This window comes from Bidens hawaiensis, unplaced genomic scaffold (assembly GCF_021521415.1).
Source record: "Bidens hawaiensis isolate Kalapana, Puna unplaced genomic scaffold, B.hawaiensis_p1.1 tig00009037_1, whole genome shotgun sequence".
Lineage (NCBI taxonomy): Eukaryota > Viridiplantae > Streptophyta > Magnoliopsida > Asterales > Asteraceae > Bidens > Bidens hawaiensis.
Window position 1 is genome coordinate 103036 of NW_027491659.1, and position 72089 is coordinate 175124.

Consider the following 72089-nt stretch of genomic DNA (forward strand, 5'->3'; position numbering starts at 1 on the left):
GTTGAAAAACATGAACTCCTAACAACCAACAAAAGTATTTAATAATTGCATTCTTTTTAGAGTTAATGGTCAATTTCGTCCATAGGGTTTGTTACTTTTGCCACTTAAGTCCAAAGTTTAAAATTTTATCAATTTAGTCCTTATAGTTTTAAACATTAGCCAATTACATACCCACCGTCTAACGGCATCCAACTATGCCGTTAGTTTAAGGGTATTTTTGTCTTTCACTATTTTGAGTTAATAATCATTTTCGTCCATATGGTTTGATATTTTGCCACTCCGGTCCAAATTTTGAAATTTTGTCAATTTAGTCATCATAGCCAAATTACACCCCCCGGGTCTAACGACATGAAACTATGTCGTTACCTCGTTATCATATTTCTCTTACATGAGGGTTATAAATGTCATTTTAGACATTACGTGATGGTTATAATCGTCTTTTTAGACGTATCAATATCGTTTAGCCATCTACAACCCTAGTGTTCAACGAATTTAAGAACAACACAACGATTTGAAGAATACACAGACGATTTAGTGTATCGATTTCTTGAGAAAACATGGAAATGTAAGATATTCGACCTCCTAATGTTGATTTCGACCCAGATTAACATATCGTAGCGAACATTTGGGTCGAAATCAATATCAGGAGTTCGAATCACATTTCCATTTTTTCTCAAGAAATCGATACACTAAATCACATGTGTGTTCTTCAAATCATGGTGGTGCTCTAGGGTTATAGATGGCTAAAAGATATTGATTACGTCTAAAAAGGCGATTACAACCCTCATGTAAAATCTAAAAATACATTATGACTCTCACGTAAGGGAAATGTGATAACGAAGCAACGGCATAGTTGGATGTCGTTATACGGGGGACATAATTGGCTATGAGGACTAAATTGACAAAACTTCAAACTTGGACTGAAGTGGCAAAAGGATTAAACCACATGGACTGAAGTGGCAAAAGGATTAAACCACATGGACGAAAATGACCATTACCTTAAAATAAAAAGGAGAAAGACAAAAATACCCTTAAACTAACGGTATAGTTGGATGTCGTTAGATAGGGGGACGTATGTAACAACTCGGATTTTATAAATTAATTAATAAATATTACCCGATCCGTTTTTATGTCCGGGAAATTTTATCGCGCTTATCGAGTATATAAATTTTTATGATATTATTACTAGTTATATATATACTTAATATATGTTTATAACTTTCACTTTATGACAAAAATCACCCTTAACTAAATCTATTACCTCCTTTTGTACCCATCTTTAATCTTTAAGGGCTTCAGTGCAAAATTTACATTATAACTCATCTAACCCGTTTACCCATGATCCAAACCCAAAACCGAGACCCATTTAGCAAACCCGGGTACCTAATATCATATCTTGGACCTCAATTATCGCCACCAATTTGGAAATCAAATCAGAATATATGTTATAGTTACCTAATACGGCCTGCCGACATCGTTAATTTAGTATAATCAATCAAACTCGATTCGTCTTACCTAATATAATAAGCCGACATAAAACCCGATATTAATATACATGTAAATGATCATTATAATGCAATTAAACTTGCAGTAGATACCCATATACCAGCGAAAACTTACCCGCGTAGTAATTGGATTTTCATGACCTGTTGGTGCGTATTCAGGATCAAGAAGCACCGGCCCTATTCCATACTAATTAACTCTCGTAACATCGACGTATAAGGTAATTAAGCACATGGTTCTGCTCGTCCTTACCTGCGATTCAATAAACCTATACTTAATTTATTCAACATTGACGGTTTGAAAGAGATTTGATTGTTAGGGTTCATAAGAATTGGGGGTTCTTAGGAACTGTTATACTTATTATATTTTTTTGAAGTAATAACCAACTGACTACTTGGTTCAGTTGGCTGTTTGAGGTTGTTTAATTCGTTGAACCGGCCAGTGGCGCGGGTTCGAGCCCCCTGGACGCGGTTGTTCTTTTATTTTTATTTTAAAGGCTTTTAAAATGTTTTATATAACAAAGTATAATTAATATTAATTATTTAATATTAAATAAAAATTATTTTTATTAAAACCGACATTTTAATACTCGTTCAACTCATGTTTACTTACGTATACATACATATATAAGTATATATGTATATATATAATATCACGTAAATTAATTTTATTGATTTAATAAATATATATAAACTTTATCAATACTTATATACTTTAACAAACTAATAATTTTAAAGATGTATTTTAAGCATATAATATTTTAAAGGATTTATAAACTAATAATATAACTTAATAGGAATTATAATTATCGAACTCTCTTACACGATCTAGTTCATTAACGTAGCGTATCGGCACTCTATTTTCCTTATTAGGCCTGATAGTCAACGCGTGATTTCCGCAAAACATCATTTTTAATACTTCTCTTTTCACTATTGTTCGTCTTTCGAGGTGAGTACCACATTCCCCTCTTTTACTCGTTTTTCCACGTTTTGGGGACATATGCGTAAATAATATTTCTTATACATACTTATACTCAAAACTGCAACTTTGTCTTATGTGTTAACAACTTATACCTTACTTGTTTATGTGCTTATTTGTTTTGTATGCTTCCGCATTCGGAGAGGTCCAACATAATCTCAGTCTAGTATGATCATACGCCAGTCGTTAGCCTTTGTGCTTCTCGACATCTCAGTTATACTTGCTTATTTGGTTATTTTGTTATTCTCATATGACTTGTTACAGCTACATATTTTGTTATATATATACTATATGTACAACTAAACTAGTGTGTTGCTCACTCAACATTTGTTGTTGACAAAATTCTATTTTATACATATATGCAGGTTATCACTTGAACTAGTTGCAAGACTTTGTGAAGATTTAGTGAAGAATTATGTTAGAAAGATAAAATCATGAATTAAATTTGTGTTTATTGTTTGTTTAATGAGTTGTATTTTGTATTCGATTTATTTGAAAATTGAATAAAATTAATAGATATTGTCATTTAAATATTGCATGATAGTACCTTGAGAGCTGTGACAATCAGTTCGCGCCCCGGCATTCCTCCGTAGGTTGGGGTGTGACAGATTGGCATCAGAGCCGAAGGTTTAAGAGAAATCGTTAGATATTGCCTTAGACACATGTTTAGGAGCCCTATATGTGCCTATCTGTTTACATTATGTGTTTAATTTTAAATTGTTTACAACTTTCTCAGATAATTATTATTTATTTTCTATTGTATTGTTATGCACACACACACAAACTCCGAGGCTATGCCTCAACATTCAAAAAAAAAACTTTTCGAAAAGTAGATTGCTTTTATTTTCAGGAAATTCCATAAGCATTCCACCTGTTGTTTTCATTTGTAAACCTTAAGGCTAAGTTATGTGGCATGTCCCTACGATAAATGAAAGGGGAAGAGAAACTGTGAGTTGGGCACTGGCAAAACGGTTCCAAGAACCAAAGGTAAGACGATATTCCTTACCTGGGTGATAACCTGACCACAGTACTCAACCCTATGGACCCGAGCGAGACCCATAAATGCCATATGACCGACATCTTAGGTTAATTTTAACCGAATTCACGGTTATTCGTGGCTAAACTCGGTTTTCCCGATTATTGTGTTCCGTTATTTAAATGGTTAGTTGGGTGAAAAATCCATGGAATCCATGGGCACTCCTACTATTCATTTCTTAACTTGTTTTCGTATTTTTGTTGGAGTAATCAAACGTGGTGATTCACAAGATACTCCGACTACCCATATTTACTTCGATAGTTCGTTATTTAGTTTGGTCGGTTAAAACGCCATGTAACGCTCATTGGGCCGAAAAACTTCATTGCATTGTTAATTCGTTAATTAGTTGGGACAATCAAATGGCCATGTAACGCTCATGGGCTGTCCAACTCATTTGTTTTTCGTTAGTTCGTTGGGCCATTCAAATTGCCATGGAAAGCTCATGGGAGGCCAACACCCACAAGTTATATTTCGTTAGTTTATTGTTAACTTAATAATCTAAATTTTAAACTGACTTAACTCCTCATGTAGTCATCACACATTAATCTTATTGACTACATCATTTAACAACTATTTACGCAATGTACCCCCCCCCCATCTTAAACTTTTACTTTTAATCCTCACGATGCAAATCCCTTTACTTCTCAAGGCAACGTTATTATGAGTTATCCTCATGGTTAAACAATTTACTATTCTCATAGTTCCTCAATTCATCCTTCATTTTATAAATCCTCATTTTTGGTCCCTATGGAATGTCTCATTCAACAAACCAACGTTATCCTCAACGTCAATCGTCTAGTTCTCGTGACCACCGAATGGCTGCTTGTATCGCCAAAGAGATAACTGCTTCAATCCCTAGGATAGTAACTAAAATTCGGAACCTTCATGCAACCGATTCGACTTTTCCCACAAATTCCTCTGCTAGTGACTACAAACCATCCTTCTCCACTCATCCTTATAACAAGAAACATAAGAACCCAACTGCTACAAATCCTACCCACCCGCAAGTCTCCTCAAACAAGTAACATTACCTCGGTCCTTTTTCCGTTATGCTCCATTTGTAACCGTCATCACTCAGTTAAACCCCTATGTCTTCGCTGCACCCAATGTAACCGTTATGGCCATCTTGCTAACACCTGTCGTATCCCGCCTACTGCACAAGCTGTTCCACAACAACCTACCCCTCATGGTTAACCCGGTGTTCCTAATGCCCGTGCTTGCTACCATTATGAAAACCCAAATCACCGTCGTAATGCATCCCCTCAACTCACCCAAGCTCATCAAGCCCAATCTACAACTATACCCTACTACTTGACCCATGCTCAGTAGGGGAGACTGTAACAACTTGGATTTTATAAATTAATTAATAAATATTACCCGATCCGTTTTTATGTCCGGGAAATTTTATCGCGCTTATCGAGTATATAAATTATTATGATATTATTACTAGTTAAATATATACTTAATATATGTTTATAACTTTCACTTTATGACAAAAATCACCCTTAACTAAATCTATTACCTCCTTTTGTACCCATCTTTAATCTTTAAGGGCTTCAGTGCAAAATTTACATTATAACTCATCTAACCCGTTTACCCATGATCCAAACCCAAAACCGAGACCCAATTAGCAAACACGGGTACCCAATATCATATCTTGGACCTCAATTATCGCCACCAATTTGGAAATCAAATCAGAATATATGTTATAGTTACCTAATACGGCCTGCCGACATCGTTAATTTAGTATAATCAATCAATCTCGATTCGTCTTACCTAATATAATAAGCCGACATAAAACCCGATCTTAATATACATGTAAATGATCATTATAATGCAATTAAACTTGCAGTAGATACCCATATACCAGCGAAAACTTACCCACGTTAATTGGATTTTCATGACCTGCTGGTGCGTATTCAGGATCAAGAAGTGCCGGCCCTCTTCCATACTAATTAACCCTCGTAACATCGACGTATAAGGTAATTAAGCACATGGTTTTGCTCGTCCTTACCTGCGATTCAATAACCCTATACTTAATTTATTCAACGTTGACGGTTTGAACGAGATTTGATTGTTAAGGTTCATAAGAATTGGGGGTTCTTAAGAACTGTTATACTTATTATATTTTTCTGAAGTAATAACCAACTGTAACAAATCGGTCTTTCTCATTTAAATAACCCGACCCGTTTCGTGTTTGGAAAATTTTATCAATTTAATTATCACGTTTATCGAGTAATCTAATTGTTATAATATTATTGTTTATTTACTTATTTAAATATATATATATATTATATATAAAAAGGGTTGCAACACGAGGACTTCCCAGGGGGTCACCCATCCTAGTACTACTCTCGCCCAAGCACGCTTAACTGCAGAGTTCTGATGGGATCCGGTGCATTAGTGCTGGTATGATCGCAACCAACGATATTGATCTTTGAAAATATAAGAAAAAAATTTTATTGTATGCGAAAAAAATACTTCAAATGATGAATCTTCCAAGTTGAGTTTGTTCCAAAACAACTAATTTAGCCAAATAATCGTTTAAGGTATAATTGAATACAAAATACGTTTAGACGAAAATGATGAATACGATAAAAATCTTCTTTGTGAAAACTTAACTACGATTGGTTTGATTCAAAACACCTTTGTTAATCGAACTTATGAAAACTTAAATAATTGGGATTGAACGATTTGAGGCACCTCGAATAGGTTTGTGAAAACGAGGTTTGACTAAGGTAGGCTTGATGAAATTAAGTCTTGCTGGTGTAGAATCTAATAAGCGAGAACGACCTTGCTACATGAAGAAAGCCTGATAGGCATAGGGTTGGTAGGTTTAAGCTAAATGAGCATGGGTAGTATGGTAAGGTGCCGGTATGGTTTAATCTCGGCGTGAATGAGTAAAGAACAAGCATTGTGTAGGTGATTAGGGTCTCCATAATTGTAGAAGGCACGTGTAGCAGGTGTATAAAGCTAAGTCGACGACATAGACCGTTGTGGGATGTCTTGTGTCATTGTCAGTGTACGGCAAGTGTTAACGGGATAACCATAACGGTTATAGCTAGTGTAAGAATGACACAAGGATTGAGTCGGATGACGAAAGTCGCGAATAAGACGTAATGAGCGTATTACGGTGTAAGGTTTCTTGTTTGGGACACTATGATTTCGTTGAGATTGATAATTGGTTTACTTAGTAACCTAAACTCGATTATTAAGCTTGCACTTGTTATGAGAATGAGTAGGGGTAAATGAATTGAATATACTAGCGAAAAAGTTAATGAACAATATTGCATTTATGTTTTGAAAATTGAGTTGGTATTTTAGAGATCGCGGGAGCTATCTACTTGACTAACATGTGGCAGTGAAGAGGTTATATAAAATAAATGATTTATGTTGTTTGATGTTGAGAAAACGTTCTTTGATTAATAAAGATGTGATTTAATGAGAAGGTTGGATAGTTGTTTAGATTTCATATGAGTTATTGTGTAAAACGAAACTTAAATATGTTATGCTGATGTTATTCACAACTTAAGGATAAGTTAAAATTTAAATTGATAATCAATGAGTTGATTTGATGAGAGAAAAGTTTTATAAAAGTTTAATATGTTTTATATATATATAACTTTGAGATTTTGGCGGAAATTACCCATAATTAAACTTTAAACACTTATTGTTCCCACCTTCAATCTCCTGGGACTAAAATGAAAATATTATTAATATTATTTTTATATTACTACCTGCAAACTATTTACCAAAACCCAAATCATGACCCGAATCCGTATCCAAAACCAAATCCGCGACCCGCATTGTTTCTTGATCCTTAATTTTCGTTCTAATCATGGAATTGACAATATAAATAGTTTGTGTTTCCTAAACGCGCATAACCGACTCAGTTTATTTAAGAAACAACGGTCTCGTTAATATGGAATCGTTGAAACAACAACCCGTCAAGCATCATACTCCAATATTCATCATATCGTTCACGATAATGCAATTAATCGCACCCACACCATCCTTACAGCTTCGTCAACAAAACCCCTGTAGTCTATTACGTTAATATAATCTCTAAATACCCGTTTTGATCCCTCTTCTGGCCGTCAGCTGCAACCCGGAATTCATCGTCCATCCGTCATCGTTTTGGGTAATGTTTATATGATTTCGATTCACTTTTAAACATATTTCAAAAGCCCCATAATGATTTGGGCATATATCAAAAATATTATCGATTTGCAGATTTAGGGTTTATCAATTGATTTGGGGTTTTACGGGTTAACATATATAATTTCGTTTTCGCATTATAATCAACTTATTCGCTTGGCCTGGTGGCTGTGTTTGACTGTTAAGTGGATGAGCCGGCCAGACGTCGCAGGTTCGAGTCTGGCCAGCCCCTTTTGCCTTTATTTCTGTTTTATAGTTTTTAATATATTAATGATTTTACAAGATATTATAATAAATATTTAATATAAAATAAACAATATTTTATTTAAAACCCAACATCATTATGGATGCTTCTCGTCGTTAAAACGTTATTTTTATAAAATTCTTATATACATGTATGTATGTATGTATGTATTATTCTTTTTATATAAAATATAACAAACGTGTTAAACGTATTTTCTATATTTATAAATCTTTTGTTAAAGATTCTAAAATATATTTTATGATAAATACATATTTAAACGTTTATTATTATAATATGTCGCAACTCATATTTATGTAAACTAATAATTTATAAATTAGATTGTATGATAAGCAAACGATTCTTTTAAATAAAAAAAAATGATTAATAATATTGTTTTCATAATAAGATATAATCCGTAGTAATCAATCGTTTAAATCCATAATATTATAATCACAAACCTAACTCAAACTCCATCGAAATCTTAATTTATTAAAATATGTTATATCTTCGTAATTAATCTTATTATCATTAATAACTAGGAACTCTTGCCATCGCATCCCGAGAAGCTCGGACTCATTTAACTTAGTTTCTATCACCGTTTCATTATCACTTGTTCTACTTTATCAGGTGAGTAATCACTCCCCTATTTTACTTGTTTTCTACGTTTTGGGGACACTTGCGTACCATTTATCAAATTATTTATCTTATTATTTCTCTAACGCAAACTGTGATCTTTGTGTTGTGTATCAATTGAATGACTGTTTGTTACTTGCTATTTGTTTACTTGCTTACCTGAATCGCATTCGGAGAGGTCCAACATAATCTCATTATAGTATGATCATACAACCGTCGTAGTGGCCGGAGCCCGATCGCATTGGCAATGGTTTCACCGACACTCATTGCTTGCTTAACACTTTCATTGTTTATACTCACAGATAACAGTTTTGCTTATTTTTACTCTATTATTTATATCATCATATATTATCATTATGTTCGTGTCAAAACTGGTGAATCTACTCACTCAACATGTGTTGTTGACAAATATATAGTTTGTACGCATTTGCAGGTTATAGATTTGATTGTTTATCGAACTGAAGCTCACGTAGAGATGACCTTAGGATGTTAAACGTAAACAAGAATAGTTGGTTTTGTATTGTAATTTTCTCTATTTTTGTTGTATTTAAATGTTCGTAGACAATTAATAAATTAATTAGATATTGTCGCTTTACAATTGCATGATAGTACCTTGTGAGCTGTGGCAGTCTGCTCACGCTCCGACATTTCCGCCGTAGGTTGGGTGTGACACCAACTGACTACTTGGTTCAGTTGGCTGTTTGAGGTTGTTTAATTCGTTGAACCGGCCAGGGGCGCGGGTTCAAGCCCCCCTGGACGCGGTTGTTCTTTTATTTTTATTTTAAAGGCTTTTAAAATGTTTTATATAACAAAGTATAATTAATATTAATTATTTAATATTAAATAAACATTATTTTTATTAAAACCGACATTTTAATACTCGTTCAACTCATGTTTACTTACGTATACATACATATATAAGTATATATGTATATAAATAATATCACGTAAATTAATTTTATTGATTTAATAAATATATATAAACTTTATCTATACTTATATACTTTAACAAACTAATAATTTTTAAAGATAGTATTTTAAGCATATAATACTTTAAAGGATTTATAAACTAATAATATAACTTAATAGGAATTATAATTATCGAACTCGCTTACCCGATCTAGTTCATTAACGTAGCGTATCCGCATTCTATTTTCCTTATTAGGCCTGATAGTCAACGCGTGATTTCCGCAAATCATCATTTTTAATACTTCTCTTTTCACTATTGTTCGTCTATCGAGGTGAGTACCACATTCCCCTCTTTTACTCGTTTTTTCACGTTTTGGGGACATATGCGTAAATAATATTTCTTATACATACTTATACTCAAAACTGCAACTTTGTCTTATGTGTTAACAACTTATACCTTACTTGTTTATGTGCTTATTTGCTTTGTATGCTTCCGCATTCGGAGAGGTCCAACATAATCTCAGTCTAGTATGATCATACGCCAGTCGTTAGCCTTTGTGCTTCGCGACATCTCAGTTATACTTGCTTATTTGGTTATTTTGTTATTCTCATATGACTTGTTGCAGCTACTTATTTTGTTATATATACTATATGTACAACTAAACTGGTGTGTTGCTCACTCAACATGTGTTGTTGACAAAATTCTATTTTATACGCATATGCAGGTTATCGCTTAAACTAGTTGCAAGACTTTGTGAAGATTTAGTGAAGAATTATGTTAGAAAAGATAAAATCAAGAATTAAATATGTGTTTATTGTTTGTTTAATGAGTTGTATTTTGTATTTGATTTATTTGAAAATTAAACAAAATTAATAGATATTGTCATTTAAATATTGCATGATAGTACCTTGAGAGCTGTGACAATCAGTTCGGGCCCAGGCATTCCGCCGTAAGTTGGGGTGTGACAACATAATTGCTAATGTTTAAAACTATAAGGACTAAATTGATAAAATTATAAACTTTAGACTGAGGTTGCAAAAGTAACAAACCACATGAATGAAAATGACCATTAACTTTTTTTTTTTAAATCTAGGTTAACGATCATGTTTTCTATAAAGTAAATCTAAAAAATATTAATTACTTTGATCAAATTTAGTATTCTAGTTACATCACATATCTCATGAAGGTCGTAACTAATGCATTGGTTACTTTGATCGAACTTAATATTTAATCGCCAGTACATAAAGATTCTTCTGTAATACTCAAAACGGAAAAAAAACTGAGATAAGATGTTAATATGCGACAGATTGCAATTTCCAAAATGCTATCTCAGTACTATACAAGAAACAAAGCTACACATGTGTACTATCTGCTCAAGTGGTATACACACAATAATATCATTTATGGCTCATCTTTCTCCAGGATATCCTCCTGCTGGTTTTGTGATAATCCCACACTTGTTTTGCTAGGCACTGGTGTGTTTTTCCTCGACTGTCTCTTCGTGGGGACCCGCACATCATCGTCGTCATCATTATCTTAATCAGATTCTGCTTCCTTGAAAATGGGAGGAACGTATGCGTTTTGAAGGTACCCTTTAAGGTTTAAGTTGGGATCCCTTGCTCGTTCAAGCGTGTCTTTCATCATCGCCTCCTAAAAGTTATGCTAACATATAACGATTACTACCTAGCGATGAAATGCAAAGGGTAAAACCATCGTTTCTCGTAAAAAGTCGGTTCTTGTTCGACACTCACACCCCATTGCGAATACATAAAGCAAAGTAGTAAAACTATAGGGGTGTGCATGGGTTGGTATTTAGCTCAAGACGAACAATAAAGAAACAAACGATTATTCGGTTTTCTTGTTTTTATTTTTTTACAATTGGATTAGACCTCGGTGTTTTCAGCGTTGCCATCAAGGTTTGGCCCAAAAAATGGTCCAAAATAATGATTTTAAGCCTAAGCTTTAAACCAAATATTGTCTTTTCATAAATTTGTGAACCACACCAATTTAATTTTCATAAATTACTTAACATTAAAAATGAAAATTATAATCCATATATATATTGAATAACACTAATCATTTTTGCCAGTCTTCACAGGGTTTACTTCAGTTATAAAAGCCATTCGGTTGGCTATTTTCACTTTTCAGTACATGCAAAACCATGACCGAAGAAAAAAATTTCATTTATTGGTTAGGCCCAAAACCAACCCGTCAGCTTTGGGTCGGGTTCGGTTATTTTGGTTACTAATCGGTTACATCACAATGACGTACATGTAAGGGGTATGTGACAAATGCGGGCTCAAATCGACCTTTACAGTACATATGGAAGCCAATGGTAAGAACTGGAAGTGCTAGAAGAAACGGAGTTGAAGAAGCGGCCTCTTTCGTGCTCAACACCCCAACAGAAGTAGTTGTGATATCATCAGTGCTGCAACTATACGCCCGTGAACATCGGGCCAAAATGCTGCACTGCTCTCGTATTCTTGGTTATACACATTTATAATTGATGTGTGTCTAACGATGCTCTCACAACTAAGCTTTAAATTTATTAAACGAAATTACTAAAGAAGCCACACAAAACCGGCAAGTGTACCGATCACTAATAGTATAGCACTAAGGAAGTCCGAGTATCGAACACAAGGACACTTGAAAACGTATATGATACCTAACCCTAACCAAGACTCACCTAATAGTATTTAAATGATTTTTAATATAATTAACTACTTAACCTAACTTACTTTAACTAAATTAGTTAACTAAACTTAACTTAATTAAATGAAACTCTTGACGAAACTAGGAAACTTTACTGCAGTCGGAAAAAACGTCTACCTAGGTAAGAATCATATTGAAGGTATAATAAGATAATGGATTGAAGACTCTCACGACACCGGTTCTAAAGGATGACACAACTAAGGTTCGATCAAGAAGGCTAGATCACCTCTCAGTCTCACTAAAAACTCTAACTTACACTTAGTTGATTTTAAGAACAAACCGGGAAACGAATTGTTAAAGTGCTCTAATGTCGACTCTCCTCTCGGTCTCACCGACACACTACCCTAATGGAGACGAATACTACGCAACCAAGGATAGAGGAACATTTCAGCTTAACTTAAACTAGATCAACTAATCGCTCAAAAACCCAAACCCGACAAGAACAAAACCCGCTCTCTCGCGATCTTAATTCTAACAAGTAAAAGTAATGAGACGAGTTTACTTCTTATCACCTCTCGGTCTCTAAGAAGGTGTTTCACAACTGATTTTATCTAATTAATTTACCCACTTATCCCTACGGTTGATCACCCCGCAAACAATCTCTAGACACAAAGTAAAGAGTTCAAACAAGCTAAAATCAATCAAAACCTATTCAATTAATCAAAGCAAGAGGTATATGAGTATAACTAATAAATTCACAGCCACTAAACACAACCTAATTCAATGTTAAACCAAACTTTTCATTAACAATTCAAGCCATGATGATCAACAATCCATAAAACTCATTAAAACCTAACAATATTCATCTAACCTAGGTAGAACTAACACGTTTAGCCAATCATAATCAATGAACAATAGATGAAATAGATATAAATGATAAACATGTTCATATAAATCTGATTACAAAAGGTTTGAATGCTTAAAAACCAAAAACGAACTCACAAACGTTAAAATAGTCAAAACCGACAACCGAATGATAGAAGATGTGACCGTAAGCTTGTCCTCCTTGGTTTCTCCTCTAGAGCAGGTGTGGGATGGCTGGAAACTTGAATAATTTCGTTCATAGGGTTTTAGGGTTTATATATATGTTTAAACACCTCCTTCCTAATATAAAATAGGTTAAAACAAGCCCACTAGGCCCACTAGAAGACAAAATAGATGTGGTAGCTAATTCTTGAACATTCTTGGCAGCCTTGGGACATGTTGGACGACTCTACCACATGCTTCTTGAATGGTATGATGACCTGGTCGCGTAGCTCGAACATGACATTTTCTGACGTTTTTCGACTTTTAGCTCGTTTATCTTCGTTTTTGCTTACCGGCTTCATCCGAGCTCCGTTTTAGCTGATTCTTTTTCCATTGGACTCGTTTTCTCGCTCCCTTCAACATGGAACCTATCACATACACAAACATGTAATTTCATGCAAGAAAAATTTATATTCGTTAACGTTTTACGCACAAAACAACCCAAAAACGGGATAAAAACGCTATGTGTTTTACAACACATCAAATATCCCCACACTTGAACCTTTTTCGTCCCTGAAAAAGAAATCTACACAGGATCATAACCAAGTGAAAAACAAAAAACTCCCAGATTATTTAACATTACTAAAGCATAAGAAACAACTCGACATATTGACCGTGATTGCCGGTATTGTTGTCCACTTAAACCCAGCCACCAGCTAATCAAACCCCCCTTTTGCATTAAACTTTTTAAGTCCAAAAATTAAGGCTACACCTACCCCATCTCAGACAAAGAGAGCTAGAAAAACTAGAGTCGAAGCAAACTGGTTCGACAAATCACCATAAGCCAAGGACTCGTTGATAGTACTAATTAGATGCAGTCGGTGAAATTTTTGATGGATGAATGGTCATGTGGAGTTCATACGAGCTATTCCTAAATATTATTGGACTTTGTCCTATATATTCCCTAAAAAAATATTTATTGACTAAAAACCTTCGAGCCCCAATATTGTATCCTCAGAGTCACTATCCCCTTGGTAACACGTAAACTCTAAGTCCCGTCTAGTATGTGCATCTTTGGCCTCTTTTACTAACTTTAAAGAATGCTTCCTTGGCATTTTGCAATACATAACTTTCTTCATAAGCATTTTTCTTTTCTTGAATAACTTTTAAGAATACACAAACATAACTTTCAATACATACTTTTTTTTCTTTTCTTTTTCTTTCTTTTTTCTTCTTTTTTTTTCTTTTTTTTTCAATCTTTTATATCACCCTAAAATATATAACTATTTCTAAGCTCGTAGAAAGATGGACATGTGGTGTGTGCTGGTTTTGAGTGCATCTAAGTGTAACCATCTCAAAGTTTTCAGATTATGGTAATCCTCCCTAAGCATCGAAATTCTGTTTCACCGTTTTTCAGATTATTATATATATAAAAACTGCTAAAGAGGACTATCAAAACTAGTTGGGCCTACCGACACATCCCAAATCAGATATGCAAACCATCCCTTCTTTTATTATTATATTATATATTTTTCAAAAGTTCCAAGAGTTCGTTAACACAACGGTAATAATATCATTTCCTGCTTAACGTAGAACAAAAACAATTTTTAAGGGACATTTTTCTTTGAAACTTTTTTTTTAAATATTAACTCCCAAGATTTTCAATATTCTTTTATTTTTCTTAAAAATGAAAACGTTTGTTCCCCATCCCCACACTTAAATTTCACATTGTCCTCAATGTGAGACAAGGAAAAGACAAAACTAAACATAAAGAAAAATAAAGTGGAACAGACTCCCCTGGTATATGTGATCATGCAAGTGTGCGGTGAATCATGTTCCTCGCCCTCCTATTCGAACGCAAGCTTAAAACTCCAGTGCTCTCTATCAAGCTATCACTAACGAACGAAAGCGGCAATCCTTAATCATATTGCATCCCCACACTTGTTTAAAACTCCAGCTCATCAACAGTCATCAACCAACAAAGGAATAACCTGCAAGTAAGAGAAGAAACACCTGGCAAAACTCGGAAATAAAAATAAAAATGAAAATAAAATAATAAGGAAAGATATTACCGGGTTGCCTCCCGGGAAGCGCTAAGTTTATTGAATAGTCTTCAGCCGGACTCGCTCCTGAAACCTCAATCAGGAGGCTTCTCCTTTATCCTCTTCCCATCGATGCTCCTCAATACTCTCCTCTTACAATTGGTCGGGAAGAAACCAATTGCACAACTCTCATTGGCCCGACCATATGAATTAAACTCGGCCCACCAACTCTTGAATTCCCCCAAAAATGGTTCAATGAAGTGAAACGGGGAAGTCAATCTCTTCATCACACTACGATTTCTTCTCCCATAAATCCTCCTTCTAGTTCTTTTAGCCAAACTTTTAAACCTTAACACGTCCCGAATGGAGATTGAGTACGGTTCATGTTTTGGTTTTTCACAATCGAGGTGAAGTGTCGAAAGGACCAAATCACTAACTACTTCATTGATCTCCTTACAAAGCTCCTTCTCGATCCCCGCACTTGGCTCGTTATATATTAAATCTTCAAGCAGCTTTAGATCACCAAGTGGGTCAAACTTGCCTTCATCCGTAGTGGCAAAGTCCATCAACTCTTCACCAAACTCATCCTTAAATTCTTCCTCCCAAGAGGGAACATACTCCTCTACTCTATGCTCCTCCATTCCGGTATCTTCAATCTCACTCAGGGTTTCAAACAAAGGTGGATTCAAAGGTGGAATATATTCCAAATCATTTCTAATGGCAAACAATACATCGTCCATTATTGATTCCAATTCTGGGGTTGGCTCTAATATATTTCCCGATAAGTCTTTATACCCTAAAAAGTTCCCCATTTGATCATATGCAAATTGGTATGGAGGAGGCTTTGCCACAAGTGATTCCCATGGAGCTTTTCGTGCCTCGACTTCTATCCTCCTTCGCTCATAAGAATCATGTACCCAATGATCTCCGCCACACACTTTGCACCATGGCGTTCCAACCTGTCGTCCGAACATATTTCCTGTAAAGAACACTCAAAAGAAAAGGATCAAGGGCACCAGATAAAAATAGAATAAAATACTAAAAATAAAATTAAACTAAAACTAAACTAATTAAAATAACTAATCAAATCTAAATATACGAAAATAAAATAGGTAAATCCCAACTCTGGTCGTTCTCAATACGCCTCAAACCGTGTCCCCGGCAACGGCGCCAAAAATTTGATGTGTGTCTAACGATGCTCTCACAACTAAGCTTTAAATTTATTAAACGAAATTACTAAAGAAGCCACACAAAACCGGCAAGTGTACCGATCACTAATAGTATAGCACTAAGGAAGTCCGAGTATCGAACACAAGGACACTTGAAAACGTATATGATACCTAACCCTAACCAAGACTCACCTAATAATATTTAAATGATTTTTAATATAATTAACTACTTAACCTAACTTACTTTAACTAAATTAGTTAACTAAACTTAACTTAATTAAATGAAACTCTTGACGAAACTTGGAAACTTTACTGCAGTCGGAAAAAACGTCTACCTAGGTAAGAATCATATTGAAGGTATAATAAGATAATGGATTGAAGACTCTCACGACACCGGTTCTAAAGGATGACACAACTAAGGTTCGCTCAAGAAGGCTAGATCACCTCTCAGTCTCACTAACAAACTCTAACTTACACTTAGTTGATTTTAAGAACAAACCGGGAAACGAATTGTTAAAGTGCTCTAATGTCGACTCTCCTCTCGGTCTCACCGACACGCTACCCTAATAGAGACGAATACTACGCAACCAAGGATAGAGGAACAATTCAGCTTAACTTAAACTAGATCAACTAATCGCTCAAAAACCCAAACCCGACAAGAACAAAACCCGCTCTCGCGCGATCTTAATTCTAACAAGTAAAAGTAATGAGACGAGTTTACTTCTTATCACATCTCGGCCTCTAAGAAGGTGTTTCACAACTGATTTTATCTAATTAATTTACCCACTTATCCCTACGGTTGATCACCCCCCAAACAATCTCTAGACACAAAGTAAAGAGTTCAAACAAGCTAAAATCAATCAAAACCTATTCAATTAATCAAAGCAAGAGGTATATGAGTATAACTAATAAATTCACAGCCACTAAACACAACCTAATTCAATGTTAAACCAAACTTTTCATTAACAATTCAAGCCATGATGATCAACAATCCATAAAACTCATTAAAACCTAACAATATTCATCTAACCTAGGTAGAACTAACACGTTTAGCCAATCATAATCAATGAACAATAGATGAAATATATATAAATGATAAACATGTTCATATAAATCTGATTACAAAAGGTTTGAATGCTTAAAAATCAAAAACGAACTCAGAAACGTTAAAATAGTCAAAACCGTCAACCGAAGGATAGAAGATGTAACCGTAAGCTTGTCTTCCTTGGTTTCTCCTCTAGAGCAGGTGTGGGATGGCTGGAAACTTGAATAATTTCGTTCATAGGGTTTTAGGGTTTATATATATGTTTAAACACCTCCTTCCTAATATAAAATAGGTTAAAACAAGCCCACTAGGCCCACTAGAAGACAAAATAGACGTGGTAGCTGATTCTTGAACATTCTTGGCAGCCTTGGGACATGTTGGACTCTACCACATGCTTCTTGAATGGTATGACCTGGTCGCGTAGCTCGAACATGACATTTTCTGACGTTTTTCGACTTTTAGCTCGTTTATCTTCGTTTTTGCGTACCGGCTTCATCCGAGCTCCGTTTTAGCTGATTCTTTTTCCATTTGACTCATTTTCTTGCTCTCTTCAACATGGAACCTATCACATACACAAACATGTAATTTCATGCAAGAAAAATTTATATTCGTTAACGTTTTAAGCACAAAACAACCCAAAAACGGGATAAAAACGAAATGTGTTTTACAACACATCAATAATCTGCAGTAAAAAAAGGTCGTCAAGCATTAACCCAAACATGGACACATTCAAAATCATGCAACCAGAACACGGCCCGTACAAGTGTTTAACCTATATTACTAAACGAGTCAACCAGGTTAAGGTGTTGTAAACAGCTTGTAATTAATCGTGTAGTGTTGGTAGGTTGTGGGTTGAAATGTTGAATTGTTCATGTCGAAAACATCAAGCATAACCTGCACACACCTAAAAATTGGGTAAGCCGAACACAGCTGGTATAACAAGGGGTGAACAAAAAACTGAATTACCGGAAAAACCGAAACGAAGCATTAACCAACGGTTAATTTTTTTATTTTGTATATTTGAGACCGAATTTTCGTTTTCGGTTCGGTTTTCCATTTTTAAGAAACAGAAAAACACCGAATCGATTGATGACGAAGAAGATTATGAATATGATGAATATTGAGACTAAACTTCGAGGATGAACAAGATGACGAATGTAGATTGGAACTAAACTTTTTAGTTTTATTTAATTAAGAACTTTGACTAAACAGGTTAGCGGGTCGACTCGTTTAACTAAATAGGTCGACAAGTCGACCTATATCTATGCTATTAATGTGGAAAAATAGGGTACCGCGGTCAAGGACTGATATTTGAAATATCGGTTATCGCGGTGGGATAGCGGTAACTTTAATTTCATGTGAAATTTAGACAGACAGACAGATAGATAGAATACAATAATCTTTAACGTACCTTAACGTACAAAAATACCTATATTCACGAAAGTGATCCTTGAAATCACATCACAATATCTCGGAATCATCAATACATACCCAATTAATCATCGATTCACCGAAAAAAACAGATTTGGATCATCAATCGATCAATTTTTTACTTTTCTTCATGAAACTCGTTTTGAGCGTATTATGATTTTCTTGAGCATTTTTTGTATTTGGCTTTGAGCGTTTTTGCATTTGGCTTTGAGCGTTTGTTTTTGGCTTGAGCGTTTTGTTTTTGGCTTGAGCGTAATTTGCGTACGTTTTTGTACGTTAACCTAACTATATATATATATAAACGAAACCATAAAAATCCTATGTGTCGCGATATGGTTGCTCCCCGTTTTTTTTGGAGTCACCAGATTTGCTTGATTTTTAAATGGAGGCTTCTCATGAATTTGACCCGAATTCACGGGTATGGGTCTTACCAAACCCAGATATTCCTTAACCCAGATATTCCTTAACGGGTTGTAACATCTTATTAAATTAAAAATTATCATTACCAAATTATTAATGTGAAAATCCTATAAAATAGGATATACTAAAAATTATTATATAATTTTTTTTTAAAATGTTATTTATAATTAAGAAACAATTTTATAGTAAAAAAATTAAGCGGGTCTTGGGTCTCACCAAACCCAGATAACTCTTAAACCGGGTTATAACATCTTAGTTATTTGTGAAACCCTTTTATCATCAAACTCTAAGTATGTTATAAATTTCCTTACAATAAATAAATTTAAACTCCAAAAAAGTATATAAATATTAATAACGAATAATGTAAAGCAGCCCCCGTAATACGGGGGGATAAAAACTAATATATATATATATATAAAATAAAATATGACACTAAAACTTATCTAATAATTAATAGCAGAATCAAAAGTCAACACCCAAAACTAACAATTAGCAAACTAAATGTCTGGATGTTATACCAACAGGCTGGATGGTAAGGTGGAGGATCGGCGGTGTGGAGTGATCAACTGGATGAGGTCGTTGTACACTCGTTCATTCAGTAGATGCGATAGGGTTTAGGGTTAAATTTAATGGATATGGGTTCTGGGCCAAAAAAATTTAACAGGTATGGACTTGGGATAGTAAAACTGGATATTTGGGCAAAAAAAACTTTCAACCGATAAACTCGGTGATAAGACCGATATAGCGGCAGTAAAATATCGCCGATTTTTTCGGAACCGATATTTTGCTGGATGTCCGATAAGTATAACCGCTATAGCACCGAAAATTGATAGCACAGACCTGTATGACTAAACAGTCGACCTGCCGTCTAACTAAACACGTCAACATAAAACCTGGTTACTTTCGTGTCGTGTTCAGGTCATGTGAAATCACACCCCTAGTAGTAATCAAGTTGTAAACTTGCTAAACAGGTTGTGGTTTCGTCATAAAGGGGTTGGCGGGTCAAACCGTTTGACAAAACAGGTTGAGCATGGCAAATCAACACGCCTCATTAATCAAACACATAGACCCAAACACGACCCACTTATCAAACAGGTAAGATATAACAACCGAATAATTTTAACTTCAAGAAGGTTTTACCTGATGACGATAAACAACATACGCAAGCCCAAAGAAAACCAGGATAAACGGGGTTAAAAAGGGGGTTACGAATGCATAAATAAGCCCGATGAGAAAATAAAACTGAATCTGAGGTTCCCCTGTGTTAAACCCAATGCTTCCGGGATCCATGGCTTCTTCTCGGTCCTTTTCGGTTTTAACCAAGAAAAAGTTCTTCAAGTGATAAATTATCAATGGTCTTAACCTCAAAATCTCTCCAGCTGTTCCACTCCAACCATCAACCATTATATACGTTATAAAGAAAGTGGCTTTCATCGGTATAGCCACTCCAATCGTCTCCGGGATCCTAAGGTCAAAGTCAAACATATCAAAGTCAAAATCTAGTGCTGATTCTGGCCAATTATGATCATTTATTTAAAAAAAAAAACAAAATCCGAAAATCATAAGGGTATGTAAGTAATTTCATTCTATCTTGCGATAATCAGCTTTGTTTCAGCTAGCATGTTATTACAAAAAGTCATATGAAATTTTAACGGATCAAACTGACTATGATAAATAAGTAGCACTGTAAATGACCCAAGCCACAGTGCGCTTCGTCTTGGGTCGTTTATCTTAACAAGCTGAAATGTAGTGCTCGAGCTTTCTTCATCGAAAGCTCGAGCCAGCTCGTGGCGTGTCCAGCCGGCTCGTGTATTTTTAAAAGAGTTTACATTGTTTTTTATTTTACACATTGACATGTATAAAAACTAAAAATAACAATTGTAATAATTTAGAATTTATAATACAATAATCAATCAGTAATGAAAACAAAATTGTTTTGTTAGTTAAAACATACTGGTTGACGGATTGTTTTAGAAATGTATCTAGTTGTTCCAACACGGTCCCAGCAATCACACTCCCAAGAAACACATTCACAAAGTTGAAAAGATAATATCTTGAGGCGGATCTGCGCTCTAGACACGATATACTCAAAAACCCTTTAAATTTTGACATCATCATCAAGATTGTTGGTAGAAGGATGAGAAAGATCTTTAAAGCAATCCCAGGTAGAAAACCTTGGATAAATGACTTGATTGTTTTTCTGCATTACAGTTACAAGACCTTTTGTCAGGTTTTGCGTTGGAATGAATATTTAACGTGTTTAAAACGGGTCGTGTTCGGGTTGACCTATATAACCAAACGAGTTGTGTTCGGTTTGACATGTTTAGCCCGTTTAGTTAAACTGATAGGCTCAAACAGGTCAGCCCACTAACTCGTTTATGAGATGTTTAACCAACTTTTTACAACTTGATTATTGCCCGTCAAGCCGTTTTCCACGTTTAGATAAAGGGGTTAACCAGTCATGCTTAGATTACACAAATAAGAATATTCGTCATTTCCGGTTGAACAATTCAACTCGCCAGCCCAACACGATAGGCGGCCCTTACTCAAGAGTAAGGAGGTCAAACAGGGTTCTATTCAAAAAGTATTATTTTTTCACGGGTCAAAACGGGTCCACTTTTTACAAACAACAATAAGCATTTCAAATAAATCAAATATAAATACACTTTGAGCCATTTTCGACCCGTGCCTTTTTTAGCTGTTTCTTTTTGACCCATTATATAAAAAACCCATAACCCAAATCGACTCATTCATAAGTAAACCTGCTAAACAATTATGATACAAGAACTTACACTTCGATTATAGGCTTAAGAAACGGAGCAGCCTTCTCGATTATAGGCTTGAAAACCAAAACATGTAGTCTAGTGTTTATATTTTTGTGAAATTTAAGATGATGAACGTAAATAAATGATGAGTTGTTTAAACAATCAATTAAAAAAAGATGTTGTAAATGGTTACTTTTAAACCAACCCGTGATCGAAACATTCTAATCATAATGTCTAACATTTGTATTCCAAATATAAAAAGTTGTATTATCCACCTAAAAACCAGAACATGTAGTCTAGTGTTTATATTTTTATGAATTTTTAAGATGATGAACGTAACATAAATGATGAGTTATTTAAACAATCAATTAAAAAAAAGGAGTTGTAAATGGTTACTTTTAAACCAACCCGTGATCGAAACATTCTAATCATAAATATTTTTTACTTGAACCATATTTAATATTTTAACCAGCTAAAAAATTTGCTCGTTTAAATTAATATAAACACTGAGAATACATCGATAGTGAATTTGCCTTTTAAGAGTTTAAAAGAAAAAAAATTGTAATTTAATAAGTTAAAGTTTATTGAAATTTTAAATTTAAGTTAATCTTATCTCTTCAACCAATAATATCTTTATTAAAAAGAGAAAATTAAAGATTAAAAAAAGAAAAATGAAATGCAAAACTATTAATAAGAAATATAAATGTATTTAATATGAGAGATGGGAGGGAAAATTTTGTATTTAATAGGAAAGAGAGCAGGGAAAATTTTGTAATGAATACTTTGGTGATGACATGTGGCAATAAAAACCTTTATTTATTATATAGTATAGATAGGAGGCATAAAAGAATGATTAGGAACAAGGAATGTGCTCACATATATGATTTTTTTTAAAGTTAAGTTTGATTTCCGGTAAACAATGTAGATGGATTATAAAAATGGTTCTAATTAGTTGAGGCTTACGACTTCAAAACCAAACTTGTGTTTTCAGGAATCTTAGGTAAGTGATGCAACCTACTTTCTGGTTAACCCTTGTCAAGGGTTAGACGCATCCTTATCAAATTGAATTGAAAGAGTTGGTTACATTGTGGAAAAAAAACATGTATATGTGATATTAGATATTGACTAGTTATATACGAGCTAACGATATATCTAATTTTCCCTACTAATAGAATGTGAATGTAGATGGGGATTCTATAGAAGTCCTTCTGTCTCATTTGTGACTGTGAGTTGAATGAATAAACGGATTAAGTCAATAAAAAAAATTGAAGGATTCAAAGAGTGATTCGGGACAAAAAAAACCGGAAAAACTAAAGTTGTATGGATTCACAAATAATTTATCGAGAGAAACTAAAAAAGAGATATCAAAGTAGTTTTGATGATTAAATAATGTTATTACTTGAATTCGAAGTTCGTAGTTACTTCGACAGGATGAATCGTAGCAATGGAATAATTAAGTCATAGTTCATTGGTTGAATGTATCATTAACCATTTTTTTTTGTATGAGAAACTTATCATGAATCCACTTATTTCTGTTGCTTCCGTTATTGCTGTTGGATTGGCTGTAGAGTTTGCTTCTATTGGACCTAGAGTTGGTCAAGGTTGCTGCAGGTCAAATGACTACTAAGTAATGATTTATATCTATACTTTAGGTACCAAATTCAAATTTTAAGCTACCCTTAAAAATCATATCTTGTATGTTTAGGTTTTACTTGTCTTATGTGTGTTTAACTAAGACCCTTTGGAAAGAATGAATAAACCAAGATATAGTAGCAACCAAGGCTCTTATAATGATCTAGAGGATGCAAATTAGTCACTAGAACACGATGATGTTAATGCTTGAATCAAGTAATTATGGTTTCAGTATGTGATGGCTATTAAGGTAATTTTTTTTTTCTTTCATTCTAAGTTAATTACTTTTAAGCCATGGTCAAAGTAAGTTTAAAAATCCTAGAGGCTACATTTAAGTGACTTGAGCACTTGATAGAAACTTGAGTCATGAATTAGCACTTTGAAGAGTTGCTATTAAATAAATTTTTCAACATGTGTCTAATGGTACCTATATCATTAAAACAATAAAGTTTGAGAACACTTGGCATCTTTCTATTGGTGAATTCCTATTGTTTCTATAAATATTTACAACTTCTTTGATTTTCTTACCAATTAAATAATTCAAAAATAAAATCATTTAATCAACAACCCAATTATTATTCTATAACCGATATCCATTTTTAATATTCGATTTTCAAATAAGTGTAACCGACTTTACCCTAATTGTCTATCTTCAATATCATCCTTCCTTATGACCCTCCCTTTAACCACCCTTATCATCTTCCCTAATATTCTGCAATATCATCGTCCTAATTAACCATTAGTTTTTCCAATTCAAGATCTTGATTTGTATTCCGCTCCTTTCCTTCACGACCATATCCAATATTTTCCAACAAGTAAACCTGATTTTAAGGTGAGTATATTATCTGTATTTTATTATAATTATTTACACCAATTTGATTCACTAGCTAGATTTTTGTTTCATGGTACTACTAGGGATGATAATACAATAATTAGACATTAGTTTGTTTAACTTTTTAATTATGTTTATGATTTTTATAGTTTTAAATTGGATTGTGTTAGGGTATGATTGACTGAAATCCTAAATTGTGAAGCCTTGAAATCCATATATGTTGCCGACATCTAGTCCAAAATTATAATGTTAGATAATTTCTTCAAGAGGATGGTGGTTTTATTATTGATATTTAGAATATTACATGATCGAAACATTCAATTTAATTGTTTTATCATCTATGTTTGTTTGTTAAATGATATACATTGTTCGTTCATACTCAGGTATAACTTTGAGCTTTTTAGTAGAGTTTTAAATGATAATGACAACTATTTTGGTTGAAATATTTCATTTGCTCTTTACTAGATAATATAACTTTAAATAAATCAGGTTCAATATTTATAACAAAAACACAAATGAGCAGAAGAAGTTTGAGACTTCCACTGATGTAGAAGTTGATAAATAGTAAAACAGATAATCCGAAATTGGAAAGAAATTGACATGTGTGAGTCGTGTTAAAGCTTCAACCTAGATGATCTTCTTCTTTACAACTGAATATTGTGTATAAGTTATTATTATTATTATTATTATTATTATTATTATTATTATTATCATATGTTATGATTATTATTTGATAAATTGTTTGATAGGACATGTAATTTATTATTTAATAAATTATTTACTACTACTCAGACACCTCCAATTGTTCCAAGTAAGAACATGTATATAAGTTTAGAGAATGCATATTATTATTATTATTATTATTATTATTATATGTTATGATTATTATTTGATAAATTGTTTGATAGGACATGTAATTTATTATTTGATAAATTAGCTACTACTTAAACACCGCTAATTGTTCCAAGTAAGAACATGTATTTAAGTTTAGAGAATACATACTATATTTACTTTTGTTTATCTAATTAAACTTGTGGTTATATGTGTTTCTTGTGTACTTTTAACTTAATTAGCTATTTAATATAAATTAATTTAAGACATTTTTATGTTTTATTAGGGGTAGGGGGTTCAAACCTCACTATCACCAACTTATATGGGAGATATGAGGGATGACCCTGATATTCTGATGTCACCCGGTTTTACCGGCTCCTCGCTGTCGTGCCATTAGGCGGGTGTGGGGGTCGGGTTTTATCCGGTGAATCTCTTAATAGGGTGGACCGCTAGGGGATTCGTCTGTCCGGAATAGTGGTACGAAGTACCCGGCGCTACTTAGTTGGTCGTTAAAAAAAAAAAGAAATTTAAAATTAATTTATTGCATTCAAATTTTGAAATGAGTTTCCGTATTTTCCTTGGTCTAACTTAGTAATTCAAATTTAAAAAATTAAATCATATTTTACATAGGTAATTATGTGTAAATCCCCGTTCCCGGTAGCCCTACTTTAGCGTCGGATTTACTCATAAATACAGTTCTACAAATCAGAGTTTATTAAAACTTTCGCGGAATATAAAACTTTAACCGTTTATTAACAAACATTTAATCTTTTCTTTAAAACCATAACATAAAATATCATATTTAAAACATCGTTTCTTCCATCTTCAGATGTCAGCCGTTCAATCCAGGCCATGTGCCAACCTCATGCTAACTCTTTAATCATATTCACCTGCGTGTATACTAAAAGTCAGCTACGCTGAGTGAGTTCTAGTTAATCAGGCGACATACAATACATACAATATCTTACTTGTATACGATCAACGTTCCTCGGGTACGAGTGTGCTATATCACCGATGGTTTTCCGAGATACGAGTTCTTCCACCTACAAAACGAAAAGCACCGTGAGCTTACCCCTCAGAAAGGGACAGAGGGGTCCTCTTTGGGGTAACCCTCCGGTGTGAGAATCAGATATTGTAGGAGAAGATAATAAGGATGTGAAAATGAGTAACGGACTTAGAATATATTTTCTTGCCTGCCTCCAACTGTGGAGGCGGCCTGGTATTTATAGTGCTAGGGTTTCCAATGATTTGGCTCAGACCCAATTAGGGCCTTTTTAGCCTCCCTATTGCTTCGCGCCACGTGTATTTAGGACACCTGGTGCTCTTTCATTGATTATTCTCTGACCAAGGTATTTCACCTGACCCATGTGCCATCACGTGGTAGCACATGGGCTTTGCTGAGTTGTCCACCTTTCATTGGCAGCTGTCAACCTCAGCACATTCTTTATTCCTTAAAAGATACCTTCTGGAAGGTTGTCTGATGAGCACAATCACGGTTGTCCTTATCCTGATCTGGATTAGATTATTGTCTCATTTATGCGCCTATCCTGGGGATGCGCGGGGTCTTCTCTTATTCTCACACTGAGTGTGCGCGCTGTGTGCATATGCGATATGCGCCGCGCATGGGTGTTTCGTGCGCTTGCGCATAGGTTTTGGCATTGTGTCTTCGTGACATCTTGATTTCAAGCTTCTTATCCGTACTTTATGGGTTGACCCGCCCCGCTCGATGTTGGGGCGGGTGCATACCCCTTCAAGCCTCCCAGTCTAATGTGTGTCTTGTCTCGCGCGAGCGAGGTAAGGGAGATATTAGACTCAATGGTTCGCTTTCTTAATAGGGTTTGTCTTTTCTTTTTCATTTCTCATATGTGCGTTGCGCGAAATTCCATCCCTTTGGTTAAAACGAATCGTCAATGCACGTGGTTGGTTGGTGTTGACATGCATCAGAGATGGAGGCGTTATGTGTCAGACCTTTCGTGTGCTCGAGGTGCTACAGTGCCTTTCACGTCTCCTCATACAGTGTCAGGAACACGTGTCGCGCTTATGTTGGCCTACACCTGCGAGTGGGGGCGCGTGAGCGTAGATCTGATTATTACTTGTTTCTCTTTCTCTCCCCGGGCCTATAAAACCAAACCTTTTTGAACGGTTTTTTCTTCATCTCCATTGTCACTTTAGAGCTTTACTTGTCTTCTAACCCTTCGATTCAGAGCCTTTATCTTTGCTTCCAGATTCTGTGTTTAAACAATCGGATTGCTCTTATTCTGCAATCGCATGTCTCTTAACCCAGACACTACCGAGTCCCCCAGTAAAGGCCGTGTGAAGTCGATGGTTATCTCTAACTTGAAGAAGACCGGCAAGGGTATTCGGGTTGCCGAGGCTTCGTCGGAGGAGGGGGGAAAGAATAAAACGGTGAAAAGATGGGACGAGATCCCCTGCAAGTTGAAACAGCCTGAGCTTGATAGTCTCATTGCTTCTCAGGGTTTTCTCCCTGAGTATGGTTGTCTGCTCCCGGCAGCCGGGCAGACGGCTGCGGATCCTCCTGCCGGCTATATCTCTCTATATTCTCATTTTTTTACTCAGTGTAACCTTCGTCTTCCGATGACAAGGTTTATAGGTGCGCTTCTTCAATTTTATGGGATTCACATATCCCAAGTTCACCCTTTTGGGTTGGCGCACATGACTCATTTTGAGTTTATGTGCAAAGCTCAGCGCGAAGAGCCTACTCCTCGCCGCTTTCAATATTTCTATAAACCAAAGGTTCAAGATTCTTGGTTTTCGTTTACTCCGCGCAGTCAGAAGGTTAAATGCTGTACTGTCACTTTTAAGAGCCTTCATGACTGGACTGAGAAGTTTTTCTACGTCAAGGCTGGTGTGATTCCAATTCGCATGACTGTGCGCGCGATCACTTTTGCGCCCGCGGATGACAATGTCCTTAAGAACCCAACGGGCACATGGGTTAAGAAGTTATATGCTGAACCATCCCCCGCCAAGAATATTTGCGAGGAAGCGCTGGTGGGGGTTGGTATGAGCAAGAGGTGGACTGACACCGAGACTGAGCCTGTCATCCGTGTTGATGGCTCAGGTGGGTTGTTTGTTCATTGCATTAATTCTGCGCGAGTATAATTCGTTTTGCTGATATCACTTGTCTTGTTTTATGCAGACAGCAAGGAATACATCCACGCCGCCTATGACGAGCATACGGAGGGTGGATCTGCTGCGCTGAACCCTGGGGAACCCGCCTTTCCTGATCGTTTTGACGATATGTTTATTCCTGTTGACTTAGAGTTTTGCCTTGACAGCGATGTGCCTGGTAAGCCTTTGTATTTGTGCTTAGGCCCTTAGAATACCAAATTTGGTTTTATCATTTCTGTTGCGCGTATTGTAGATGCGCTCGCTAATTATGAGTTAGAGCCTGTGGAAGAGGAAGGGGAGGAGGCAGAAGCTGAAGCGCAAAAACTCAAGCGCAAGGCTAAAGGCAAAACTGGCGCAGGGGCCAGTAAAAAACAGAAAAAAGATGATGCCACTGTTACCCAGAATCTTCCTCCTACTCAAGTGAAGGGACTTGAGAAAACCAAGGGTTTTACTTCCAAGTTTTCCTCGTCTTCTTTGCCTCAAGGTGTAGGCAATCCTCCAGTCCACACGAGGTATGGTGCTGCCACCTCATCTCTGCGCGCGGCGGACAAGGGAAGCGGTGCTGCGCCTGCTGTTTCGTCTTCTCCAACAGGTATACTTTGTTTATATTTTGTGGTTTTATGAGCGTGATTCCGATAGGGTTATTAATGAAGCTTTGTTCACTCAAATGTTTGTAGAGCCGGCAACGTTGGTGGCTCAACCTCAGGCGCAGCAAGGTGCCAAGGCTATGCCGAAGGTTGTTTTGAAGTCCTCTGTTTTGCCCTCAAAAAGGGGGAAAATGGACTTCATGGCGATGCTTAATTCGCGGACTGCGGTGCGCCAAGGTATTTATTGCGCTTTGATTGTCTGATTTTTTCCTTTAGTTCAAGTCATGAATCATTTCTCCTTGTTGGTTTTTTCATAGGAATTATAGCTGGCACACAAGCTGCTGGTGGCACTGCTAGCGCTGGCGCCGTTAGTTCTGCTCCTGCTCCAACAAGTACTGAATCTCCCCTCATTGGGATCACTAAGGAGCAGGGAACTATTTTTCGCGATGCTCTAATAGCGTCAAGACCTCCCTCACCTCCTCCTGCGCGCAGCCCTCCTCGTGAGACTATTTTTGATTCTTCCAAGTCGCAGGAGAAGAGACCTGTTATAGAGGATGATGAGGAGGTTAATTTTGAAAATTCTGATGGTGGCCGCGTAAGCCCTATAGCGCCACGAGATTTCGTGGCGCAGCCTTTTTCTCATGGGGCAGGCAGGAGCTCATCAGCTGGCGCTAATCTTTCTGCCGGTTCTCCTCAGGTATAAGTTTATTTTTCTCCGCTGTGCAGACTTCCAAATTAGTGTTTAGATAACTAAAACGTTTCTTTGCGCTGCTTTGTGTTTGTAGGGAGCCGATCACATATACCGCCCGAGCTGGAGTATCACTGAAGAGAGCTCATTCCAATCCTTGGGCGTATGTGAAGACTTTTGGGCTCACTCTGTTCCTCCAGCTGAAAGGAGGTTTCAAGAGGACCGCGCTCGCGTGGATTTGCTTAATGACCACCTTTTTTCTGGGTCTGCGTTTTTTGCTGCCTCCCAAGAGCTTCGTAATGATTATATAAAGGTACGTGATGCCCTTGCGGAGGCCAAGCAAGAGGATAAGATTTCTGCTTGGAATCTTTCTGATGCCCGAGAGAAAGCTGAGAAACTCCAAGCAGAACTTAGCGAGAACCGGGCAAGTTCCAACGCTGCTTTTGTGAAGCGCGGGCTTGAGCTGCAAGCTGCGCGGGAGAAACTGCTAGTGGCAGAGGCAGATGCGGCCAAGTACGCGCGTCGAGCGCGTGACCTGGAGTTGGCAGTGGAGGCGCGTGACCAAACTATTGCGCAGGTTAATACTGAAAAATCTTTATTGGAGAGTGAGGTTGCGCGCCTGAAGAAAGAGCTCGATGCTGCGCGAGCGGAAAAGAATGAAGCCTTGGCGGCAGCAGCGTCTGACAAAGAAGAGCTAAAACAAGCCAAGGAAACTGTTAAGTTGTTAAGCTCTCAAATCCCTGCTCTTGAGACGTCTGTTTCTTCCCTCGCGCAGGACCGTCAATGGCTGATTTCACAGGGTGTGACTCGTTGCGCTTATGCCATGAAATACTTAGACGAGTTTCAGACACTTGTGATGGACTGTAATGCGGCGTCGCGCTTGGTGGGTCGGGCTGAGGGGTTTAAGGATGGTTATGAATATGGCATGCTAAAAAAGAATCCATCCGACTACCCTTATCAGCTCTACGCTGTCTGCGCTGACATGGCTGAGGTGGGGGAGAAGTACTTGAATACTCCGATTCCCATCCTTTAGCAGGTATTTTAACCTTAATGAGTTTACTTGACTTATTTTCATAATCTTTTGTACTTATACTGTTCCTTGTGACTTGCAGATAGCCGCGCTTGCTGACCAGCCCGATCTTGGCGCTTTAAAGAAATTACTTGATAAATGTGAAGGGACTGGTGGCAATGATGATGGCGCGGGCAACGCTACCTCTACCAGCGGCTCTGGCGTGGCCAAAGGACCTACTCCTGACGCTATCATGACAGAAGACGACTATATTCAAGACGAACAGCTTGATTATGGTAAGTTTGGAGATGACGAGGAGCAGGCTGCGCCAGATGCTGAGGGAGGAAATAATGATGAGGAAGATGAAGAGGCTGATATTAACATAGAGACATGAAAAGCCCTTCTTGTTTTTTTTTTATTTTTTTTTTATTTTTGTGTTTGTAGTTTTTACCTCATCATTTGTAAATTTGTAAACTTCTATGTTTCGGAATGAAATTTTGTTTTTCCCTTATTCGCATCTTGCGCATTCCCAATTCATCTCTTTATATTGCATGCGTGTGCTTGTTGAATATAAGGTATGCTTACACATTGAAACTTGAACAAGGTTGTAAGGAAATTATTTTTACTTAATCCTTAACAGTTGTCATATTTCAAGTTATTTTGTGATATTCTGAATATGCTGACACGTGCCTTGGCATTTCATTATTCCTCTTTTGCGCGACTTTATCGTGCATTTATTATAGGGAATTATGAATGAGTTTTTTAGCCTTTACGTGTCAGTATGTGTTACTCTGCCTATATCCATTATAATCCCATGCGCGGCCCCGACCTGAGACCTTAACAACTATGCTTTGGCATGTGCTTTGCCTTAGTTGTGCTTAGGTATTTTTATGGTCCAGCTGCGCAATACGTAGGATGGATGTTATGAGTAATTTGAGCTAAGGCTCATATTATTGGGCTAAGGCCCTGACGTTTTAGAGTTAAAATTCGTTAACGCGTCTGAGCTTGAAGCTCGCGCATGTATGTTTTACTTCGTTTTATTTTTAGTTTGATGTCAATACAATGTTGTCATATTGCTCAAAATTAATAAAGGGAAGTGTGAAACATTTATGCAAAAGGTAATAGAACGCATATTAAGAAAAAATAGAGCGTATCATTATTCGGAATTGCTTAAAAAGCCTTGATTACAAACTTGACAACTTTTACATGAAACATTTTCTAAGTTGTGCTGCGTTCCATGTGCGCGGGATCTTCTTTCCATTTAAATCTTTTAAAGCGTATGCGCCTTTTCCCAGTTCTTCCGAGACTTGATAAGGTCCCTCCCAGTTGGGAGACATCTTTCCCGGGGGTATTGCGTTACTAGCTTCATTGTTCCGAAGGACAAAATCATTCTTCTTGAAGTGGCATTCTTTCACGCGCTGATTGTAGTATTTTTCTAGCTTTTTCTTGTATTTGGCTTCACTGATGATAGCCGCCTCTCTGCGTCCCTCAAGTAAATTGAGATCCAACCTCCTTTCTTGCTCGTTATCCGTCTTACTCATCATGAGCACTCTATAGGATGGGCATCCAATCTCTGCTGGAATCATAGCCTCCGTTCCATAGGTTAGGCTGAACGGGGACTCGCCATTGCTGGTTTTGCTTAATGTCCTGTGCGCCCACAGGACATTAGGTAACTCCTCGACCCATGCATGGGACTCTCCCTCCAACCTTTTCTTTAGCCCATTCAGCAAGCCTTGGTTCGCGCGTTCCACTTGGCCATTCCCTTGAGGGTGGTATACTGAAGTGAAGACCTGATTGATGTGCAATTCCTTGAACCAACTGGATATCTTCCTGTCAGTGAATTGTTTGCCATTGTCGCTCACGATTTCCATGGGCAGGCCAAAATGGCATACGATGTGGCTCCAAATAAATTGCTTCATTGCCTCGGCTGTGATTTTTGCCAGTGGCTTGGCTTCAACCCAATTTGTGAAATAGTCTACTGCCACTACCAACAACTTTACTCGCCCTGGCGCTTGTGGTAAGGGACCCATAATATCGATTGCCCACTTGTGGAAAGGCCATGCAGAGGTCACCGGAATCAAGTTGTTCTTTGGCCGCATGGTATTTGGCGCATAGCTCTGACACGCTTTGCATTTTTGGATCTCTTTTAACGCGTCCAAGTACATGCCTGGCAAATAGTAACCTGCGTTCATTGCCTTGGCAATCACCATGCGCGGGCCAGCATGTATTCCACAGATTCCTTCGTGTATCTCTCTGATCACATAGCTTGCTTCCTCAGCGTCTAGGCATTTCATGAGTGGTCCAAGATAAGAGCTTCGATATAACGTACCATCGAGCATTTCGTAGTTCTGCGACTTGTGTTTTATCTTCCTCGCCTGTGCGCGATCGTCTGGTACCTTTCCCTCCTTCAAGAATTCCATTATTGGAGTTATCCATGATGAAGGTGTTGTATGAATTACAAGAACAGACTTCGCTCCCACTGACGAGTTGCTCATTACTTCCACCCTGACATCTATGCCAAAATGATCGAAGCTGGTTGATGCCATCTTGCTTAGCGCATCGGCAGACTTATTTTCACTGCGCGGAATGTGTATGATTCTGAAAAAGTCAAATTGTTCGGTGAGTTTCTTCGCCTGCTCTAGATACAGAGGCATGGTGTTCTCCTTGGCATCATAAAGGCCATTGACTTGTGCTGCTACCAAGTATGAATCTACATGAGCCTCTAGCTTTTTAACTCCGAACTTGTGCGCGATGCGCAAACCAGCCAGCAGGGCTTCATACTCAGCTTCATTGTTGGTGCTCTTGAAATCCAACCTAATTGCGTAAGTATACTCATGATTTTCTGGATCCACCAGTTTGAGGCCTGCGCCGGACCCTTCGTTGTTTGAAGCTCCATCAGTGAATAATCTCCAAACGTTTTCTTCATTATTGGCTTGCGGAGGGTCTACTTCGCGCTGAGCCTCTTCGACTTTTCCTTCAGGGATTTCTGCGATGAAATCAGCTAAGACTTGTCCCTTGATTGTTGGACGAGGCTTATAGGTGATCGTGTGCTCCCCTAATTCCAGCGCCCATTTTGTCAGCCTTCCAGAGAGCGCGGGACGTCGCAAGACTTGCTGGATGTTGTAATCAGTCAGGACTTCAATAGGATGACCATTGAAATATCTGTGAAGCTTGCGCGACGCATGCGTTAGTGATAAAACTAACTTTTCTATGATGGTGTAGCGCGTCTCAGGATCTGTCAGCACCCGACTTACATAATAAATTGGTGTTTGGATTCCCTTGCGATCCACCAATAATACTGCGCCAATGGCGCGCTCTCCTGCTGACAGGTACAACGTTAAAGTTTCAACAGGTAGTGGAGCTGTGAGCGCAGGCAGATTTATCAGACATTCTTTTATCTCACTGAAAGCTTGCTCGGCCTCAGGCGTCCACTTGAATTGGCTTTTCTTTAAGCAATTTCTCAATGTGTTAATGAATGGGGTAGATTTGCTTGCATGGTTTGCTAGGAACCTGTTAATTGATACCAATCTACCATTCAACCTTTGAACTTCCTTCATGGTGGATGGTGAGGGCATGCCGAGGATAGCCTCCACCTTCTCTGGGTTCACCTTGAAACCATCCTTGGTGATCATTACGCCGAGAAATTTCCCTTCTTCCACGCCGAATGTGCATTTGCTCGGGTTGAGCTTCATGTTTACTTCCTTTTGGCGCCGAAGGGTTTCTTCGATGTCTTTGAGCATTTGTTTTTCCTCCCTGCTTTTAATCACCAAATCATCCACATAGACTTCTAAGTTTTTTCCAATCTGCTCGTTGAAAATTGCATCCATGAGTCTTTGGTAAGTGGCTCCTGCATTCTTCAAACCAAAGGGCATTTTTGTGTAACAGAAAACACCCTTGTCAGTTCTGAAATCAGTCTTGTCTTCATCCTGTGGTTCCATTTGAATTTGGTGATAGCCCTTATAGGCATCCAGGAAACATTTGAGCTTAAATGGCGCCACAGAGTCCACCTTCATGTCAATGTTTGGGAGGGGGGTAACAATCTTTTGGACACGCCTTGTTGAGGTCCTTGAAATCAATGCACATTCTCCATGACCCATTGCTCTTCTTTACCATCACAGGATTGGCTACCCATGTTTGATATCGTATTGGGCGAATGACATTCGCGCGCAGTAGATCTTCTACTTGCTCATTCATGGCCTCTGTCTTCTCGTCTCCCATGACTCTTTTCTTTTGAGCAATTGGCTCCACGGACTTGAATGTGTTGAGAGAGTGCTGTGCCAGGTCTCGCGGAACCCCAGTCATATCAGAATGTTGCCACGCGAAGACTGACATATACGTTGGGAGCAATCTTTTCATTCTCACTCTTGTGTCATCTGATATCGTAGCTCCGATTGTGATTGTTTGTTCTGGGAATTTTGGGTTGAGAATCCATTCCTCTGGCGCGTTGTTTGCCACTGGAAGCTTTATTCTCCCCTCTCGAGGTATACTTATTACTGCGCATAAATGATCTCGGTACACAAATGTTACTCCTGTTGGTGTTGGGAACCCCAACGCGCCATGCGCTGGTGACGGTATGGCGTTGAATTGGGCAATCGTTCCTCTACCCAAGATCATACTATGGCATGAAGTGGTGGGCAAGACCAGGAAGTTGACAATTTCAGCTCGCTTGTGCTTCTCATCCCCCATAGTTAGTTCGAATTGTATCTGACCTATGGGGTGAATAATTTCGTTTGAGACACCCGAGATTGGTGCACTCACAACTTCGAGCCTTGCTTGGTCTACTGGATCCAACTTCCTGAAACATTGCTCATACATGATGTCTGACTCACTACCGGTGTCCACCAGGACTCTTGACACCTCATAATGAGCGATGTGTGTAGTGATGACTAGAGGACTGCTGATAGACGGGCCTCCTCTGATTCTTGGAAAGATTACTTGTTGCTCGCGCCAATCCCCTTGGATTTGCGCGCTTCTCTTCCTCGATCCTTGCCCTTGCCTTCTTCCTTCAGCTACACAGATTCTTTTGAATTTTTTACTGGCTGAGGCTCCGTCTGGTTGTTCGTTCTCTGGTCTTGGATTTTTTACCAGGTGAGCTAACTTGCCTGATTTCACATCTTTTTCGATCGCATCCTTCAAATGATGGCATGCATCGGTGTTGTGCCCTATGGATTTGTGAAACTCACAATATTTGCCACTGTTCGGTGGTCCCTTATGGAGTAATGGCCTGGGGTTTTTAAACTGGACATTCTCTGTGCTTAACACTTGCGAAGGCGTTTTGGTGAGGGGAGTCCATATTCTTGGTAGAGGTCTGTTAGGCTCTCTGCCACCTTCCTTCTTGTCACCTTCTCCGCGATTAAGAATGTCTTTTTGGGGTTGGGGTGAACTTTGTTGCGCTTGCTTTTCTGTGGGAGAATAATTGGTTTTTTGCAACCTGGACCATACGGAGTTTTGTTTGCCCCTCCTTTCGTTGTTGCGTGTGCTTTTGTTTGATGCCCTCTATCTCTTGCTCTGTCTTGGGCAATTTGTTTTTCATTTCGCGCGAAGACTCGCGATGCTTCCATAAGCTTAGCCCAAGTGGTTGGCATGCCTTCTCTGCTCACGAGAGCTCTGCGGAGTTGATCATTGCGCGCACCTTGTATAAAGGCCACGCGCAAGAGTTGTTCAGTGATGCCTCCAATTGCAAGAGATTCTTGATTGAAACGAGTTATGTAATCTTCAATGGTTTCATCATTCCTGCGTACGCAGTGCATGATGTCATCGGGGTCGCGCGTGTGTCTGCGCTGCTGTACAAAGTGAGCCTGGAACTTTTCCAATAGCTCTTCGAACCCATCGATTTGTCCTGTCGGCAAGCTTTCGAACCAGACACGCGCTGCACCCGTGAGGCAGCGAGCAAACATGTGACACCATGTTGGCATCGTCCAGCTTTCTAAGTTTCCAGTGTTATAAAAACCTTGTAAGAAATCATCTGGATCTGTTGTACCATCGTACTTGCCTAAACCACTTGGCATCTTGGTTTTGTGTTGAATGGGAGCCTTCGCAATGCGCTCAGCGAATTTTGAATGTTTTACCAAGATGGCTGGCCTATATGGTGTGGTTACGTCCACTTGCCCTTTCGCTTGTGGGTTGTGTGGTGTGTATAAATCCATATCAGCTTTGGCTTCAGGTGCTATGTGCATGTGTGTGCGAAGCTGTGAACCTCCTGCATGAGTATCTCGCGTCTTCTTCATGCTGTGCACCTCTTCCTCATCACTAATATCAGCTTGTTCGGTGTGAACAGAATGACCGTCTTCCGGCTGCGCGCGTCTTTTTTGTTGTTCCCTGAATGGTTTGTTTATCAAATGCGAGCCTTTGTGTTAAATCGGCTAACTTTTTGTGTTTTACCAACTCATTGTATTTGTCCATTAAACACCGTTGTTCGTTTATGAGCCATTCTTTAGGGTCATTGGTTTCAACTTCCGGGCCCATTGGTCCTTTTTGTTTTGTACCAGTCAGATTTTGGAACGTGAGATCGTCTGGGGGAGTTTCAGTTTGACTATGAGGTGTTGTGTTGAAGGGATGGTTACTGGTGGTGCGGTCAGTGTCACGTGGCGCCCTCAGAACCTGATGTCCCTCATTAACATCCTCAAGCTCATTATCCTCCAGAACTTGATTGTTGTTTCGAACACCGGAAACCATGGTGAAGATTTTCAGAGAGAAAATTGATGAAATAGTGGTTTTGTTGCCGTTGTAACAGGTGATGGCGCCAATGAAGAAGCGTGTATCGACTTACTTGTATACGATCAACGTTCCTCAGGTACGAGTGTGCTATATCACCGATGGTTTTCCGAGATACGAGTTCTTCCACCTACCAAACGAAAAGCACCGTGAGCTTACCCCTCAGAAAGGGACAGAGGGGTCCTCTTTGGGGTAACCCTCCGGTGTGAGAATCAGATATTGTAGGAGAAGATAATAAGGATGTGAAAATGAGTAAAGGACTTAGAATATATTTTCTTGCCTGCCTCCAACTGTGGAGGCGGCCTGGTATTTATAGTGCTAGGGTTTCCAATGATTTGGCTCAGACCCAATTAGGGCCTTTTTAGCCTCCCTATTGCTTCGCGCCACGTGTATTTAGGACACCTGGTGCTCTTTCATTGATTATTCTCTGACCAAGGTATTTCACCTGACCCATGTGTCATCACGTGGTAGCACATGGGCTTTGCTGAGTTGTCCACCTTTCATTGGCAGCTGTCAACCTCAGCACATTCTTTATTCCTTAAAAGATACCTTCTGGAAGGTTGTCTGATGAGCACAATCACGGTTGTCCTTATCCTGATTTGGATTAGATTATTGTCTCATTTATGCGCCTATCCTGGGGATGCGCGGGGTCTTCTTTTATTCAAACTGTAATAAAAAATTAAGTAAAAAATAGAAAACCTTGAACAGTTGAACACAAAAGTAAAGGGCAAGATGGGGTACTTTTCTATACAAGTCAAGTCAACACAGGTCGGGTCGGGTTGAATGACCTACAGTACCCCTCATCCAAATTATTTTAAGTCTTGTAAACATTCAATTATAACGATGCACACGAAAAAAAACAATTTGAAATTTTGATGCATTAAAATCATAGTTTGACCTGTTTTGACTCAATAATATGTTTTTTTAGTTTTGCAATTTTGTAAAATTCAAGCTATATAAAACTTTACAACTGAGAGTGGACCGTATTGACTTATGCTGTGATTAACAAACAAAATTGTCAAAAGTGATCATAATCGACAAGTGACAATATTAATGTATGGAGTGATCATAATTGTCAAAAAGTGACCATATTAACTTGTGTAGTTCAAGACACATTAAATAGTCCTGACAAATTAAACACCTGGTGCAACAAACAAAACTGAATACCAATATTAACACAAAACCACATTTATTATTATCATAATTATGAAACATAATTACAAATATTGTATCAAATTTTAGCAATTGTCCTATATGTTCAAAATTGAAAAGAATTGTATTTTACGTTTCCAAATGTTACATCATTTGTCCTTTAATCCTAACCCAGTTAGTTGTTTTTTTATTAAATCAGATCAACTTTTTTGCACATGAAGACACATTGGTCATTTTACCAATTTAATCAAAAGAAAGATAAATAAATAATTAACAAATTAAAAAGCTTTATATCTATGGCTCTTAAAGTCTCTCTCTCTCTCTATACCACCACCACCACCCACTCAACACCACCATTGCCATCAAGCCACCACCTGACCTTGAACCCACCAGCCAAAGCACCTCCCATCTCCCGCAACCATCCTAATTTCACTATCGTTGACAAGAAGATGTAGAATGAACACCACCACCACCATCTCTTCCCCGCTTTCACCAAATTGTTCCTCTGTAATCTTAAACCAAGAATCACTCCGCTTGCCATCCTTTTCCGTCACTCGAATCGTTTATCTGTAATCAAAATTTCTGTCGTTGCTGCATAAACTCCTATGAAGCTCCGCCGGTTAGTCATCAGTTTGAGGTAAGTAAAACACTAATGTACTTGTTTTGCATGCTAAACAAAATCCATGTCGTCTCTAAAGTTATATCTTACTGTCTAGGTTGAAATCGGAAGTGATAATGGAAACACTTTCTAGGGTTTTGGACGTTGGAAATGGTTAATGACAACGTTCTATTTATAGCGAAATGGTTTTCGATAGAAGTTGCGATTGTTTACGTCGTCAGAAAAGAAGGTGGTAGCTTGCCGGAGATGGAGTTATGATGTCAAAAGGGGCCCGGGAAGGTGGGTTGGGTTTGATAATTTAATTACAGAATATGTTTTTAAATATTTTAATTAAATATGTTTTTAGTTTGACAAAATTAAATTTGTTTTTTTATTAATTATATTGTTTTTAATTAAAAAGGAAAATGACCATTGTACCTGATGTAGATAAAATTATACATCTTTTTAGCATCAAATAACCTCTAAACCTACAATTTCTATCGAATAACATAGCACAGAATGCTACTTATCATAATAAAATACAATTTTAGGTGAAACCAAACCCCAAACAAAGAAACAAACGAAAAGACGAAGAAAAACGGAAGAAAATACAAGAAAAGCAAGAAACACGCCCCCATGATTCTGAACACCAGAAAAGACAAAAATCTACAAGAAAAGACAAAAACTAGGAACCAAAGCACGGGGACGTGCCCATTGCCCACGGGGCCGTGGTCATCTACAAGAAACGACAAAAAAAATTTGGCACATGTCATAATAAAACACGGGGCGTGCCTACCAAGGCACGGGGCCGTTCTTCTAACTCCAGATTGCCTATAAATAGTGGCTCATGTTGCACTCATTTGGTGTGCCTTGAAGAGAGTTCTATCCGGTTTTCACTTATATAAACACACACTAACACTCACATTGAAGATCTAGTGAAGAGTTTGAAGGCTTGGAGGTTATCACCATCAACCATTATCATCATCCATCCACCATCATCATTAAGAAGGAAGATTCATCTACATTTGGTTAGATTGTTCTAGTTTAATCATGTGTTTGTTATTATCATCCATCCTAATGTTCATAACTATGCTCATTATGAGCTAAACTCCATTTACCATCTAAAATCTATTAAGAAGCTTTGTTTTACTTGATAAATATATAAAACATGTGGTTTAGTCTAGTAAAGTACATGGTTATCTTGCAATTATATTTTGATGTGAAATGTTTCACCATCTTAATTTAACAATTCAAAGTTGGTGTTTGTCAATTCTATTGATAATCATTCATGATGGATTCATGTTCTTGAAATATAGAAATACTTTGATAACTTATCGAAACATGGATCCTTATATTGTATTTAGAAATGATGAGATATAAGCTATGATCTATTTCTCTAAGTTTTGGTAATCCGAAAATGGCATCGCTAGCGCGATTGCTTAAGATATCATGCTAGTTAAAGAAATCATATGTTAACGGAATGTGTAATTATAACCTTCTTAAATCAACCTAGGGGAGGTTGTGTGAGTTAACGACAACCACCCGAAGTTGTTAGAATTGGTATTTGAGAAATAGAAGTCAATCCTAATCTTTCTAATTTACGAAACTACTTGCCAACTTAAATTGAGATTCTCGTGGCAGCATGACATTAGGAAAGGGTCGACTTTAAAATGCGCATGCTACTCCCTTTTTGTCATAGATGCTCGCTTAGAAATGAGGAGCTATCTATCATATATTATTACGACGAGTTTACCACATGTTTACATATTATTTATCATGGATAAAATGGAGTGGATTCTTGATCTTAGATGGTAACCTTCATATAATTGAACTACTTGTTTAGAATTTCTCGTCTTGGTCACCTATATATTATATATAAGTATTTATATTTTATAGAAAGTTCAAAAATTAACCCCAAAATGAATAAAACCTCTGATTAAAGTAAAACAATGATTTATTATTAGAAACATTTGTGTCCACGGATCGATACTTGGTTCTTACCAATACTATTCTACATATACGATAGGTATACTTGCCTGTTTTCTGTGTGTTTAGTCTTCGTAGAATTTACTTTTATAAATTTAAAACACGATCTTGTGCAAAAAGCAAATCATCCCATCTTTTATATTTTACCACACGCACATTACACATCAAGTTTTTGGTGCCGTTGTCGGGGACATGGTACGTTTTTAAGTGACAAGGTCCCAAATTGTGATGTTCGATTCGGCTCGGATCTTTAATTAATCATGTCATAACTCACACAAAATCAATCGTGTCGACAAGAGAGTTAATGACGGGTTACTATATTTAGAAAGATGACCGTTTGTTAAAGGCGGAATCAATAACAAACATACGGTTGCAATGAATATTCAAATACGGAAGGCACACGAAGGATTCACTTCAAATAATTTCCATTTATATAACGTTGATCATACAAAAGGATAATCGATTTAGGGTTTTGGAAGGAATCCTAAGACAGCCGTCACACACAATATTCTCTAAATTAATGTGTCGGTCTTATCCGTATTGTGCTCTCTCTCTCCGTATTCTCTTTGGCGGCGTGCCCTAAATATTCTATTTATAGGCCTGCCAACCTAGGACAGCTGTCATTGCTTCTAGAAACCCTATCCGATAGTACATATTCAATTTACATATTAAAAAATATACTAAGTGTAAAACAAGTCTTCCGGGTAGGCTTTTCATTAAACTTCAGTCTCCGAGTACGCAGTGTACTCGGCCTTCCTTCAGACTTGGTAAACATAGAAGTGTACTCGGAATCAGTTTCCGGGTAGACTTTACTTAAAGAATATTTTACCAAGTAAAATATTTATCGAGTAGACTTCAATCTTCTTAGACTTATCAAACTTTGCTCGACAAATCCTTACGAGCAACCTTGTTCTTCTATGATCCTGTTTGGCTCATTGTCAGTTGAACAACTTATTGATAAGGCGTACTCGGGAGTATATACCTTACTTGAGCAGAACCTTACTCGAGATAACTTAAAGATATTCTATTAACTCATCTAGTATACTCGGACCATAATTATTAAAGAATACCTTGCCCGGTCTTCCAAATACTTGGCTTCTTGGACTTGGTTGACCATACCTTACTCGGAAGAGTAAAATACTTGGTCTTGAAGAACAATCCTGCTTGACAAGTGAACCTTGCTCGGATATGCCAAATTAATGAACCTTACTCGGGAAAACACTAAAAAGCATACCTTGCTCGGATATCCACTTAAGAAGACTATTAGAAGTAAACCTTGCCCGGGAGGCAAAATCTCGTACTCGGCTAAGTAAAAGCTTACTCGAAGGTCCAAGGTGTGCTCGGATTCAATACTTAGCAGTTTCTGAGGAGGTTGAGAAGATTCCAATCTTCCAAATTCTTCGTTTAGGTCAAATCTCCTCATTTGGGTCAAACTCTTGACTCAACAATCTCCCCCAAGATTGGAACACCTCAGCTGACCCAAAACACTCTATGGTTAGTTACACTTAGCAAAATACACATCAAATTTCATAATCAAATTACATAAACAAAATTACATAATCAAAAGTTTGTCCGAAGACATTACAAAGCAAAGCCTATTCTATCTGTTTTGTCTTTTCCTTTCATTGTAGGCTGCTTGTCTTCTCAGCTGGATTACAGATGCTGCTCTTTCTCTGAAGATATTGAGCACTTGGTAGTGAGTGTGTCCTTCTGGTATCACCAAGTCTCTAATATCAGCTAGATCTTCATTGTGCAAGCAAGCAAGATCTGCATCTCTCTTTATCACAGCCAGCACCTTTCCATCAGAATTCATCAATGCATATTGTAACGACTCCGGCAAATTCAGGTATACCCTAGCCGGTATATACTATTTATGTGTTATTTAATAATGAATATATGAATTATAATGTGTTTATACGAGTATGTATGATTCACAGTACGAATTATACTCGATTATACAGTTAGTCGTATTGGAAATACGATTAACCGATTAACGGTTATTGAAGCCCGAATGAATCGAGGATTACATTATAGACGGGATATATGATATTTAGTAATGTTTACGAAGTATTAAAGCTTCGGGATAAGTGAATTAAAGCACAGAAAAGAATTTTCGATTTAACGGTACATCGGTACGTTAAACGAAACCTTTAATACCAAACCGAGCAAGAGACGATCGATCAAGCCGAAAAAGATGCGTAATTATTAATAATATGATGTTTTAAGTTAATGAAGGTCATGGTTTAAGTTTTTGAAGTTTTTAAATCGGTTTTATATAAATTTCATTTTTAAGCCGAAAAACGACCGTTTTGGCCTCGTTTTAAGCCGAATTAAACGTTTAACCGAAAAACGAACTGAACCAGATTATCCAAAACATTATCCGGATTACGAGAATCCAAATGTGTGGATAGAATTAGAGTTGTGGGTCCCACCCCACCCAATCATATGTTCCGATCGGATGGGGGGGTTTAACCCCTTATCCTTTAATTTTTTTTCTTTCACAACCCTTCAACCATCTTGAATCCTCTCAACTCCTTGATCAAAAACCAAGACTTTTTAACAAGAAAAACCGAGGTAAAGATCATGTTATGTACGTGTTTATCTTTGTTTCTTGAGTTTTCTTACAAGAAAATGAGGTTTCCAAGTGAAAAAGGGTGAAAACCCGAGATGGAACCGATTCTTGCATGATCAAGTGATGTATACGGGTTATACAAGGGATCTTGGTCCAAGAAAGGAGTTAAACGAACCAAAAACGAATTTTTACGGTTAAATCTTTGTTTTTAAAGCATAACCGAAACCATGAAAGAAATGGCTTGATTGTGGGTGTAACTTGCTTGGTGTGGTGTTATTATGCTTGTAGGTGTTGTATCTAGTTGCTAGCAAAGGATAGAAAGCGAGATTCTTGCGATTTGAAAACACAAGGTAGTTTGGTTTTGTGTGATGTTTGTATTTTTGGACAGATTGTGATACGTGTAGAGTTAGGTCATGAACTTTTACAGAGGTATTAGATATATGAAAATATGAGTTCTATGAATTGTTGGTAATTTTTGGATAAAGGATGAATATTTGGTGAATTTAGTGCTCGGTTTTGGCCAAAAATGGTGAAAAATAGATAAATATAATGAAAAATTCAGGAAAATTGCAGATAAGCTTTTTATAACATTTATAAGTCACACACAAAACTTTAGGTCCGTTGAAGAAGTCTAAGTAGGCTTTTCGGTTAAACGAGTTCTAGGGTTTTCTAGCTCGGTTTTAGTGAAAACGGCATTTAAAAAGGGATTTTTGTTCTGGAAAAATTACTGGGGACTATGGAGATGGCAGGGGTCATTCAGGAAAAATTTGGGATTTTTCTAAGATCGTTTGTTATTTACGACATATTTAGTGTTTAAATGGTGTTTAAAAATAGATAAATAAATGTTAAATATAAAATTAATTCTGGAAATATTTTTATTAAATTCCCCACTGTCAAAAAGTGATTTGTGCAAAATTTCAAGATCCGAGACTAAACGGATAATTATTTGTGCTAAAACAAACTTTTAAAGCTTAAAACGCGTAAACCGGTAAAGTTCGCATAAGCGAGCTGACTGGTGAATAAAAACCCTAAAAATGAACTATTTTCATATAATTGAGTTAAACAAGTAAAAATGAATCATCCGAAAATAATTCGGATGATTTGAGTGTTTTTAACCTATTTAACAGTTTCCGGTACGATAATGACGGAAACGGGTCCCGCGGCCAATCGGGACGTCTAAACCGAGCCCTAATTTCACAACGTTAGTTAAATTATCAATTAACAACTATTTTCGGGTCGTGTGTGACCAAACTCATTTTTGAAACATAAAAATGGATAACCGTGCTAGGCACGCAAAACGGGAAAAACGACTAATAGTAAATCTGTCTAGTGAACTCTAAACGATATCACAATCTGAGTCCGGAGAAGTGTTTCTGGGTTAACATTGCCCCCAGAACGGATACAGTACTGGGTTAACAGTGTCCCCAGATGTACCGGTTAACACGGTTACAGTTATATTAATAGTGATTATAAAGTAACGAATTTAGGGATCGTATTACAGATCCGGATTAGTAGCTGTGTATTGTGTACTGCTTGCTACGTTAAGGTGAGTTTCACGAGCCCCTTTTCTGAATTGTTTTTAAATATTTTCCCGGGGCGGAAAGCATGTTGTTATAGAAATGTTTAAATACATACTGAACGCATGAATTTGCGTGGATTTATATATTTTATTGTACGAGAATCGTACGGAAATGTACTAAGATGGTAATTGTCTGAGTTGCTAACATTCTAAGGCCCCGGAACACGAGTGATTAACTGAAAGCCGGTAGAGTGTGGATAGTACTATTGGTCTGACAAACCCAACTGGTCCGGCATGGATTTGCTGATGTTTCCCAGCCAGTTGCACATGTCTATTTTGTTGTTATATATTTTGCTATGTAATGTTAGACATAGCGGTTTGGGGCAGGACCGTGGGCGGGGGATATGCCACGGGGGTTGTGTGTGATAGTCAGAGGTTTCACTTGTGGGCTCAGCATAATTACATCGATAATAATATTATTTTATGATAATGATTTATCATGGTTTACTCGAATTGTGAAACTCACCAACTATTCGTAGTTGACCCGTTTTCTTTCCATGCTTTCTAGGTACCCCCAAACTGGAATAAGTGCTATATGCTTGATGATGCGTGCTTTTGTGGAAGCATACGGATCATTTTGTATTATATACGTTAATGTAATGTTGGTAAAACTTATATGTTATCCCCTAGACGGGAACTAAACACGGAACAATGTAATATGATGTAAATTAATGTAGTGGTGTTTTCTTTATAAGCAATGCTGTTGATATCAGACGTGTCTGTTGCATCCCGTTTACGTTTCCGCTGCGGTTACGGGGTGTTACAGAACTTGGTATCAGAGCCATTGACTATAAAGAATTAGGATGTCTTTAAAAGATACCTAAAATATAACCAGTAGCTCAATTATAGTATATGAATATCAACTAATAATTTATAGTGACGAGATCTGGATGAACTTGGATGGACAAGTGAGTTATTATGGTCCGGAACGTAATAACAGACTTGTCCGCACGAGGGGATTCAGGGGAAGTCACGGGGAACATTAATAGGTAAAATCGGCAACATATGTGTAAGTATATGATAATATTTTTATGTGACAAGGTTGTATAAATGTGTGTATATTAATTTAACTATGGTTTACATTATGGAAGGAACTATATGTTTGCTAACTTGTGTACAGGTAAGGATGTCAAGATCTCGAAGTTTATCAGTGGAAGAGGACTCGGAGGAGACCAATTCCGGGGAATCTAGGAGCTTACGCTTAGCATCCAGCACTGAACCTAGTGAGACTAGCCGTAGGAGTGCTAGCCTGTCCATCTCGACTAGGATTGCCAGATCCCCCACCCCACCAGCACCACAGGTCACCCCTACCCCTCCCAAACCCGGTCCCCGCCTCACGGCGCGGATCAGTGCCCCTTATGTCCCACCTACCTTTACCCCACCCAGACCCACTTACCACAGGGGCGAGTCCTCCCGCCCCCAGCCCGAGCCTTGCCTCCACCCGTGTGGGGTACCCCTAGGCTGGAAAGGGATGAGCGTCCCTCCACCGAGGCTGCATGGCTCCGAGTGCTCACCGAGCAGATGTGTAACAGAGGAGGAATCACTTGACGGTGGGTATCCAGAGGAGGAATCACTCGGCGGACTGCATACTGGACAGCCAGTATGCGATCGCTCAACTGAGGAGGGAGGACGCATACTCCCAGTGGATGATTGACCGGATGGAAACACGGATCCGGGGTTTGATGGCAGTGTTAGTGGTGATGGCGGCAGTGTTGGTGTGGTTGGTATACCACCATGTTTAGTTATGTTAAGGTGGTAGTAGTCAGGATCCGCTTTTTGATACTCTGTGTAACCAGTTAGTGGCGATGCTAACATAGAGTGAATCTTGGGTAGTTATAGTACAGCCACTAGCCCATAAGGGTCGATTTTGGGGATGTCATTGTAGATACTTTTGGTGTATCATTCAAGCACTGACCCATAGCGGGTTATGTCGAAATGATGCCGATGTAGGACCGATGTATGAAAATTTAATCTATGGGCTGATGTTTATGTAATGTGTACTGATGATTGTGTAATATGTACTGATGTTTATTAATGAATGGAATATATGTTGTTTATTGAGATTGGTATTCGTATTAATTATATGTATTTTCTTAATGTTGTGTAGAATGGCACCAAAACGGTCAGCTCAATTGTCAGAAGTGGATGTGAGTCGTCTGATTGCTCGACAGTTAGAGGCGGCGATACCGGATATAGTATCGCGCATCGCCGCCAGTATTAACAATACGACCAATCCAGACCCTGCGAGCAATCAAACGACCACCAATAATGTTGGGGAACAAAATGTTAATCCTTCACCGAACGGTAACCCGATTCCGAGTAATGACGCACCACCTAGGGTGGTCGTTACAGATAGCAATGGCCCTATACCCAGTGTAGAAACGAACCACGCTGAACCGACTCCTGCAACAAGGGGATGTTCAATCAAGGATTTTATGTTGTGCAAGCCCCTAGAATTTAGCGGGTCTGAGGGGCGCAATGGGTTGGTTTAGTGGATTGAGAAAATAGAGTCGGTTGTGAACATCAGTTACTGCCTTGAGGAGTACATTGTTAAGTATGCTACCTGCACGCTCACGGACCATGCCTTGACATGGGGGAACACAATAGTGCAAACTCGCGGTCAGGCAGCGACAAACCGCATGACCTGGGCAGAACTCAAAGCCCTTGTACTGGAACGATTCTGCCAGAAAAACGAACTGCAGAAGCTAGAAAACGAGTTGTGGAACTTGGAGATGCAGGGGGCAGACCACTTGGGTTATACGAACCGATTTAATGAATTGTCGCGATTAGTGCCATGGTTGGTCACCCCTGAGTCAAAGAGGGTGGAGCGTTATATATGGGGACTAACTCCATTAGTAAGGAGTATAGTCAACGCTGGGGGACACCAGACGTTTGAGGGTGCGATGACGCAAGCTGGTATCGTCACATATGATTTCGTGAGGAGTGGGTCACTGAAGGTGGCAGGAGAGTCTGCTGGGGGAAAGCGAGGTACGTACGACAGTAGGGTCCAGGAGAAGCAGCAAAATAAACGTGCTAGGCCCGCTGCCCAGAACTACGCCATGACTAGTTCAGGCGGAAGGCAGGAACCGCAGTCAAGGACGTTTCCTGGGTGTGGGAAATGCGGTTACCAGCATGGTGGCGAGTGCAGGGGGGTAGTGTGCCAACGGTGTGGCAGGAATGGGCATTACGCACCGAGTTGTAGGACAAACCTGAACAATCTGAACCGACAACCGCAACCTATCCGTGCGCAGCCATTTAGGACCCAACCAGCCAGACAACAAAACCCACAAGGAAACCAAATGATGACCACCAGCCGTGCTTGCTTTGAATGCGGCAGAACAGATCACTTCAAGAGAAACTGTCCGAGGCTGAACAAGGGAGGAAATGGGAGACAAGCAGTGGGTCAGGCATCGTCGTCCAATCCGGCGAGAGGCCGAGCTTTTGTGATGGGGGCGAACGAAGCACGCCAGGACCCAGCGTAGTGACAGGTACATTCCTCGTCTCTGATCATTACGCTTCTGTATTATTTGATACAGGCGCCGATAGAAGTTTCGTCTCTGTTAAGTTCCTATCGATAGCAAACCTTCCGATTAGTGAAACCATAGAACCTTATACTATAGAAGTAGCTAACGGTAAAACCATGATAGTTAATCAGATAGTTCGAAATTGCCCTTTTATTCTGAACGATGAATCCTTCTTGATTGACTTATTACCGGTAGAATTAGGTAGTTTTGACGTGATAGTGGGAATGGATTGGTTAGCACGTAACAAAGTAGAAATAAACTGTGAAAAGAAAATCGTCAAGATCCGGGTGTCGGATGACGAAGAGGTGTTAGTGCAAGGAGAGAAGTCGGGCACAATGATACCATTTATATCCCACCTCAAGGTGTTAAAATATATACGCCAGGGATGCGTGGCGTATCTAGCAAGCTTGACGGCCACAGATTCTGATGAGAAACGGGTGGATGATATCCCGGTGGTACGCGAGTTTCCACAAGTTTTCCCAGAAGAACTTCCTGGATTACCGCCAACCCGACAGGTCGAATTCAGAATCGATTTATTACCTCAAGCTGGCCCTGTTGCTAAAGCACCCTACCGACTTGCACCGTCCGAGATGCAGGAATTATCCAATCAGTTGCAAGAATTGTTGGATAAAGGATTTATACGTCCTAGTTATTCCCCGTGGGGTGCACCTGTATTATTCGTGAAAAAGAAGGACGGGAGCCATAGAATGTGCATTGATTACAGGGAGTTGAACAAGTTAACAATCAAAAACAGGTACCCTCTTCCCTGAATTGATGATCTGTTTGACCAGCTGCAAGGTGCGAGCTATTTCTCAAAAATCGATCTTAGATCGGGTTACCATCAGGTTAGAATTCAGGAAGAAGATATCCCAAAAACCGCATTCCGGACTCGCTACGGCCATTACGAGTTCTTAGTTATGCCTTTTGGGCTAACAAATGCGCCGGCAGTGTTCATGGACCTAATGAATCGAGTCTGTAAACCCTACCTCGACAAATTCGTCATCGTGTTTATTGACGATATTTTGATTTACTCGAAAAGTAAAGAAGAGCACGAGCAACACTTAAGAATAATTCTAAAGCTTCTGAATCAGGAGAAGTTGTATGCAAAATTCTCCAAGTGTAACTTTTGGTTACAAGAAGTGCAATTCCTCGGTCACGTCGTAAACCATCAAGGAATACACGTTGATCCGAGTAAGGTTGAAGCAGTTAAGAATTGGCAAGCGCCTAAATCGCCAAAGGAAATCTGCCAATTCTTAGGCTTAGCTGGGTATTATCGTCGATTTATAGAGAACTTTTCCAGCATCGCCCAACCTTTAACCCTCCTGACTCAAAAGGATCGAAAGTATGAATGGGGAGAAGAGCAGGAAACCGCGTTTCAAATGTTAAAGCAAAAATTGTGCCAAGCGCAGATTTTAAGTCTCCCCGATGGAGACGATGGTTTTGTCGTGTGTTGTGACGCATCGCGTAGAGGGTTAGGATGCGTGTTGATGCAGAATAATAAGGTAGCCTATGCTTCCCGACAGTTAAAAGTACATGAGAAGAATTACACTACTCACGACTTAGAACTGGGAGCGGTTATCTTCGCACTTAAAATCTGGAGACATTATCTCTACGGTACGAAGTGCACCATCTTCACCGATCATAAAAGTTTGCAACACATATTCGATCAGAAAGAACTGAATATGAGACAACGAAGATGGGTCGAGTTGTTGAGCGATTATGACTGTGACATCCGTTATCACCCCGGCAAGGCTAATGTTGTAGCCGATGCCTTGAGTAGGAAAGATTGGGTTAAGCCATTGCAAGTGCGAGCGCTGGGGATGATAGTCTAGTCAAACGTTTCGGGCCTGATTCGAGTCGCTCAACGTGAGGCGTTGAAAGAGGAACAATTGGAAAAGGAGGGACTGTACGGTAATGAGAAGAATTTCGAACAGCGCGTGGACGAAATTCTCTATTTCAAAAATCGGGCTTGGATCCCGACCCTCCATGACCTTCGTGAATTAATCATGGACGAAGCGCATAGATCGAAATATTCCATACAACCGGGATCGGATAAGATGTACAAGGATGTGAAGGAGTTCTACTGGTGGTCGGGTATGAAAAAGGATATCGCAACGTATGTCGGTAAATGTACGACTTGTGCGAGAGTTAAGGCGGAGCACCAGAAACCCTCAGGGATGTTACAACAACCGGAGATTCCCGAATGGAAGTGGGAGCAAATCACGATGGATTTTGTGACACATCTCCCTAAGACGTCCCGAGGACATGATGCAATTTGGGTAATCGTGGATCGATTAACCAAATCGGCACATTTTATTCCGATTAGAAATAATTATAACACAGAGAGACTTGCGCAGATTTATATAAATGAAATTGTGTCTCGTCATGGGATACCCATCTCGATCATCTCCGATCGGGATAGCCATTTCACCTCCAATCTTTGGCAAGCTGTCCAAGAAGCGCTGGGAACGTGCATTGATCTAAGCACAGCTTACCACCCTCAGACCGATGGTCAGTCTGAGAGGACCATCCAAACCCTGGAGGATTTGCTTCGTGCATGCGTACTGGATTTTAAGGGAAATTGGGATCAACACCTCCCACTCGTTGAATTTTCCTATAATAACAGTTACCATAGCAGTATAAAGGCAGCGCCTTACGAAGCATTGTATGGTCGGAAGTGCCGATCACCACTCTGCTGGACTGAAGTGGGCGACACTCAGGTTATTAGATCAGACCTGGTCCAGGAAACGACCAGCAAAATCCTTGAAATTAGGAACAATCTGAAAGCTGCGCGGGATCGGCAGAAGAGTTATGCCGATACCCGTAGAAAACCGTTGTCATTTGAGAAAGGTGATAAAGTGTATTTGAAAGTATCACCATGGAAGGGTGTAGTCAGACTTGGAAATGCGGGGAAGTTAGCCCCGAGATATATTGGACCCTTCAATATTATTGCAAAAATCGGTCCCGTAGCGTACCGATTAGAACTACCCGATGAACTGAGTGCAGTTCACAACGTGTTTCACGTATCGAAATTGAAAAGATGTCTGGCGGATGAGACATCGGTGTTACCTTTAGAGGGTGTCCAAATAAATGATAAACTCAATTTCGTAGAGGAACCCGTAGAAATAGTAGACGGGAAAATCAAGCAACTTAGACACAACAAGATTTCGTTGGTCAAAGTTAGATGGAATTCGCATCGAGTCCCAGAATATACATGGGAACGAAAGGACGAATTCCGGAAGAAATACCCCTATCTATTTCCTTAAAAGGAAGTAGTCGACGCGTAAAATTTCGAGGACGAAATTTCTTTTACGGGGGGAGAATGTAACGACTCCGGCAAATTCAGGTATACCCTAGCCGGTATATACTATTTATGTGTTATTTAATAATGAATATATGAATTATAATGTGTTTATACGAGTATGTATGATTCACAGTACGAATTATACTCGATTATACAGTTAATCGTATTGGAAATACGATTAACCGATTAACGGTTATTGAAGCCCGAATGAATCGAGGATTACGTTATAGAAGGGATATATGATATTTAGTAATGTTTACGAAGTATTAAAGCTTCTGGATAAGTGAATTAAAGCACATAAAAGAATTTTCGATTTAACGGTACATCGGTACGTTAAACGAAACCTTTAATAACAAACCGAGCAAGAGACGATATATCAAGCCGAAAAAGATGCGTAATTATTAATAATATGATGTTTTAAGTTAATGAAGGTCATGGTTTAAGTTTTTGAAGTTTTTAAATCGGTTTTATATAAATTTCATTTTTAAGCCGAAAAACGACCGTTTTGGCCTCGTTTTAAGCCGAATTAAACGTTTAACCGAAAAACGAACGGAACCAGATTATCCAAAACATTATCCGGATTACGAGAATCCAAATGTGTGGATAGAATTAGAGTTGCGGGTCCCACCCCACCCAACCTTATGTTCCGATCGGATGGGGGGGTTTAACCCCTTATCCTTTTATTTTTTTTCTTTCACAACCCTTCAACCATCTTGAATCCTCTCAACTCCTTGATCAAAAACCGAGACTTTTTAACAAGAAAAACCGAGGTAAAGATCGTGTTATGTACGTGTTTATCTTTGTTTCTTGAGTTTTCTTACAAGAAAATGAGGTTTCCAAGTGAAAAAGGGTGAAAACCCGAGATGGAACCGATTCTTGCATGATCAAGTGATGTATACGGGTTATACAAGGGATCTTGGTCCAAGAAAGGAGTTAAACGAACCAAAAACGAATTTTTACGGTTAAATCTTTGTTTTTAAAGCATAACCGAAACCATGAAAGAAATGGGTTGATTGTGGGTGTAACTTGCTTGGTGTGGTGTTATTGTGCTTGTAGGTGTTGTATCTAGTTGCTAGCAAAGGCTAGAAAGCGAGATTCTTGCGATTTGAAGCTAGAAACACAAGGTAGTTCGGTTTTGTGTGATGTTTGTATTTTTGGACAGATTGTGATACGTGTAGATTTAGGTCATGAAATTTTACAGAGGTATTAGATATATGAAAATATCAGTTCTGTGAAGTTTTGGTAATTTTTGGATAAAGGATGAATATTTGGTGAATTTAGTGCTCGGTTTTGGCCAAAAATGGTGAAAAATAGTTAAATATCATGAAAAATTTTGGAAAATTACAGATAAGCTTTTTATAACATGTATAAGTCACACACAAAATTTTAGGTCCGTTGGAGAAGTCTAAGTAGGCTTTTCGTTTAAACGAGTTCTAGGGTTTTCTAGCTCGGTTTTAGTGAAAACGGCATTTAAAAAGGGATTTTGGTTCTGGAAAAATTAAAGGGGAATATGGAGATGGTAGGGGTCATCCAGGAAAAATTTGGGATTTTTCTAAGATCGTTTGGTATTTACGAAATATTTAGTGTTTAAATGGTGTTTAAAAATAAATAAATAAATATTAAATATAAAATTAATTCTGGAAATATTTTTATTAAATTCCCCACTGTCAAAAAGTGATTTGTGCAAAATTTCAAGATTCGAGACTAAACGGATAATTATTTGTGCTAAAACAAACTTTTAAAGCTTAAAACGCGTAAAACGGTAAAGTTCGCATAAGCGAGCTGACTGGTGTATAAAAACCCTAAAAATGAACTATTTTCATATAATTGAGTTAAACAAGTAAAAATGAATCATCCGAAAATAATTCGGATGATTTGAGTGTTTTTAACCTATTTAACAGTTTCCGGTACGATAATGACGGAAACGGGTCCCGCGGCCAATCGGGACGTCTAAACCGAGCCCTAATTTCACAACGTTAGTTAAATTATCAATTAACAACTATTTTCGGGTCGTGTGTGACCAAACTCATTTTTGAAACATAAAAATGGATAACCGTGCTAGGCACGCAAAACGGGAAAAACGACTAATAGTAAATCTGTCTAGTGAACTCTAAACGGTATCGCAATCTGAGTCCGGAGAAGTGTTTCTGGGTTAACATTACGGATACAGTACTGGGTTAACAGTGTCCCCAGATGTACCGGTTAACACGGTTACAGTTATATTAATAGTGATTATAAAGTAACGAATTTAGGGATCGTATTACAGATCCGGATTAGTAGCTGTGTATTGTGTACTGCTTGCTACGTTAAGGTGAGTTTCACGAGCCCCTTTTCTGAATTGTTTTTAAATATTTTCCCGGGGCGGAAAGCATGTTGTTATAGAAATGTTTAAATACATACTAAACGCATGGATTTGCGTGGATTTATATATTTTATTGTGCGAGAATCGTACGGAAATGTACTAAGATGGTAATTGTCTGAGTTGCTAACATTCTAAGGCCCCGGAACACGAGTGATTAACTGAAAGCCGGTAGAGTGTGGATAGTACTATTGGTCTGACAAACCCAACTGGTCCGGCATGGATTTGCTGATGTTTCCCAGCCAGTTGCACATGTCTATTTTGTTGTTATATATTTTGCTATGTAATGTTATACATAGCGGTTTGGGGCAGGACCGTGGGCGGGGGATATGCCACGGGGGTTGTGTGTGATAGTCAGAGGTTTCACTTGTGGGCTCAGCATAATTACATCGATAATAATATTATTTTATGATAATGATTTATCATGGTTTACTCGAATTGTGAAACTCACCAACTATTCGTAGTTGACCCGTTTTCTTTCCATGCTTTCTAGGTACCCCCAACCTGGAATAAGTGCTATATGCTTGATGATGCGTGCTTTTGTGGAAGCATAGGGATCATTTTGCATTATATACGTTAATGTAATGTTGGTAAAACTTATATGTTATCGCCTAGACGGGAACTAAACACGGAACAATGTAATATGATGTAAATTAATGTAGTGGTGTTTTCTTTATAAGCAATGCTGTTGATATCAGACGTGTCTGTTGCATCCCGTTTACGTTTCCGCTGCGGTTACGGGGTGTTACACATATTCTCCATTTTCCTTGTATTCAACTTGAGCAATGATGCCATTCTTTTGTACAGTGTAGTTTGGCCTTTTCATTCTTCTTCTCAAACTTATACACTTACTTATGTTGGACAGTGGGTCTTCATCTCTGACATACATCTTAAAGTCTCTTTCAGCAATATCCATCTTCTTTACCTTTGCAGATCTTCTTGCTTTGTTCATTGAAGCTACACCTCTGCTTATGTTGTCTTTTAAGAATCTGAACCCATTTCCAGCTTGCTCATACAGGTATTTAGATAAGTCATTCATTTGTCTCCCTGCAGATCTGCTTCTGTCCCTGAAATCATAATGATGAAGTGACTCCATTCTGCTCAGTTGTTCTTCATTGTATTCTCTGAAGTCACTTCTCAAAATAATTTCCCTCAACTGCCTACTTTCCATAATCACCTTCAAAGTATCAGTTACTGAATCATAGTAGAGCTCTCTTGGTAGATCCACACCAGATTGTGGTCTTGTTCCTTGTTGTACTGAGCTGCTTAATTCTCCTCTTCCTCCTTGGTCTCTTCCTCTTGGGAATCTCTGATGGAGTGGAGGTCTGAGTGGAATTGATTTCTTGGGCTTTTGAGGTCCCAAGTTAAATGTCTTTACATATATAGCTTCCACCATCTCAGTGGGAAGGTTGGCTATCTCCACCATGTCATGTCCTGCAGCCTCCAGTTCAATTAACATTTTTATCATTCCTGGAGTTCTTGCCAGTCCAACAGGTACAAATCTGCCATCAGCATAATATCTGGGATTTTCTCCTTCCCTCAATGCCTTTTCCCACTCATCTTTTTACAGATAGAAAAGAGTCTTCAAATCCTCTTTCTCCAAAACATTAAAATCTGCTTCAGTCATCCCTCTCTTGTTTATCATTTTGTTTCTTAGGATGCTGATCATTTCCTCATTCTCCCAAGGCATAAATGGTTCATCATCAGGTTTAACTTCAGGCTGTTCTGGCTGAGGGATCAGAGGTTGATCAGTTGTCTTTTCTTGTTCCTTCTCCTTTTCCCTCACAGTCCTGAGTCTTCTTGTTCTTTTGGCAGGTGGCTCATCATATGTTTCTTTTAAGATTGAGCTCTCAGTATAGACCCTTTTTAAATCTTTCTCTTTCTTCTTGAAATACTGGTCAAATACTGCCTCTCTACTCAGATTTCTTACAACCTCAGGCTTCATGCCTTTCTCAATCAGGTATCCACATATACCATCATATTTCTTCTTTAACTCTTCCAACTCAATCTTATCATCCTGTTTTACAAATTTTTCTGATACTATCTCTTTCTCACTGTTGTAAAGATCTTGAATTTGGTCAACAGTGTATTTTTCTAAGGCAGCTTCAGGATAGCCTCTACCTTTCAAATAAGTTTTATAATGCTCAGTATTTTTCTTTCTCTTCTCAATCTTCTTTAAGACTTCCTCTTCATTGATTTCAATGTTGCCTCTTTGAATATATGTCTTTTCAGCTTGAGGGGTCTCAGCAGTGGAGCTTGTACCAACTTTCTCACCTCCTTGATCAGGGTTGTCATCACCCTCTTCATCAGACTCCTCAGAGTCATCCTCCTCATCATCTGATAGATCAATCATGGCATCTATTTTGGGTTCATCAGAGGCAGGATGATCTGGTTCATCATTATTTTCATTTTCATCAGAAATATTAACATCAGGGACCCCTGGTAATTTTTCTCCTGGTTTCAGTATTTGTATGGGGATTGCCCTGATTGGTTCATCATCTTCTGGGGTCTCCACATAACATTTATTCTTTTCATCCTATACACCCTTCCTAACAGTTTTTTCAGCTTCATCCTGCTCAGCAGTTCTCTTCCTTCTTTGATAAGTCTTTTCAAATTTTCTTTCTGGCCAGTTACCAGTAGGATTCTTTCTCAAATCCTCTTTTACTTGTTCAACCCATTTCTTGGCAGCCATAGTTGCAATTGACTCACCAATTTCTTCAGGTATAATCATTGCATTGGTTGATGGTTCAGCAGTCTCAGATTGTTGCTCCTGAAACTTGCTGACCACCCTTCCCAAAGAGTCATCAAACTCTTGATTCTTGTTCAGATTTACCAAAATTTCAATCACCTCTTGATCTGCCACATCTTGAAATATCTCTTTTGCTACATTGGCTTCTTTGATCAATAGGTCCTGCTGTGCTAACTCTTCTTCTGTCAAGGAATGGCCAATTGCTTCCCTTTCCATTGATTCTTTAATAAGTCTTTCTTTCTCAGCAAGAGCAGCAGCAGCAGCAGTATCTACAAAGGAAACATCCTTCTCAACATATACAATAGGTTCATCATCAGTTGCTAAACCTTTTCCCTTTTCTTTCCTTTTCCTCACATCTTCTTCATCCTCTTGTTCATCACTTCCAAATTCATCAATCTCTCTAAATAAGTTTTCCAACTCAGAGTCATGATCTACCCTCTTGGAACTAGCTTCTTGATCATCATTTGGCTCAGTGTGTTCTAGTTCCTCAGTAACAGCATTCTCATCCACATTTTCTACTGTCATCTCCTCATCCACAATCTCAGTCATTTCTTCTCTAAGTACAACCTCTTCATCATCATTGGTTTCTTCTTCTCTCACTTCCATTACAGATTCAGATTCATCACTATCATCATAATTGTTCATTAATATCTTCAGAGCATCAATACTATCAACACTTTCAGCATCAGTCATAACCACATCATCATCATCTATATTCTCCCCCTGTTTTGGGGCAGCTGAGGTCTTCTCAACCTCCTGCACCAGGGTTTGAACTTTCAATTCAGCATCTACTAGCCTCTGCAGCAACATCACATTCTCTCCAGTCACCTCCTCATTCCTCATTTTCAACTCCTGATTCTCTTTCAACACTTCCTCAATTCTCCTTCTTAACTCAGCATTCTCCAACATTAGATCAATATTTCTTTGAAGTGTGTTATCTTGTTGGCTTGAGGGTAGGGTTGTAGGGAATGGTTCATAAGTGGGTTGTTCAGTGATGGATGGGGATTGTGTGTGTTGTGTGTTAGGTATTAATGGTTCTGATTGGATTTGGCTTATAAGTGGTGAAGTATGTGGTTGTGGTGAGTGTTGTGTGGAGGTTTCAGGTTGGTCTAAGGTAAAGGATTGAGGTGGTGTTTGATGTGGTGAGGTTGGTGGTGGTGAGTGTGGTAGTGTTGGGATTGGTTGTTCAGGTTCTTCTCTTTGCCCCCTGTTCTTGTGACATAATTCCCATCTCCAAATCATCTCCACCTTCATTTCCATCAACATCATCATCAGAATCTCCTTCATCACTGTCATCATCACCCCCTTCTTCCTCCTCTGAGCTCAGCTCAGGCACAGGCATCACAGCCAGATCATGGTTTAACAACCAAGGCAAAATTTCAAATGGAACACTTGCATCAAAGTTATTAGAGACATCTGGATTCTTTATTCTCTTGTAAACATCAGGATCTTGCAGTTTATGTGTGACTCCAATTGTTGGCAAATCTTGTAATACACTATTGAATATGATCTGCAGGAATCTTGGGTACTGTAAAAAAATCTTTTTCTTTCTGGTTTCTTCAGATTCCCCACTAACCCATCAAAAATCATCTTGGAAAAGTTAAAGGGCAGATCAAAAATTGTTCCAACAGTGGCATTTGCTAGATCAAGACTCATCAGAGTCCATGATCCCTTCCTCGGAGCAAATCCATGAATAATGTGGTGAATTAGAAATCTGTATAGCATCAGAAACAGACCCTTCTGAAACTGTCCCTCATGGACACTTCCTTGATACCCCATCGTTTCTTTAAAAATCTTCAATAAGTGCTTTGTATTGAAGTTGATGTGATTGTGATCATCGTCATTTAGTCTCAAACATCTTCTGATAATCCTTTCAGTGATCTGTATCTCCTGTCTGGCCACGATTGCTTCTATTCGTTTTCCATTTACATCTTCAACTAGCTCTGCTGATCTCCAGAAATCCAAGGAGTGATTTCTGTAAATAGTTGGGCTTTCAGTGAGAGCGAAGCTGATATTTGACCGTGCCATCCATAATATCATCCGAGCCACCGGTTCATTCTCTGGTGTAACTTGTAGTAACGCGCACATGTTGTGCTTTGGCTCAAAAACATACTTTGGCTCGTTATCTGCCATATCTGCAATACATAAACAAACACATTCAAAGTGAAATTAGACATAAAGTTCAGTACTTTAGACAATTTCAGTGTATAAAAAAAAATGAAGAAGATAGGGAGAAATCTTCAAGAACCTGCTCTTCGACAAATTTATAACCTAAACACATAAACAGAGTGTTAGTACTCGAATACATAATCAAGTCACATTACAAACTAATCGTGATCGGAAAACATAATATTTAATGCATACCGAGTCGGAATTAGAAGGCTGACAAAAATTAGGGTTTGGATTAATGTTGAATTCAATAAGTCGGTTATGTTTCATAGTGAGGAAGGATTTGCAGTGGAAGGAGAGAGAGAGATGGAAATAATGTTGAAAAATTTGCCTAAGTCCCTCTTTTATACTTGTTTTGAAAGTGGGTTTTAAATGTTTTTTGTCATTTTGTGAATTATTAGCTGTCACCAGTAACATTATCCACTTGATATATTAAAAGCATTTAATTTCATTTATGTTTATGAGACCTTACTCGAGAGATTTATATATCCAAAGTCTACTCGGTCTTCTTCCACTAACAAACCTTACTCGGTCAAACTTTACTCGGAATAATTTTCAATTTAGAATATACAAAGTTTGCTCGAATTCTTTTATTTTCAAACCATGCTCGATCAAGTAAATTAATTTAAAGTTAAGACATAATGAAGAAAGCTTACCCGAAATACTTGATTTCTTGAGAAATTAATCACAAGGCAAATAATCAAATATAGTTATCAAATAAACATTCTCACTAAGAATCAATTAAGATCCTCACAAAAATTTCTCAAATTCAAATTAAAACTTATCTAGCATGAACCCTAAAAATCATAATCACATTTTGTCATATTAACTAACATATTCAAACAACGTATTCATTCATGTATGAATCTAGACAATTTCATCATACTAACTTACATATTCAGGTAACGCATTCATTCAAGTATGCTTGTATACATAGTGTGCTCGAGCACTCTTTCAAATGTAAAGTGTGTTCGGACAACAATCTTATGTAAAGTATACCCCAATAACTTTCATATAGTACAAAGTGTGCTCGAAAAGAAATTTTAGCATACAGTTTACTCGGAAAGTTAAAGTTTTGAAAATTACCAAGTATATTGAAGGAACACAAGTGTACCCGAAATATAAAGTGTGCTCGGTACACAAAGTTTGCCTGAAAACACTTGTAATTTCAAAGAAATCATAAACACACATATCACAGAGCATGCTCGGAATGAAATTAAACACATAAACATTTAAGTGTGCTATAGTCTAAAATTTCATAGAGCTTGCTCGAAAATCCTAAGTTAGCACTAAGCTTGCTAGGATAAACACATTCAGTCATCAGGTATGCCCTTGCCCGAGGGAACTTATCATATCAAAACATACCCGAAACATGACAAACTTAAACAGTAACATCTAAGCGTGCCCGGAAAGATTAACAAGCCTTTCCTAACAACATATTAACTCAAAGCTTACTCGGTGTACTTACTTAAGTTCACAAAGTTTGCTTGAAAACACAATCAGCATGTAACATGCATAGCTTACTCGAAACTAGCATATAACATGCATAGCTTGCTCGAAACAAGAATTTCTTGTTAAAAGATAGCTATTTCAACACTTAATCATCTCAAGACTTCAAGCTTACTCGGGAAAGTGAGTCCACCAGTGTACTCTACCCGAAAAGTGTAAACACTTCAAAGTATGCTCGAAAATCATAAAGTTAGTCAGAAATGACTAAGCTTACTCGGAAAGGTTGAAAAGTTTCAAACCTTACCCGAAACAACATATTCACACATAATCAAGTCAAAAATGACTAAGCTTGCTCGGAAAGGTTGAAAGATTTCAAACCTTACCAGAAACAACGTATTCACACATAATCAACTGTTTTGTACTCGGAAAGGCTGTAAATCATTAACCTTACCCGAAAATACATATTCAAACAGTTAGTGCTCGAGAAGGTTATAAAGCATCAAACCTTACTCGAACAAACATATTCAGCCTATTTTAGGCAAAATGCAACACTTTTTGACTTAAACCACTTGTCAAAGACATTTCAAAGTTATGTATCATTTCAGAACATAGTTTAAGATCAAATGGTGCATTTAGAGATCAAATTTCAGTTATACTTCACTTCAAAACAATTTCTTTTATAAACTGAAAAGATCTCAGGAATGGGATCATATTGACTAAGTAGCTACCTCAATACTTCATTCTCAGCATTATTATGACAACTTAGATAGGTTAACAGCAGGTATAAACTTAGCATGATTTTCATTTCCTTGGTGATATTATTAAAGTTCAATTTGAGCATAATGCAATAATGGTCAACACTGTGCTCTGATGCCTCATATCTCTTCTCAAAGCTTATTTGGCTTTCCCCAGATCACCCCAATTTGACTCCAACCTCCTGTATTTGGTTAAAAATAGTTTCTTATGACAGAACTTATTGTATTTTTGGACTTTTGATATTCAAACATGTATAGAGGTTGAACGTTGGACTTACAGTTAGCAACATGCCTTTCATTCAAGATGAGACAGATTTTGTCAACATCTTTGTAGTTCTTGTTGTAACCCTCTTGTTTGATAAAATATTTAAAACATTTATCAACTTTTGGTTGATTTATTCATTCTTCCCCTTGTTTTTGATATTTTCTCAAATATTCTTAAAGCATGTTCTATGTCATATTTAAAAATGTTTCATTTTGGTTGACCAAATAACAAAAGGCTCGTGTATGACTGGGTAATCACTTTTCTGCCATATCATTCGGAGAGATCTATCTTGAGACATGCAAAACAACTATGCATCTCCACATAAAGATTAGCATATTCATTATGTTTATATCACCTTAGATTTTACATCATCATGGGAAATTAACCATACATGTTAATGACTATACTAAGGCCTTTTTAGCCTAATAATTCCATATGATCAGCTAATTAGTCAATGTACTATCATTTCCCAAAAATACAGTTTAATATTCAATCACCCCAATACCTCTTCATTGTCAGGTTAATGGTTATCCTGTTTGACCAAAGGTGGTCAACAGGACCAAACATACATGTGAATATATGTCCTATCAAAGTCAGAGTTATTGATATAGTTTTAAGTGAAGAAATAAGAAATAAGTCATAATTACCCCAAATGCATTCAGTTTTCAGGTTAATGGCTATCCTTTGAATATATAGAGATTTAAGGACCAAACATACACAAGCGCATGTCCTTCTAACTGGGCAAATGACATAATTTTCAGCAAAAATAACTACTTGAGACCTTTCCCTATAAAATATCCTTCTTTTAAGCTTCTTAAAAGCTTGAACTGAATAATCTTATCATATCTCTACACCATTAATCAACTTGCTCATGTTTTGACCAAAATATAGTATTTATGCAAAATTCATTATAAATTTCATTGAATCACTTAATTTTGACATAAAACACATTTTGACACAAACAGTTGCTTCACATACTCAAATCTTAATCATTCTTTCATCATCAAGAAAAACAGACTGTACTCACATTCAATGTCTATTCTATCTTAACAACTTCAGAAGATCAGATTAAAAACATATTCAAGTAACCATAAACATGTGATTACTCATGACATTATATAAGCAATTAATCTCACCTAAACAGATCAAACTACTTATCATAACATCAGATCAGTTAACATGATAGTCAAGAATTATCATCAATTTCAAACAAATTGCAAAGATAGTTACTTAACCACCTATCAGTTAACTTCAAAATAGTGACATAATCAAAACATATTCAATCAACATTCGGTTGAAACATATTCAATATGTGCAATCTCTAAGAAAATAATCAGTTATCACAGAGAGACACACATAGAAACTGTTAAGTCACATAGCATAGAACATACTCAGTAACATATTTAGCAACATATTCAGCAACATATTCAACATGTGTGACCTCTTCTAAAATATTCAAGTAGCACATAGAGGTACACAACCAAGCACACATCCTTAATCAGATTTCATCAGAGTGATCATCCCCAAGGCTTTCAAAAGAAAGTTGAACCTGGTTCTATCAAGTGGTTTGGTGAATAGGTCAGCCAGATTATCACTTGTATCAACTCTTTGCATTTCAATCAAACCTTTTTTACTGCAATCTCTTATGAAGTGATATCTGATTTCAATGTGCTTAGTCTTAGAATGTTGCACAGGATTCTTAACAGTAAAATATGCAGCAGTATTATCAATCAAAATAGGGGTGTTTAGAAAATTCAAACCATAGTCCAGCACCTGATTCTGAATCCAGAGAACTTGTGCACAGCAGGCAGATGCAGCAACATATTCAGCTTCTGCAGTGGAGATTGACACTGTGGTCTGTTTCTTGCATTGCCATGACACTAGCCTTTCACCCAAAAACTGGCATCCCCCTAATGTTGACTTTCTACTCATATTGCATCCATCATAATCACTGTCTGTATATGCAATCAGATCAAAGGATTTGTTCTTTGGGTACCAAATCCCTAAGTCTGGTCTTCCCTTCAAATATCTGAATATTCTTTTCACAGCATTCATGTGGGAGACTTTTAGATTTGATTGGAACCTAGCACATACACAAACAGCAAACATGATATCTGGTCTTGTTTTAGTTAGATACATCAGAGATCCAATCTTGGCTCTGTATTCATGTTCATCAACTGACTCCCCCTTTTCATCAGCTATCATCTTTTCTTTGGTGTCCATTGGAGTTGAGGCAGCCTTGTAATCATAACAGTTGAACTTATTCAAAATGTCCTGCACATACTTAGCTTGGTGAATGAAGATTCCTTCATCCTTTTGTTGAACTTGCAGTCCCAGAAAGAAATTCATTTCACCCATGGAACTCATGCTGTACTTGGACTTCATCACCTCTTCAAACTCCAAACACATATTTTCATTTGTAGATCCAAAGATGATATTGTAACGATTCCGGCAAATCAGGTATACCCTAACCGGTATATACTATTTATGTGTTATTTAATAATGAATATGTGAATAATGATGCGTTTATACGAGTATGTATGATTCATTGTACGAATTATACTCGATTATACAGTTAATCGTATTGGAAATACGATTAACCGATTAACGGTTATTGAAGCCCGAACGATCGGAGATTGCATTATAGACGAAATATATAATATTTAGTGATGTTTGCGAAGTATTAAAGCTTCGGGATAAGTGAATTAAAGCACAGAAAAAGGATTTCGATTTAATGATACGTCGGTACGTTAAACGAAACCTTTAATACCAAACCGAGCAAGAGACGATCGATCAAGCCGAAAAAGATGCACAATTATTAATACTATGATGTTTTAAGTTAATAAATGTCATGGTTTAAGTTTTAAATCGGTTTTATATAAATTTCATTTTTTAAGCCGAAAAACGATCGTTTTAGCCTCGTTTTAAGCCGAATTAAACGTTTAACCGAAAAACGAACTGAACCAGATTATCCAAAACATTATCCGGATTACGAGAATCCGAATGTGTGGCTTAAAATGGAGATGTGGGTCCCACCCCACCCTCCAAGTGGTCCGATCGGACTACTCCACCCCACACTTCATTTCATTTTCTTTTTTCACAAACACAAACCATCAATCCAACAATTCTCTCAAGTTCTTGAACTAAAACCCAAGACTCTAGCAAGAAAAACCGAGGAAAAGATCGTGTTATGTACGTGTTTATGTTCGTTTCTTGAGTTTTCTTGCAAGGAAATGAGGTTTCCAAGTGAAAAAGGGTGAAAACCCGAGATGGAACCGATTCTTGCATGATCAAGTGATGTATACGGGTTATACAAGGGATCTTGGTCCAAGAAAGGAGTTAAACGAACCAAAAACGAATTTTTACGGTTAAATCGTTGTTTTTATATCATAACCGAAACCATGAAAGAAATGGCTTGATTGTGGGTGTAACTTGCTTGGTGTGGTGTTATTGTGCTTGTAGGTGTTGTATCTAGTTGCTAGCAAAGGCTAGAAAGCGAGATTCTTGCGATTTGAAGCTAGAAACACAAGGTAGTTCGGTTTTGTGTGATGTTTGTATTTTTGGACAGATTGTGATGCGTGTAGAGTTAGGTCATGAAATTTTACAGAGGTGTTAGATATATGAAAATATGAGTTCTGTGAATTTTTGGTAATTTTTGGACAAAGGATGAATATTTGGTGAATTTAATGCTCGGTTTTGGCCAAAAATGGTGAAAAATAGTTAAATATCATGCAAAATTCTGGAAAATTGCAGATAAGCTTTTTATAACATGTATAAGTCACACACAAAATTTTAGGTCCGTTGGTGAAGTCTAAGTAGGTTTTTCGGTTAAACGGGTTCTAGGGTTTTCTAGCTCGGTTTTAGTGAAAACGGCATTTAAAAAGGGATTTTGGTTCTGGAAAAATTAAAGGGGACTATGGAGATGGCAGGGGTCATCCAGGAAAAATTTGGGATTTTTCTAAGATCGTTTGGTATTTACGACATATTTAGTGTTTAAATGGTGTTTAAAAATAAATAAATAAATATTACATATAAAATTAATTCTGGAAATATTTTTATTAAATTCCACACTGTCAAAAAGTGATTTGTGCAAAATTTCAATTCCGAGATTAAATGGATAATTATTTGTGCTAAAACAAACTTTTAAAGCTTAAAACGCGTAAACCGGTAAAGTTCGCCTAAGCGAGCTGACTGGTGTATAAAAACCCTAAAAATGAACTATTTTAATGTAATTGAGTTAAACAAGTAAAAATGAATCATCCGAAAATAATTCGGATGATTTGAGTAATTTTAACAGTTTCCGGTACGCTAATGACGGAAACGGGCCTCGCGGCCAATCGGGGCGTCTAAACCGAGTTCTAACTTCACAACTTTAGTTAAAATTATCAATTAACAACTATTTTCGGGTCGTGTGTGACCAAACTCATTTTTGAAACATAAAAATGGATAACCGTGCTAGGCACGCAAAACGGGAAAACGACTAATAGTAATTTTGACTAGAAAACTCTAAACGATATCACAATCTGAGTCCTGAAAAGTGTTTTTGGGTTAACATTGCCCCCAGAACGGGTACAGTACTGGGTTAACTGTGTCCCCAGATGTACCGGTTAACACGGTTAAAGTTATGTTAATAGTGATTGTATAGTAACGAACTTAGGGATCGTATTACAGATTTAGACTTGTAGCTGGAGTATTGTGTTACTTAGTTGCTTACGATAAGGTGAGTTTCACGAGCCCCTTTTTTTCTGAACTGATTTCAAATATTTTCCCGGGGCGGAAAGCATGTTATTATTTAAATGTTTAATTACATACTGAACGCATGGATTTGCGTGTATTTATAAATATTCGATTGTAAGGGAATCGTACGGAATGGGTACAGTACTGGGTTAACAGTGTCCCCAGATGTCCCTAGAAGTGTTTCTGGGTTAACATTGCCCCCGGAATGGGTACCGTACTAGGTTAACAGTGTCCCCAGATGTCTCTAGAAGTGTTTCTGGGTTAACATTGCCCCCGGAATGGGTACAGTTTGGGTTAACAGTGTCCCCAGATGTCCCTAATATATGATTATTATTATTATGATTTGTCATTGTTTATTCAAATTAGTGAAACTCACCAACTATTCGTAGTTGACCCGTTTTCTTTACATGCTTTCTAGGTACTCCCAAACTGGAGTAAGTGCTACATGCTTGATGATGCGTGCTATTTGTGGAAGTTTAGTGATCATTTTGTATTAAATATGATAATGTAATGTTGGTAAAACTTATGTGCTATCGCCTAGACGGGAACTAATCTCGGAACAATGTAATATGATGTAAATTAATGTAGTGGTGTTTTCTTTATAAGCAATGCTGTTGATATCAGATGTGTCTGTTGCATCCCGTTTACGTTTCCACTGCGCTTACGGGGTGTTACAGAACTTGGTATCAGAGCCATTGGTTATAAAAGAAATTAGGATGTCTTTAAAAGATACCTAAAATATAACCAGTAGCTCAAGTATTATAGGATCTGAATATCAACTAATAATATATGGTGACGAGTATCGGGATGAACTCGGACGGACAAGTGAGTTATTATGGTCCGGTACATAATAACAGACTTGTCCGCACGAGGAAATTCAGGGGAAGTCACGGGGAACATTAATAGGTAAAATCGGCAACATATGTGTAAGTATATGATAATATTTTTATGTGACAGAGTTGTATAAGTATGTGTGTATTAATTTAATTATGAATTACATTATGGAAGGAACTATATGTTTGTTAACTTGTGTACAGGTAAGGATGTCGAGAACACCAAGTTTGTCAGTGGGAGAGGACCCGGAGGAGACCAGTTTCGGGGACTCTAGGAGTCACGCTTAGCATCCAGCACTGAGCCTAGTGAGTCTAGCCGTAGGAGTGCTAGCATGTCCCTCTCTACTAGGGTTGCCAGATCCCCCACCCCACCCGCACCACAGGTCACCCCTACCCCTCCCAGACCCGGTCCTCGCCTCACGGCGCGGATCAGTGCCCCTTATGTCCCACCTACCTTTACCCCACCCAGACCCACTTACCATAGGGGAGAGTCCTCCCGCCCCCAGCCCGAGCCTGTGCCTCCACCCGTGTGGGGTACCCCTAGGCTGGTGAGGGATGAACGTCCCTCCACCGAGGCTGCATGGCTCCGAGTGCTCACCGAGCAGATGAATGAGCACACCACCGCCTTGACGGTAGGTGTCCAGAGGAGGAATCACTTGGCGGACTGCATACTGGACAGCCAGTATGCGATCGCTCAGCTGAGGAGGGAGGACGCATACTCCCAGTGGTTGATTGACCGGATGGAAACACGGATCCGGGGTTTGATGGCAGTGTTAGTGGTGATGGCGGCAGTGTTGGTGTGGTTGGTATACCACCATGTTTAGTTATGTTAGGGTGGTAGTAGTCAGGATCCGCTTTTTGATACTCTGTGTAACCAGTTAGTGGTGATGCTAACATAGAGTGAATCTTGGGTAGTTATAGTACAGCCACTAGCCCTTAGGGGGCCGTTTTTTTTGGGATACCATAGTAGATACTTTTGATGTATCATTCAAGCACTGACCCATAGCGGGTTATGTCGAAATGATGCCGATGTAGGACTGATGTATGAAAACTTAATCTATGGGCTGATGTTTATGTAATGTGTACTGATGTTTATATAATATGTACTGATGTTTATTAATGAATGGAATATGTGTTGTGTATTGAGATTGGAATTCGTATTAATTATATGTATTTTCGTAATGTTGTGTAGAATGGCACCAAAACGGTCAGCTCAATTGTCAGAAGTGGATGTGAGTCGTCTGATTGCTCGACAGTTAGAGGCGGCGATTCCGGATATAGTATCGCGCATCGCCGCCAGTAATAACAATACGACCAATCCAGACCCTGCGAGCAATCAAACGACCACCAATAATGTTGGGGAACAAAATGTTAATCCTCCACCGAATGGTAACCCGATTCCTAGTAATGACGCGCCGCCTAGGGTGGTCGTTACAGATAGCAATGGCCCTATACCCAGTGTAGAAACGAACCGCACTGAACCGACTCCTGGAACAAGGGGATGTTCAATTAAAGATTTTATGTTTTGCAAGCCCCTAGAATTTAGCGGGTCTGAGGGACCCAATGGGTTGGTTAAGTGGATTGAGAAAATAGAGTCGGTTGTGAACATCAGTAACTGCCCTGAGGAGTACATTGTTAAGTATGCTACCTGCACGTTCACGGACCATGCCTTGACATGGTGGAACACAATAGTGCAAACTCACGGTCAGGCAGCGACAAACCGCATGACCTGGGCAGAACTTAAAGCCCTTGTACTGGAACATTTCTGCCCGAAAAATGAACTGCAGAAGATAGAAAACGAGTTGTGGAACTTGGAGATGCAGGGGGCAGACCACTTGGGTTATACGAATCGATTTAATGAATTGTCGCGATTGGTGCCATGGTTGGTCACCCCAGAGTCAAAGAGGGTTGAGCGTTATATATGGGGACTAACTCCAGTAGTAAGGAGTATAGTCAACGCTGGGGTACACCAGACGTTTGAGGGTTCGGTGACGCAAGCTGGTATCGTCACATACGATTTCGTGAGGAGTGGGTCACTGAAGGTGGTAGGAGAGGCTGCTGGGGGAAAGCGGGGTACGTATGACCATAGAATCCAGGAGAAGCAGCAAAATAAACGTGCTAGGCCCGCTGCCCAGAACTACGTCATGACTAGTTCAGGCGGAAGGCAAGAACCGCAGAAAGGAACGTTTCCTAAGTGTGGGAAATGCGGTTACCACCATGGTGGCGTGTGCAAAGAGGTGGTGTGCCACCGGTGTGGCAGGGAGGGACACTACGCACCGAGATGTAGTACAAACCTGAACAACCTGAACCGACAACCGCAACCTATCCGTGCGCAGCCGTTTAGGACCCAACCAGCCCGACAACAAAACCCACAAGGAAACCAAATGATGACCACTAGCCGTGCTTGCTTTGAATGAGGCTGCACAGATCACTTCAAGAGATACTGTCCGAGACTGAACCAGGGAGGAATTGGGAGGCAAACCATGGGTCAGGCATCGTCATCCAATCCGGCGAGAAGCCGAGCATTCGTGATGGGGGCGAACGAAGCACGCCAGGACCCCGGCGTAGTGACAGGTACATTCCTCGTCTCTGATCATTACGCTTCTGTATTATTTGATACAGGCGCTGATAGAAGTTTTGTCTCTGTTAATTTCCTATCGATAGCAAACCTTCCGATTAGTGAAACCATAGAACCTTACACCGTAGAAGTCGCTAACGGTAAAACCATGATAGTTAATCAGATAGTTCGGAATTGCCCTTTTATTCTGAACGATCAATCCTTCCTGATTGACTTATTACCGGTAGAATTAGGTAGTTTTGACATGATAGTGGGAATGGATTGATTAGCACGTAACAAAGTAGAAATAAACTGTGAAAAGAAAATCGTCAAGATCCGGGTGTCGGATGACGAAGAGGTGTTAGTGCAAGGAGAGAAGTCGGGCACAATGATACCATTTATATCCCACCTTAAGGTGTTAAAATATATACGCCAGGGATGCGTGGCGTATCTAGCGAGCTTGACGGCCACAGATTCTGAGGAGAAACGGTTGGATGATATCCCGGTGGTACGCGAATTTCCACAAGTTTTCCCAGAAGAACTTCCTGGATTACCGCCAACCCGACAGGTCGAATTCAGAATTGATTTATTACCTCAAGCTGGCCCTATTGCTAAAGCACCCTACCGAGTTGCACCGTCCGAGATGCAAGAATTATCCAATCAGTTGCAAGAATTGTTGGATAAAGGATTCATACGTCCTAGTCATTCCCCGTGGGGTGCACCTGTATTATTCGTGAAAAAGAAGGATGGGAGCCTTAGAATGTGCAATGATTACAGGGAGCTGAACAAGTTAACAATCAAAAATAGGTACCCTCTTCCCCGAATTGATGACCTGTTTGACCAGCTGCAAGGTGCGAGCTATTTCTCAAAAATCGATCTTAGATCGGGATACCATCAGGTTAGAATTCAGGAAGAGGATATCCCAAAAACCGCATTCCGGACTCGCTACGGCCATTACGAGTTCTTAGTTATGCCTTTCGGGCTAACGAATGCGCCGGCAGTGTTCATGGACCTCATGAATCGAGTCTGTAAACCCTATCTCGACAAATGCGTCATCGTGTTTATTGACGATATTCTGATTTACTCGAAAAGTAAAGAAGAGCACGAGCAACACTTAAGAATAATTTTAGAGCTTTTGAGCCAGGAGAAATTGTACGCAAAATTCTCCAAGTGTAACTTCTGGTTACAAGAAGTACAATTCCTCGGTCACGTTGTAAACCATCAAGGAATACACGTTGATCCGAGTAAGGTTGAAGCAGTTAAGAATAGGCAAGCGCCTAAATCGCCAAAGGAAATCCGCCAATTCTTAGGCTTAGCTGGATATTATCGTCGATTTATAGAGAAATTTTCCAGCATAGCCCAACCTTTAACTCTCCTGACTCAAAAGGATCGAAAGTATGAATGGGGAGAAGAGCAGGAAACGGCGTTTCAAACGTTAAAGCAAAAATTGTGCCAAGCGCCGATTTTAAGTTTCCCCGATGGAGACGAGGGTTTTGTCGTGTATTGTGACGCATCGCGTAGAGGGTTAGGGTGCGTGTTGATGCAGAATAATAAGGTTATAGCCTATGCTTCCCGACAGTTAAAAGTACATGAGAAGAATTACACTACTCACGACTTAGAACTGGGAGCGGTTATCTTCGCACTTAAAATCTGGAGACATTATCTCTACGGTACGAAGTGCACCATCTTCACTGATCATAAAAGTTTGCAACACATATTCGATCAGAAAGAACTGAATATGAGGCAACGAAGATGGGTCGAGTTGTTAAGCGATTATGACTGTGACATCCGTTATCACCCCGGCAAGGCTAATGTTGTAGCCGATGCCTTGAGTAGGAAAGATTGGGTTAAGCCATTGCAAGTGCGAGCGCTGGGGATGATAGTCCAGTCAAACCTTTCGGGCCTGATTCGAGTCGCTCAACGTGAGGCGTTGAAAGAGGAACAATTGGAAAAGGAGGGACTGTACGGTAATGAGAAGAATTTCGAACAGCGCGTGGACGAAATTCTCTATTTCAAAAATCGGGCTTGGATCCCGACCCTCCATGATCTTCGTGAGTTAATCATGGA

At 38.4% G+C, this 72089-nt stretch overlaps 1 non-coding gene and 1 pseudogene across 2 annotated transcripts; both read right to left on the bottom strand.

Annotated features, from left to right (window-relative positions):
* Positions 1–5821: 5821 nt before the first annotated feature.
* LOC143530792 (5S ribosomal RNA) lies at positions 5822–5940 on the bottom strand. Its single transcript, XR_013134917.1, has one exon. It is a non-coding gene; the product is annotated as a 5S ribosomal RNA (ribosomal RNA).
* Positions 5941–10839: 4899 nt separating this feature from the next.
* On the bottom strand, positions 10840–58166 carry LOC143530785 (hyperosmolality-gated Ca2+ permeable channel 1.1-like; annotated as a pseudogene). The gene is made up of 8 exons (XR_013134915.1): positions 58011–58166; positions 57753–57908; positions 55396–55685; positions 22040–22108; positions 21202–21447; positions 20388–20712; positions 11734–11987; positions 10840–11112 (listed from the first exon to the last, which is right to left on the bottom strand). The product of XR_013134915.1 is annotated as a hyperosmolality-gated Ca2+ permeable channel 1.1-like (transcript).
* Positions 58167–72089: the final 13923 nt, after the last annotated feature.